The sequence below is a fragment of the Pelobates fuscus genome, chromosome 3, assembly GCF_036172605.1.
Source record: "Pelobates fuscus isolate aPelFus1 chromosome 3, aPelFus1.pri, whole genome shotgun sequence".
Lineage (NCBI taxonomy): Eukaryota > Metazoa > Chordata > Amphibia > Anura > Pelobatidae > Pelobates > Pelobates fuscus.
In genome coordinates, this window is record NC_086319.1 from 240,879,060 (window position 1) to 240,951,148 (window position 72,089).

The following is a 72,089-nucleotide window of genomic DNA, read 5'->3' on the forward strand; positions in this document are numbered from 1 at the left end:
ACACATGTCATTGTGGATGGTCCTGTTCAGATGGAGCAAGCATGCTAGACATGAGAGGTGTGCCATCATAGGTCTATGCAAACTTCATCATTATCACATTAATCATATAAAGGAGCATTCACAGAGATAAGAATGGAAGAGAGAAGAGGTGTTTCTTATGGACTCCATTGCTGCTAATGACAACCAGTGCATGTGATGAATGTAATGATCACTAGATCACTTTACTTGTGCATGGGTGATTGGTGGCTCGTGTTTCTGTCTTGAGGCTTGTGAGATTTAGGTAATTTACTCTTTTGATTACTGTTTGCCTTATCCTGTTACTTTGTATATTTTTGTATTAAAGGGACACTATAGTCACCTGAACAACTTTAGCTTAATGAAGCAGTTTTGGTGTATAGAACATGCCCCTGCAGCCTCACTGCTCAATCCTCTGCCATTTAGGAGTTAAATCCCCTGTCAATTTCTTTCTCCCCCCTAGCTGTCAATTTCTTTCTCCCCCATCAATTTCTCCCCCTCCCCCCGTCAATTTCTCCCCCAGTCAATTTCTTTCTCCCCCCATCAATTTCTTCCCCCTCCCCCCGTCAATTTCTTTCTCCCCCCTCCCCTTCCTCTGTTGTAGCGTGGCCGAGCCCTGTATGGTCCGCGGGTACAGGGAGCTTTTGTTTCCTGTACCCGGCCGGACTTAAAGGAAGTACACTCAGTGTTCACCTTCTAATAATACAAAAGGGGGATTTTCCTTGAGTGATATGGGAGACATGAAAGGCTCATAGTAATAGGGGCGCACCCCAATAACTTCCACCCAGAGGAGGTGGTACCATTCTGTACAGGGGCTAACCCTAGCAGTCATTGCCAATGATGGCAGGTATTGACAATGGGGGCTGATCCCAGTTGTACGCCAGTGCTGTACCAGTCAGCAAGCGGTCTGTAGATGCTTCTCTTACAAAGAATGAGTAATAAGTTACCGTAACAGGGGGATCACATGTATGATTAACTGGGGGCTCACCCTAGGTGGTGTGTCTTGTGCAACAGAAAACACCCACAATGGTAACAGTAAAATTTGGCACAATATGTCTGTATTAAATGGTTTTCATTGGTAAATAGATTGTTAACGTACCATAAAAAAGGGGGATCATATGATATCTGGGGGCTCACCCCAGGTGGTGTGTCTTGTGCAACAAGAGGACATCCACTAATGACAACTATAATGATTGGCACAGTATACATATTGATGTATGGCTGGATAATAAACCTTCAGCAATATATCATAAGAACCTTCACAGTGTATGTATGACAAGCAGCTGATCTAGAAATGGCACAGTATTTGTAGCAGATGGGAGCACCTACAGTAGTACAATAGCTTGATTGTAGCCTCTAGATGGAAGACAGCGGTGAATTCAGGTTAGTATAGGTGCACAGTGTCCAGATTGCATTAATCCCGATCTGAAACAAAAAACAAGATGGCTGCCGTGAACCTTGCGATACTCACGAGATCCAAGTTGTCTCATGCACAACGGTCAGCGAGGTCTGCATCTGCAGTCCCAACAACTATCGTAAGTATAGCACTGGGCACCCACACCACCCAAAGAATTCCCCAATAAGCTCTAAATAGAGACCATAAACTAGCAGAGTAGAGCGAGGGGGTGAGAGGCAGGAAAGCCACCGGCTTAGGTCTGAGGTGGAGGAAAAGCAGAAGGCCACAAAAAACACTGAAAGAAAGTATAAATAAGGTATTGAAAAGTCAGTAGACAGTAGTGGGGGGCTAAATAAGATAAGCATCAAGTAAATGAGAGAACACCGATATGACAAAACGGAATATTAGCAAAACACAGTAAGAAAATTGCAAGGATAAAATGCTCTGACCTGTGCAGCAAGGGCAGCAAAGAAAGAGGAGGAACTTAGGCTAGCAGGGCCTTTTATGGAATGTGCAGCTGTTTTTTGATTGGTTATTCTGTTTGTGATCTGTGCAGCTGGAGTTTTCAGTAAAGAGAGATGCAGGATATGAAGCCTCCTGTCACAAATTATCACTGTTGAGCTCTGTTATACACTCAGACACAGCAACAATATGAAGATTCTAGAAAAGAAGGATATTAGGATAGAAAAGGTGTTCAGTTGGGTTTGGGCCCAAAATAGGGACTGTCCCTCCTAAATATACTTGGAAGTTATGCCTTCCTTTGTATACTATGTTAATAAAACATTCCCTTGCAAGAGTTTAAGTTCCAAAGACGCAAGGTTATGATTAGCATCACTATTCCTGGAAGAGTGAGTGCAGGTCAAAATCATTGTTGACCACATAAAAGAAATTCCACATATTTGTCTTTTTGTGTGACCCAGAAGAATGCTGATGCAAATTTAACATGAGTGTGATTAGACAGGTCAAATAACTTGGTCTTAAGAGTAGTTGTATGTATTATTCATTGCTTCAGTATTGTACATTGTTCCAGATTCACTCAGAGGTCAATTAGGATAAGCAAATCATCAATAATATGCTGATGTCCTAAAGCAGTGTAAGTCACATAGTTTGTACCACATGACAAAGATGATGCCACTCCGCAGCATAGATATATGCCCGTAGTCATCATAAAACAGGATAAATTACACATGCCTATTCATTTCAAACTAAATATGACTCACAAGTGACTTAGCACATTCTCTTGTGAGCGCTTATTGTTAGAGGTGTTATATTTGTGGAAGGTTATCTCCAGAATTCACTGCTACCTGGTCTTTAGTCTACTTGAGCAAAGAGCTGGTGGTGATATGATACAGATTAGGTAAAGTACAGGGCACAAATATATTGTGCAAGCACAACTTGGGTTAATTTAACTTTACATGGAAACATTCTATGGGATGTAGATGCATTCCAAGGTTGCAGCAAACTCCATAATCTAATGCCCAGTCTCATTCTTATTGGAGTATTCACAATTAAAAAAATAAAATAATGTACACTATATGGAGAAATGTTTTGGTACACACCTCTTAATTACTGAATTCAGATGTTTCAATGAGACCCATTGCCACAGGCAGTGGTGGATCCAGGAGGGGGGCAACAGGGCAATTTCCCATTGGGGAACTACCTCGTCAGGGGCCAGTTCGGGTGCTGCAGGGCGTGCCCCTTTAATGTTGCAGAGAGTGCTAGGAGGAAGTGACTGTTACTTCCTCCCAGCATACACACCGCGTGGGCTGAGAGGACACTGATGAAGCAACTGAGAGATTAGGAGGAGACAGGAGAGAGAGCTCTGCTGCTTTTCCTTCACACTCCCATCATCATCAGCCAGCGCCAGGAATTCACCTCCCTGCAAACAAAAGCAGATTAGGTGGGAGCAGAGGATAAACAAATGTAAATTGCAATTTGCGTGTTTGCCCATGTGTATGTTTAGGTATGTGTATATCTGTGTGTCAGTGAGTATCTGTGAGTATGTGTGTGTTTCAGTGTGTGTATATGTGAGTGTCAGTGTATATATCTGAGTGTCTGTGTATCTGTGAGTGTCAGTGTGTATATGTGAGTGTCTGAAACACACAGAAACAGTAAATAATCTTATTGAAAACCTTCCCAAACAAAGCTGTCCTCGCTGCAAAGGAGGGGGCCAACTACATCTTAATGTCTATGTATTGAGAATGCAATGCCATTAAAGTCCCTGTTGGTGTAATCGCCAAGTGTCCCAATATTTTTGTCCATGTAGTGTATTTTATTTACACAAACAATTAAACTAATTTCTAACTACAGTGACTGCAGTTTTAACACACTATCACACTAATTGCATATAATTTTCATGGACAGATGGTTTGAAATCAGAGCAGGGTTAACTGTAAGGTAACTTTAGGCCGCTGCCAGGGCCCAGGAGTTAGAAGTTGGCTCTGCTTGGCCTCATTTGCCATCCCTATGTGAAGAATAAAGGGGGAATAAAACCAGAGCCTAGTTCCCTATGGGATTTTAATCCTTCTCTCTTCAATCCCATTCCGTACAGTCAGAAGACATATGTACTATCAGCTAGCATGTGATCTTACATTGTCCAGAGATGCCTTCATTTCAGTAAAGGTCCTGGACATATATGGCTTTAGCTGAATGACCCTAATGGGAGTTGCACTCCCTGCCACATCTGTAGTTTGCAGTTGCTGTCACTAATTCTTTCCTGCTCATTGTACTAGGCATATCAACAAGGAGAAAGAGAAAGAACTGATGGTGGCAACAAGGCAGGAGTCTGAAAGGGGTCCCAATATGCGACTAACTAATAACAGTGTATGCAACAAATATTTAATTTAAAACCAAGTATTTTATTTACAAAGAGAGACATCACTGTGAGTATTATTGCTCATGTATACACTCACACACCAACATATGGAGCTCCTAGATAGAGGAAAAGGGGGGCAGAGGGATTTTAACCTAAAATAAGTCCTTCCAAAACAGGGGCACTTAGGAGCTAAGCCACCTCCCCATCTTAACCTGGGTTTGTTCTTCATCACCCCATTTATTGTGTGCTTCTATCATTCTTGTCTTCCTTGTTTGTGTCTGTCAATCTGTGCCCAGGGCCGGTGCAAGGATTTTTGCCGCCCTAGGCAAAAGTAAAGTTTGCCCCCCCATATGACATCACAATACCCCATGTTAACTAACGCAAGTGCTGCAGTGCCGCCGTGTTTACATTAAAATACCTGCAGGGACAGGCTATAGACACCAGAACCACTACATTAAGCTGCAGTGGTTCTGGGGACTAAAGTGTCCCTTTAATGTGAGGTAAATTAGAGATTAGTGCCACGAATAATATACTAGATTGCCTACTTACAATCAGATGAGGATGGTGATGGGCTCTAGCTGCAGTCTGGCTCCACTCGTCTGGTGTAGAACAGGCTCTCTGGAGGCTGTTTGTGTTCTGGGAGAACGGAAAGCAGCTCCATTTTTTTAAAGGCCCTTTACACTGCTCATGGTCTGGGCCCCAGGGTCCACCTTCATGTTCCACCAAATAGTTTGTTCACAGGAGTAGGGGATGTCCTGATATGTGTGTAAGGAATGCATTGTGTGAATCTGTGTTTGTATGTGTAAGGGCTGCAATGTGTGTTTCTGTGTATGTACGGGATGCAGTGTTTGCGTCTGTAAGGGGTGCATTGAGTGTGTGTAAGGAATGCATTGTGTGTTTCTGTGTGTGTAAGGGATGCATTGTATGTAAGGGTTGAATTGCTTGTGTGTGTCTGTGTGTGTAATGCATTGTGTTTTTCTGTGTGCAAGGGGTGCATTGTGTGTGTGTGATGGACGTCAATCTCTCCCTCCTCCCTTGTCACTCTCTTCTCCCCCCTCCCTTGTCCCTCTCTTCTCCCCCCTCTTGTCCCTCTCTTCTCCCCCCTCTTGTCCCTCTCTTCTCCCCCCTCCCTTGTCACTCTCTTCTCCCCCCTCCCTTGTCACTCTCTTCTCCCCCCTCCCTTGTCACTCTCTTCTCCCCCCTCCCTTGTCACTCTCTTCTCCCCCCTCCCTTGTCACTCTCTTCTCCCCCCTCCCTTGTCACTCTCATTCCCCCTCCTAACCCCGTCAATTCCACTCCCTGTCAATTACTTCCCCCCCACCTTGTCAATTTATTTCCCCCCCTTTCAATTTATTCCTCCCACCCTCCCTGTCCATTTATCTCCCCCCTCCCTGTCCACTTATTCCCCCCCTGTCCATTTATTCCCCCCTGTCCATTTATTCCCCCCCACCCTGTCCATTTATTCCCCCCCACCCTGTCCATTTATTCCCCCCCACCCTGTCCATTTATTCCCCCCCACCCTGTCCATTTATTCCCCCCCACCCTGTCCATTTATTCCCCCCCTCCCTGTCCATTTATTCCCCCTCCCTGTCCATTTATCCCACCCTGTCCATTTATTCCCCCCTCCCTGTCCATTTATTCCCACCCTGTCCATTTATTCCCCCCCTCCCTGTCCATTTATTCCCCCCTCCCTGTCCATTTATTCTCCCTGTCCATTTATTCTCCCTGTCCATTTATCCCCCCCCCTGTCCATTTATCCCCCTCCCTGTCCATTTATCCCCCTCCCTGTCCATTTATCCCCCCCCTGTCCATTTATCCCCCCCCTGTCCATTTATCCCCCCTGTCCATTTATCCCCCCTGTCCATTTATCCCCCCCTGTCCATTTATCCCCCCCTGTCCATTTATCCCCCCCCGTCCATTTATTCCCCCTCCTCCCTGTCAATTTATTCTCCCTGTCCATTTATTTCCCCCCCTCCCTGTCCATTTATTTCCCCCCCTCCATCTCCATTTATTTCTCCCCCTCCCTCTCCATTTATTTCTCCTCCCCCTCTCTCTCCATTTATTTCTCCTCCCCCTCTCTCTCCATTTATTTCTCATCCCCCCTCTCTCTCCATTTATTTCTCATCCCCCCTCTCTCTCCATTTATTTCTCCTCCCCCCTCCCTCTCCATTTATTTCTCCTCCCCCTCCCTCTCCATTTATTTCTCCTCCCCCTCCCTCTCCATTTATTTCTCCTCCCCCTCTCTCTCCATTTATTTCTCATCCCCCCCTCCCTCTCCATTTATTTCCCCCCCTCCCTCCCTCTCCATTTATTTATCCTGCCCCCCCCTCCCTGTCCATTTATTTCTCCCACCTCCATCTCCATTTATTTCTCCTCCCCCCTCCCTCTCCATTTATTTCCCCCCCCCTCCCTCCCTCTCCATTTATTCCTCCCCCATTTATTTCTCCCCCCCCCTCCCTCCCTATCCATTTTTTTCTCCCCCCCTCCCTATCCATTTATGTCTCCCCCTCCCTCTCCATTTATTTCTCCCCCCCTCTCCATTTATTTCTCCCCCCCTCCCTCCCTCTCCATTTATTTCTCCCCCCCCTCCCTCCCTCTCCATTTATTTCTGTCCCCCCCCCCCCCTTTATTCCTCCCCACCCTCCCCTACCTATGTTGTAGCGTGGCCGAGCTCTGTACTGTCCGCGGGTACAGGGAGCTTTTGTTTCCTGTACCCGGCCGGACTAAAAGGAAGTGAACACTCAGTGTTCACTTCCTGTTAGTCCGTCCGGGTACAGGAGACAGATGCTCCCTGTACCGGCGGATCATACAGGGCTCGGCCACACTACAGTGAGGGAGTGACAGGAGGGAGCGCTGAGCGCTTCCCTCCTGTCAGCTCCTCTCTTCATGCGGCGCCCGGGCGGTGCGCCCTCATGGACGCACCAGCCCGGGCGAAGCTGCAGCCGCCTGAGCCTCTCTACAGAGCGCTCGGGCGGCTGCAGCATTAGGGGGGCCGGCGCTCCTGGCGGCGCCCCTTCCCAAGGGGCGCCCTAGGCGGCTGCCTAGTCCGCCTTAATGGTAGCGCCGGCCCTGTCTGTGCCCCATTATGTGTCTCATTCTGTACTTTCTGCCCTTACTGTGGCTTCTTCACAAACTCCATTAATTTGGTTCCTTCCTTCCACTCCCTTCCCCCCTTGGGACACCTTCCACCCTCTTTTTGTGTCAATTTCTGTCTTCTCTTTGGTGGCACCTATCCCACCTATAGCGTCTTCCATCTGTTTTCACAGAGTATACAGATTGCACACCCCTAATAAAGGAACAAACTGAATTAACAAGGATTGACAATCTACATAGATAAATTAAAAAGACTAAATTAATTTTTTTTAAAGCAATATACATAAATAAATAGCTGAAAAATTAAATATACATAATGATGAAATATGCGTTAGAAAATAATGCCACTTTCAGATTCTAGAGTCATTAATTAATGCTCGGTATTGTGGTTTATTATGTCATCAGGACCTTATTTGTGGTATTATTCACCCATAATACACACTTCTTTACACCTTGTTACAAATTATTATGCAAATTATATTTTTATCGTTTACCTACATAATTGATGTAAATAACAGTCAGCATAATTCTCATGTTATCAACTATTAAGAGTACAATTCAAATTTTATTGAACAAACCTCCTAATGATAACAGTATATTTTTTAAACATAAAAAAACTTACAATGCACTGTTCCAAATTATTACGCACAGTAAGTTTCAAAACACTTTATAGGTTGTAAAGAACTGAAAATTTGTTGTGTTGTCATTTGTTGTGTTTGCAGCATATTTACTGAAATCTAAAGCTATTTCAATCAAACGTATAACAACATTTTAGCTTTTTAAACATTTTAACAGGTCACGTTACATTTTTTTTTTTTTTTTTTTTTGTGCAATAAGGTTTATAAACAGGCCTGCGGTGCCACGACAGCAGGCACAGGCGCAATAATGCAGACATGGTCATGACAATATTCAGTTGCACAGTTGTTTGTAAAAGACAAGATGCATAAGTTTGTTTGTTGCAAATAGATTGTGTACATCAACAGTTGTGAGGGTCACGTTACATTTTAACATAGGACCCCTTATTTGATAGCAGCTTCACAAGTCTTGCATCCATTGAACTTGTGAGTTTTTGGACAGTTTCTGCTTGAATTTATTTGCAAGATGTCAGAATAGCCTCCCAGAGCAGCTGTGTGGGTGTAAACTGCCTCCCACCCTCATAGATCTTTTGCTTGAGGATGCTCCAAAGGTTCTCAATAGGATTGAGGTCAGGGGAGGATGGAGGCCACACCATGACTTTCTATCCTTTTATCCCCATAGCAGCCATTGATACAGAGGAATTCTTTGCAGCATGAGATGGTGCATTGTCATGCATGAAGATGATTTTATTACGGAAAGCATAGTTTTTCCTTTTGTACCAGGGAAGAAAGTGGTCAGTCAGAAACTCCACATACTTTGCAGAGGTCATCTTTACACCTTCGGGGACCCTAAAGGGGCCGACCAGCTCTCATCCCATGATTCCGGCCCAAAACATGACTCCACCACCGCCTTGCTGACGTCGCAGCCTTGTTGGAACAGGGTGGCCCTCCACCAACCATCCACTACTCCATCCATCTGGACTATTCAGGGTTGCACGGCACTCATCAGTAAACAGGACTGTTTGAAAATTAGTCTTCATGTATTTTTCTGCCCAATGCAGCCGTTTCTGCTTGTGAACATTGGTTAGTGGTAGCCGAATAGAAGGTTTATGCACAGTTGCAAGACTCCGGAGGACTCTACGCCTTGATGTCCGTGGGACTCCAGAGGCACCAGCAGCTTTAAATATCTGTTTGCTGCTATGTAATGGTATTTTAGCAGCTGCTCTCTTGATCCGATGCATGGATCTGGCAGAAATCTTCCTCAATGTGCCTTTATCTGCACAAACCCGTCTGTGCTCTGAATCAGCCACAAATCTCTTAATAGTGCGATGATCACGCTTAAGTTTTCATGAAATATCTTATGTTTTCATACCTCATCCAAGGCATTGAACTATTTCACTCTTTTCAGCAGCAGAGAGATCCTTTTTCTTCGCCATATTGCATGAAAATGGTGCTCTGCTTAATAATGTGGAACACCCTCCTTTAGCAGTTTTTCCTTAAATTGGGCTCACCTGGCAATCTAATTATCACAGGTGTCCAAGATTGTTTTTAGTGATCAAAAGGGCCCTGAGACACAATGCCATCCATGAGTTAAACTGAAAAACAAAATATTTAATCTTTGTGACACTTGAATAGAATTTGCATAATAATTTGGAACAGGGTGTATGTATTCTCTGTTTAATGTGGTATTTATTGTTGTGAAGTCCTGTGATATTCTTAGATACACCGCATGTTGTGAGCAGTACGAAATCAGAAAAAAAGGCACAGGGAGTTAGACAGTACAGCTACTACCTACATTAGAGAGATGCATAGGAAGTATCAGATTTTGGCTACCTTCCTTGTCTTGCCTACTCAATGTGCAAGTTTTTATCTGACACTTTATCGCAAGAGGCTTGAATTGTGTCTACTGCATAGCACACATTTATGAATCATAAGCTGAGTACAGTATTTTATAGACTGATGGTCTCCACATTTTTTCTGGCATCCCAGACTGATGGTCTCTACATTTTTTCTGGCATCCCAGCTAATTGTTTTTAATTTTAATAGGTGCATAATGATGTACATACAAATAAGAGAAGAAATGCAGTACCATGATCTGGTAATTTAATCTAAAGCAGTAAAATCAGATGATTACATGCTCTGAAAGTATTATAGAGTCCATTACTATCTGATATATAAAAAACAATTACATACAGCTTAGTGTGCACATGGTATGTAATATCACATACAAACTATATATATATTCTATAATAGATCTCTCATGAAGAGATAATTTATCGTCTGGTCTACATTTACAGTGTCACCGTCTGTAGATCGTCCTATAGAAACCTTCAAATATGTGTACGCACGCACTCTGTGTTTCATTGTACATGTAAGGAGTACACATATTGACAGTTTGTGCGCAGTCTTAAAGATAGTCACTTTCAGTCTCACAGGTAATTAATATGTCAAACTCTGAGCTATTAATCATTCTTCTAAGATTCCCCTCTATAGATCAGTTCAGTCTAGCCTTGGACAGCTTGATTAGTTGCTATGTGGCTGCAAATGCTGCAGAGGGGTAGCTCCTCTTTTACTATGTTATGACTGTACTAACAGAAAAACTACTGGTATTTTATTCTTTAATACCTAAACAAACTACTGCAAAAACATTTATTCAGAATGCAGTAGTGTTCCCTGCTAGGAATCTTGTACCTCTTTAGTCTTTTGTTTACCCAACTCTAATACCTAACCCTATCAGTCGCATCTATGACAGCTATGGAGCTTTATTCCCTCTTGAACAGAACTTACCACATTATTAACATTTTTATTATAGAATTTCATCAAGAATTGTGTCATCCTTCAGCAGTCAGCATATTCATCTGTTAACGCATTATATTTTTCATCAATGATATTATTTACGCATACCCACTACATCTGCAGATGAAAAAAAGCTCTTTGCTTTATTAACTTATATTAAAAGCAAAACAGTTTATCCCTTGGTACCCCATCAATGGAACTCCCCAGTATTCAGCTCTCAACAAACCTCGACCCAATATAATGTTGAAGTCACACCAAAGCAACATCTATTAAAGGAACACTCCATTAAAAAAATATATAGATTCCGTTGCATGCATGTTTTCTTTGAGGGTTAAATGAAATCTTGGCTTGCAATAGTTGCAGATGTTGTATCTGTAGCTATTGCATGCCCTTTCTTTTGAAACTGACAAGTCTATAAATTCTGACGTAGGCCTCAATTACATTACAGCCAATCACGTTTATCAGTGGTTTTTCAATTCCTGATAAGCCATTTAACAGTTTAGATCAATTTACTGTATTTTTCCATGTATAGGCCTATGTTTTTTCTAAATCGTTTTAGTCTAAAATCGGTGGTCGTCTCATACACGAAAAATACGGTAAGTACAGCAGTTAAAGGCATATCCAGAGCTGTAAAATGTCTGTTCACTGAATCCAAGCCTATATTTTAAATGACAAATGTCCACATTTTAACACCATTTAACAGGGGCATAGCAACTATGAAATGGGCCTATCAGATTTAACAGCTAAAATTATTAAAATGCATTTTTTACTACAATCAGAAGCAAATAATTAGAATAAAAACCTATGGGTGTTAATATGACAACCACATTAGTATACCAGAGGTTCAAAAAAATGGGGGCAAGTATACTAAATAGCAAGTAGCCAGGGCAGCTACTAGGCAGCAAGTATTGCTGCCCAGTAGCTATTAACAGTAGGGGGACTTGGCAGAGATCCCCACAAACCTGACCCGTTTGCATCAGATGGGGGCTGTAATATGACCCTATCCACCCACATGCACCCGCACTATGACTGTATTGATATAGTAATATTAATAACCAGGGTAAAGCTAGTGTCCCCCAGCCTCCACCAATGGGTGGCCAGTGGGAACATATTGTACCAGGTTTTAATGAAATAAAATACCACTTTCCACAAGGTGGTAAGAGATACCCAGAGCCCTAGTTTCTCCAAAAATACAGTACCTACTCCCTCATGCCAATAATAGTGAGAAGGGCTCGTTAGACTACTATTAGACATTTTTTTTCTTTCAAACATAATTTTTCAGTTGAAAAAAAGGTCAAAATAAAGACCCACCGCAACTGAAAAAAGGACCAGATCTAAAAAAAAAAGAAAAAAGTACATGCTCGTCTATCGAGGGTTCTGTGCAAAGATCTCCCGTGAATCAGTTCAGAGCCCTGTGCAAGAGACCGGTTCACTCATACAGCTATTCTACATTTGGGGGTACTATTAAACTGATAAAGTCCAGCACCTTCAGCTACTCATTGTGCAAGAAAGCAAAGACGTACAGATCTCCCTGCTCCCAAAAATGTAAATACAAAGGTTAACTCATCTGGAACTGTACCCACCAGATGCAAGAAAAATATGCATAGCTATAAAGTGCCCTAATTCTTTATTTGAGAAATTGTCTATTATTTTCTTTTGTGTGCTTTGTAAAACAGACATATATGACGGTGTTTAGAAGTTTAAACATTTCTGTTTGGAGAAGACTTGTCAAAGGTCGTAAACCTCATAGAGTAAGGTGCACCTGATAATCTAGTGAACTGGGCTCATGGTCAAGCAAATGTACTCATGAAATTCTTTCCTTACTGTGCACCATTAACTGTTCTCTAAGTCATGTCCCTATTCATTTCACTGTGGACTCAACTCAGCAGGGCAGTATTTTCATGGCAGGTGCCTGTAGGCACACAATTCTCACAAGTCACCTCCTGCTCTCCGACCCCAAAATAAGGCGGATAAACAAAGTATAATGAGTATGTTAACTGGACATTACAGTATTCATATTTTAAAATACTAATATATCGGTATACTTGATATATGTATGTATGTGCATATTTCTGCTCTGCTTGTAATGTATTGTGTTTGAATCTGTGAGTACAGTGACTATATGCAGCTGTGTAAATGCATGCAGGGTTAAAATAATGTCAGAAATGTTTATAGTAAAGGGGGTTAAGGTTAGACATGAGAGGTTAAGATTATTAACAGGCTGAGAAAGGTTAAAATTGTAGTATAAAGTCTGTTTAGGAGTATTGAATTCAGGTTTAGAATTGGGTTAAATTTAGTATTCGGGTACATGGGTGTTTAGTTTTGATGAGATAAGTTGAACATAGGACTAAGGTAAAGGGTTATTTTCAGGTTTAGGCTTTGAGTGTTGTTATTTAAAGGGTTATTTGCAAATTACTCACCCTCCTACGTCTTCTGTAGACCATTCAGATAGATATCAGAGCTTCAGGAGTGGTTACATAGTGTGCATCACTAAAAGAATCCCCTGCTCCTCCTGCAAGGCATTTGCTGTGTGAGATGCTGTTATTTGCAGATGGGAAGTGACCCCTTCCACTTCCTGTCCATCCTCACACACAGACACTGGAAGAGCTGGGATAGCATTGAGTATTATACCCTCCTGCAGCTCTGCTATTAAGGCTGACTAGACTAGAGATCACACTAACCAAAGGTCCTAGTACTTATCTCTCCACACCAGCCTATTCAAGCTTAAAAAAGGCACATTATAAGTGCTGAAAAAAACCTCCCCCAGGCGGACAGGCGCATGTCGGCAGGTGCCTTCTCTGACTATTGGGAGAAACGAACCTGACTCAGAAGCTCATATGGGCAGAAAGTGTTAAGTCTTGTGTTTACTATGGAGTTGGTGGAGAGTCACCAATCTCCTGAGCTTATATAATACTATGGAATCACCTCTTTGGGGTCTCTATAGACACACTTGGGCTTTAATACTCCAGTGATCAGACAATGGGATATTATATATGATATTTATTATGAATATCTGACATAAGAATTATCTGACTTTTAAAGAAAAATGACAGAAGCTTTGTTCACATGGCACAACTAAAGTCAATCTAGATTCTAGTTGACAAACTGCCAAGGAGCACAAACGTGTCTGACTTCTGCCCCCAACTCTGTGCTTGTTCTGTTGCTTCCATCATTGACATAGATAAGGAAAGGAATTACTTAAAACAGAACTAGGGTTGAAGATCGACCTCAGTTTTACTACTAAAGGGTCCACCTAATGGACCTTTATCCTGCAAATATAGAACACACAAACATTTTTGTTTCCCCGTATTTATTTACCTCTAGCAGAAGAGTTAAGGTTAGATAGAAAATAGGTTTCAATTGTAAATAAATATAATAAAACTACCATTTTAACAGTAAATAATAAAGTGATAACACAAAATGAAGACCATTTTAAACAATGTATTTGCAATAGTGATTAAACACTTGTTTCTTGGGTAATATAAAAAAAAAATGAGTATGCATGATTGCAAACATAGGTACATATTTTGATGTAATCGTAAGTAAATCCTCCTGAAATCCAATATGGATATCTATTGTTAATAAAGTTCATTGCTTCAGTTTCAGGAATAGCCATTTTTTTTTTTTTTTTTTTTATAAATAACAACCACTGTAGTTCAACAGAATGTAATCTATTTTATTTTTTTTAAAGGAAGAAAAAAATAATATGAAAACAACAAAAGCAATTCTTTACACTAGCAGTAAATAATTTTGTACAACCATTCAGTCTGTATAGTATGATGAAATAAATCTACATCTTTTTATTTTGGTGCTTTTCAATTATACATACAAACAACAATTACAGGAACTTGTTCACAATGCATTTAGGCCTGAAGAATGACTATCTGAGACTCCTTATTGGCAATATCCGTGTGTTAACGCTGATTGCCTGGGTCTGATAGCACTTCCTAAGGAGAGGCCCACAGCCTGAATGTATGAACTGTCTACAACTTTATGCATCAAACAGCTTCCGCAACTTAAGGAAAACAGTGCTGGCAGTTAGTTCACTTACTTAGCCAAAAAGCCTAGCAGTCTACAAGTCTTAGGTTCCCTTGCCACATACTTGATTTCTTCCTGTAGTCCTTCATGCTCTTCAAAAAAAAAAATTGCCAAGGGGGAATAAAAGTCTCCAGATGTTTTATTTTTATATTATAGAACCGTTTTATGCAATGTTCTGTATTTTTTTTTTTGTTTGTTCATTCACAGCACTAATAACCCTTCTGAGTAGGGGAATAAAAGTCTTTAAATGGCTTATTCACAAATGGGATCCAGATCCGGTGGTTGAGAATACATAGATGCCACAGTGAGTTCCTTTAAAAATGGCAAACACAATGCTGTGTAAGCTTTTAAATAACATGTTTCCATTGTTTAAGGGCTCATCAGTATGCAAAAAAAGCAAGCAGAGATGAAGTCCTAGTATAGACGGGTAGAATCTAACCCATGGCAGTGACCATATTGGAATGATGAGGTCCAAATGACAAGCCAGAAGAAGGATGCATTGGTGTTGGTGTGGTCAGCATATGGCTGGAGTGGCTAAAGGGTGAAATGTGACTGAGTGAAGACATGTGCCGGGAGAGAGCAGCAGGACTGAAGGAACTGCTTTTGGGGTAATCATCCAGGCTGTCGTGCATCTTTTTGCTCTTTTTCGACTTGCTAGACATTTTTCGGTTTCTGGTCTGAATTCCTTCCTTCTTCATAGTCAAAGGTCTGTTAATCTAAACAAAAATCAATTATTTGTTTTTGTTTCTCATTCTTTAGTAGCTGTTGTAAAGTACTTGCATGCATGAAACATTTGGCAAAGTTTTTGGCAGCCACATTTTAAGTTAAAGACCTTCAAATCAATAGCAGACCCAAAAAGCCGAGAAGCTAATATTGAGTCTATAAAAAGAAACCACTATAAAGAGTGCAGTTCATTGTTTATCCAAAATCATTCTATTAGCGTTAATAGCTAAAGAATTCCACAATACCACTTGTTGCACACTATAAAGACTCATGCATATTTCTGAACATACTACAAATACTTTTCATAACATGTTAACAAGACAGATATATGTGTGTATGTGAAAGGCCAGATAGATAGAAAAGGACAGATAGATATAGAGACAGACAGATGTGAGTGTGTTTCTGTGCGTGTATATATGTGCATTTGTGTTTACATTAGCTCTGTGTGTGTGTGCATTTGTGTATACATTAGCTGTGTGTGTGTGTGTGTGTGTGTACGCACAGTGGCAGCTAGGAAAGTTCAAAGATGTTAGAGCTCTACAATCTTAACCCAAAATTGGACTATACACCCTGACTTGTTTGCCTCTGCCAACGTAACCTCATGTTCTCAACCCCCAAGCCAGTGGAACATTATGCTATACTCAACACTTTATGAAAAGTCAATATGTGATGTCACAAACCTTGTTAGAGAAGACTGAGCATGAGGGTTCAATAGCTAGAAAATAGACATTTATTTTGAAAATGATTCAAAATCTTGACATGCTTATTTGCTCAACCTATCTGTAGCAACTCCAGCCTGGAATAATAATGGGGTAGGACACTGCTTAATTAATTGAGATGTTTGGAGGTTTTTTTTCTTCCAACTCTTATTGTCATCCATTACCCCAGCAACAGGTTATTTTGTTAATTATATTTCTTGCAACAAAAACTGACCAGGCACTACCTCACCTCCCCCAATGAACCAGCCTCCACTGTGTGTGTTTGTGTATGTATATGAGTGTGTATGTATATGTATATGTTTCTGTGTGTTTATATAAACAATTGCACAAAGCCATTGTAAGTCATTGTAGGTCCTTAAATATAAATCCTGCAAATAGAATGTGTAACATGTAATATGTAACATGTTTGCATATGTTTGTGTGAAATGTACATTACATACATGTATGTGCATACATGTCATACATACATGCACCAATACCCACAAACATATATAAATCAATTTATAGTGTTATTCACACTGATATTGCAGATATTTATTATTATTTAAAAACACATAAATAACCTGGCCTCTGTTTATAGTTCCCTGTGCCAGTAAGGTTCTTATTATTCAGGAACTGTGACTCCTGAACAGCACATGCAGCATTTTACAGTTCAGTGATGTGAACCAGAATTAACACAAAAATCCCACACACTCCTAGGCTGAGTGTGTTTTACCGACAGCTGTCAGTTGCAGCTAGAAGTCAGTTCACTTATGGCCCGTCAACTTGTGCGATCTACTTCCCAAAGCAATGAGCTGATTAAATGAGGCTGGTGCCATGCACACAACAATTAACACATTCTTGTCAAATAGTTTTTCTTTGGGTTTTTCTAATAAGGGACGACCGTAGCTTGTTGAGGTCATCTCATAAAACAGCAGTGAGCCTGTCGAGCAATTGTTCCTGATCCTCACAGAGGGCAGCATGTCACCAAGTCCCCATTATAGAAGTAATTAGTTACGCATGTTGCCAAAGGTGGCCAGTGCAGAACGCAGCCCAGCACCTGCCTTAGAAGAGTTTCTTATAACTCAGCAAGTTTTATGGATCCCTAAATCAGCAAAGAAATGTTCTCTGGGGGTCATTCACTATTAACTCACTAAATCAGTTTTTATGACGTATTTCCAAATTCTAGGCCAACTTTGCTCTTTTTCAAGCAACAGTTCTCTACAGTTTCTGATATACTAAACAAACCCATTAGAATTTAGCAAGGGTCGACAGATAGTTGTAATAAATGCACTAATCAAATCCCTTAGTATATTGAATGGATTTTTTTTAGATATTTATCAATAGAGAACAGAAATCAAGAATATTTTTATAAATGCCACCGTAATTAATATATACTATTACTTGCATGATGTATTTAGATAGACTGACAATATCAAATGATGGATTGGATATCAGATCATAACCAAAATAACAAGCAAGCAAATAGACTGGATTCTCTCGCTCCAAAGACATTAGAGGTTATATACAACACGTGATTCGAGAGCAAAGTACTGAAAAGGGAGTAATTACCATGGCAACTACTGGAGTTTACTTCACAATTACTCCACTTATAGCACTGTCCACCAGTATTTAGACATAACCCCTATTGTTCAAGGATTTCTGATTAGTCTGCAAAACCAGAAAGGTTTATTTTCTTACTGACTTTCTACCAGAGGAAAGGGGAGAACTAGTTAAAAAAAAAGGGGTGGGCTGGCAGGAAAAACAACTGCAGGTAGAACCCGTGTGGATTTGACATTATCCACTAGTTTGCCGTTTAATAGGGTTTACTTACTAAACTCTAAATTGTAGCAAATTGAAACCAGAGTGGCAAAATTTACGCTAAACTTGCTGAACTGGAAATTTTCAAACTCAAATATAACTACAGTGTGTATATTTTAACCTAAATGTTTGCTACAATTCATATTTTAGTGAATAGATAGCAAGGTGTGTTTTTTTTTTTTTTTTGTCTGTTGGTGTTTATTGGTGTATTATTCATTTTTATGTTTTATAACTCTTCAGTAAAGTCTAAAACACATTGTTCTTGATTTCCAGTTACAATAGAATGATACATATCTAGTTTTTGTAATACAGTCGTATGATAAATAATAGAATAAAATAGTGTGATTATGGCCTAGTTAAATATAATAGATTATAAGAAGCTAGTGAAACACCTTCTAGTTGATTCTGCTCAGCTGGCAACCAATTTGTTAATCTTGGAAGCCGACAGACGAATTTCGTAGGTGTCCAAAATGCTGAATTGTATTTGTCAATTCACCACAAGTCACCATTTAGTAGCTATGCACTTTAGGTAAGGCATGTATCATGTTATATAGCAGTACATTTTAAAATACAAATTAAATCGCTTAAGAATAAAATTCTGGTGAATTCAAACTGAATTCAATTTGAATTTAAATTTTAAAGTAAAAATTGCGAGCTAGGCTACTGGGTAAATATTTTGAAAGTGTTCTACAAATATATGCTTTAATGTTTTAAATAATAATATCAAATTTCTGGGTTGATTTTGTATAATGAAAATCCAAAGGTGTGTTTCTACAACCTGAGCGGTTTATTTCCTATTTTGGCATACTCATTTGGCACAATTTTGCTACATATTAAGATATAAAATTACATCATCTGTACAGTCTGTACATAAATGACACCCACATTTTCCACTGTTTGAGAGTGTGGGTTGGACTAATTATCAAGAAAATAAATGACTACTCCTATGACTGTCACATCTAATGATAACAAAACAGTACTTAAATGTCTAGGTTGAAAATGTCATAGGTGAGATCAGTTCACTAGTTTTTAAGGGAAAATATTACATTAAAACTTGATATTTGAGCTAACTTTAATCATTAATATAGCAGTAACAATTTATATAATTTGTTATCTTGCCATTCTGGATTAATATTAACATATATTTTTATAATGAGTGTGAGGAATATTATTTAACCTAAATTTCCATATGTACTGAAATATATTATGTACACAGCTATATTACAAAATACACATGGTGTAAATGAAATGTGTAATAATGAGTATTCAATTTTAAACATTAAAATGAAAGTATAATCCTAAAGAAATTATATTAAAAAGAAATTACATTTTGTTTGGAAAAATATTTTATGTTGTTTTGCCAAGTAAAATAATAAACATAATCTCCTCAAGGTAAGAATTTTTTAGTCTGATTTTTTTTTTTTTTTTTTTTTTACTTCATCATTACAAAAAAAATACTTCAATACTCCATCAAGGAACAGTCTACCTGCAAGAAATATCTTAACCAAAGAAGTAAGAGACATTTATCATTTTCAGATGCAAAATGATTACCTGTTTTACATTACAAAGTCTAGACCGCATATCAAAGGAATATATTTAATTAAATTAAACTAAAGCAAGCATAATCTTGCTGCAGGATCGCCGCCATGTTTCACACCTGACGAGAACACCTTGAAGGTGTGAAAACGTATAAATATTTTTTCCCATCACCGAATCTGAATAAAGAAGACTTTGATTGTGGTTGGGTAAAATTATATTTCTTTTCAAGAAATGCAATCATGTTCAACCGTACTGTTGGTAATGTGAAACCCTATGCATTTTCTATTACTGAACACCAGGAAGTTTCAAAATATGTATTCAAAATCATCTCCTTTTAACTTTCCCAGATCCATGAGCTTTGAGCAAAGAGTTATCAGCAAATGAAGATTGCAGGGAAATATTAATTAGGGTTTAGCAGTACTTGATACACAGTGGGACTAGAGAGGGACACTGAACTTTATAGTAGCTTATGCTTGTACAGTACAATTACATTTACAATCTGTATAGACATCCCACTATTTCTAACAGGCTACGCCATAAATGTTTGGGAGCTTGTACTTTACTTGGGGAGAATATGGGAATTTTAAGAAGTTGAGTGCGAACTTGGGGCAGGACAAACTGGAGAGATAAACTGTAAGAGAGTGAATTGCAGACTTTAGGGGTCCAGGAGAGAATTTTGAATTTGAATTGGCTGTAGGGGGAAAATTGCTATACAGCCAGTGCCACATATTGCTGTTTGAGAGTGCTGGGAAACAGTGACAGCTGATTTTTACAAGGTTTTTATTTATTTTATGTATTTTTTAATAAAATCAACCTATGATGCACATTTTTATATTTCTACTTTGTTAAATGGAGAGTTTTCTTCCCAACTATAAACAAAAAGCCAGCTCTACTCAGAGTCCCACCTTTGGTTTCCTATGGGGGCTTTTTTTTTTTTTTTTTTTAAAGTATGCAACTGCTTAGATAACCTGCAGAAAATGTGTACAGGAAAACCGATAAGCAACAATATTGTATCCTCTTATTGCAGACTGCTAGAATGTTGTCAAAATAGAATCTGTCAGGAATTGATGTAAAAATTTAAATCTCTTAAAAATAAATCTACCTTAGAGATGAGGTGGTGTATATTTAACAAACCATGATAAGGCCTCCTGTCATTCTCTTCCTTACCATAAATGGTCAGAGCGAGGAGATAGGGGAATGATAACATGATGGGGTGTGCTCATTATTGATACCTGCATTAACAGTGTTTACAGTGGAGACAATTGATGCAAGATCAGAATGTTGGGTGGGTGAATAAAATATTTTAAAAAGAGCCTCAGTTACTATGAAGATAAGTCAAGAAAATAAAAAAATTTCTCAGGAATATTTTTCGGATATTTTTTCAAATGAGCAACACCGCAGGAAATGAGAGGAGAAGGACAACAAAAAGAGGAATAATGGTGACTGGCTCACTTGCCTTGTGCAAGGTCTTGCAGCACACAGGCATTTATTTAGGCCCCGGTTACCTGAGTTTATACCAAGAGTAACTGGTTCAGGCACATTGCTCAAGGATACAACAGCAAATGTGTCAGAGGAAATAGAAGAATTCTCAGAACACTGCAATATACTTACATTGTGCAGTTTGTAGTACAGGCCACAGGCGTTACATACTGGGTCCCCATTAGCATTCCTCCTCCACAATGTAGTGGTGGTGGTTTGACAGTTTGCACATGATGTACCTGCCCTCCGAGCTGCAGACTGAAAGAGAATAGAATATTTACTTGTACAGAATAAGCACTCAGAGATAATAAAGGCATTAAATCGAAAGCAAACAGAAAAGTGATAGAGAGGAACTGAATAGATTAATGGTGATTAACAAACACCGGGTTCTGCTTTCCCACATTACATTCAAACTACATGTAATCACAGCTAGGTATGTATGTACAGGGCTTAGGATTTCAAGCCCTATGCTACTAGCCAGGCCTTAAAAGTTACTTGCCATAGCACACTTACTGGGGGTAAAATTCTACTCAACAGGGCTACATTGTCACTCATCTATGACTGCTTTCAGCCCTTCATATATATTTATATGTAGCCCTTTTTGATCCCCTTATATATATATAAACAACTCCCATCATCTCCACCCAGTATCTCACTGGATGCGAAAGGTGTTATAACTAATTCAACTCCAGAACTTGTCAAAATCCAACGGAGGAGAAAAAAGAAGAGTTACCACAGTGGGGATTAAGATAGTACAATTTATTATATTTATATTTCATTATATATAATGTCACATTCAACTAGAAGAAAAGAAAGGATGCAGTCTCCCTAATGGACTGGTAAAAGGTTTGTTTCCTTTCTGTGCCCCAGCTTCAGATTTTAGTCATGCATATCGTGCATCAGAGGTGATGACATAAAGCCTTATGAGTTGTCTGCAGTTCATTTTCTGATTCCTTTCTCTTTATTCTGCAGCCTACTTAATTGCTTAGTATGTGGAAATCGGTGTTGCTCAGGAGTTATCTGAAGAGTTCAGATTTCCTGCAGATTTTTCCTGGGAAGCCAGCTTCTCATACAAGAAGGGAGTAGGGATGGGGGGGGTTTGCTTCCAACAATCGAAGCTCAGAGTATTCCCTCCTCCAGGAGGGATCTTCCTTTAACTAAGCAGGCCGTGTGAAATCGGAATCTCATTTGAAATCTCATTTATTGCAGACTTCTAGAGCCCTTTTGACATGCTGGCTACCCTCTGCAGTATAAGCATTGTACGCTTACTATAAATTATCATGCAGCAATACAATTAAGTAAAGTATGAATGTACACAAAACCTGTAAGATGCATGTACTGCAGAGAAACGGGATATTAAAACATAGTGTTTCTAAAAGGAGAAAGTTGTTGCTAAAGTTACAGCAAAAACAATCAACATTCTAAACCAATGTGTATATGACAGTGTGCCTTACAAAAGGTGTACTAAATCTAAAACTTAAAGCTGCCATATTACAAATATTAAAATACTGACCTCTGATAAAATATATTTAAACAGAAAAAAATTTTAGTCTCTGAAGCATGAACAAATTGTGAAGCTTTATACTAGTTGAACGGTTTCCCAAGTATATTTCGTAGACCATGTTCACAATAATCTACTGTCACTTAAAAGGAAGATAATACATTTCCCAGTATGCACCTGGCCTCTTCCTGCTCTTTTTCTTTCTTTATAGTTTTGCAACATATTTTGTAACAGGTGGCGAAAGCAGGACGTGCTTTAATTGTGTGCACAAAATATTCAAACCATAATGGATTCTACATCTGGTAGGTTGTAATCTATTTTTATTGAGATATATAGTACTAAATTACGTAACTAGAATAAAAAAGCTAAAAACAATGCACTCACATATAGATCATTCTAATCTCTGGCAAGTAATGCTTTGAGATTATTTTTTTCATGAAACACTTCTACTGTAAAGTCAATTGTGAAATTAAATGATCAGAAATCCATTTGTTTACTAATTTGGTCTGGTCCTTTTAAGAATAAGATTGTAAGGGCTTTGATTATTGTAAAAATGTGGTTCACATTAATAATCATGACGGGTAAGAGGGATTATTCAAAGGGCACTCCATGTCCTAGCCCATAATAGTTTATTGTAGTAGGTATGGTGGAAGAAGACTATGGGTGCAGTTCTTCAGTTTTCTTGTGAAGCTAATTTCAAACAGGTAAAAATAAAAAATAAAAACAGAGGATTGAAACACATTCAAAGACCAACCCCTCTAATCAGTATGTAATGTGATGGGAGGCCCACCTTCCTCTTTACGTGTCCAAAATATTTGCAAAGGTACACTGGATTTGTTAGCCCTTTCAGATGCACCAAATTGCCGCAGACTCCCTGTGACACAGCACCCCTCAACTCTGGTGTGAAGAAGATTCCTCTCCTGCAACTGTCATCAAAACAAAACACTAAGCCCTCAGTGAATACTATCCTAACAACCTACTTTTCTACCCTACCTTTTGTGTCACATTACCCCACTCCCTCAAGCATGTAAGCTCATTGAGCAGGGCCCTCAACCCCTCTGTTCCTTTGTGTCCAACTTGTCTGGTTACAAATATGTGTCTGTTAGTCCACCCATTGTACAGCACTGCGGAATTTGTTGGCGCTTTATAAATAATAATAATAATAATTAATAATGATTCTTTACAGCCATATCTTGCAAACCCACCCAAATGATCTAGTTGCATAATTAGGAAGGCTAAGTGTATGCTTATGACATCCCCAGCTGAGAAGGCAAGTTTTTAAACTCTAGGGAAAACCTGTTATTAATCAAACCTCCTGAAAGTGGTTTGACAAAAAAAAAGAGGGACTGCACGCATAGGCTCTCTGAAGCATAATGATTACAATAAGCTGGAGTGGTTATGGTGCTTGGAATATCCCTTTAATACTGGTGTAATATAGGGAGTTGATATAACCTCATGGAGCTAGTTGTACTTCTCTCACTATCTACTAAAGGAGTTGTGTAGCACATGAACTTGATGAACCTGTCTTACTATTCATCAGTATGTATATAGCACCACACATGTGATCTGTGATCCTGCGATCGATAAACCAAGCAAATGTGAAAAGATTAATCATATGGGACCCAGAGTGTCTGTTCTTCCTTACTTGAGAACACTTCTTCTGGTCACTATAACAAGTCTTTTGGTGGTGCTGCCAATTTCCTGCTGAAAGCTTCCCTTCCTGAGCTGGGGAAATTAGAGAAAGAAGAGAGTTGGTTTTTGTATAATGGAATTTGACTTACCAGTCGTCTTTTGGGTTTAATGAGAGGTCGATTCTGGCCGTTCATTTTGTGATAGAGTCCACATGCATTACACAGATAATGTCCGGTGCCATCTCTCCGCCACAGGGGTGTTGAGGTTGCCCCACAGTTTACACACTCCCTGCCTTCTGAAAACAAGATTACACATGGTTGATTTAAGGAGAAAACTAGTCTATTATCTATTTAGGAGTCTATAAGCTTATATTAACCAAATAAAGAAAATGATTCCATAGATTAAGGGTGGCCAACCTTTTAGCGATCCAGTTATTTATGAACTACAATTCTCTGAATCTCAGCCAGACAGAGGGGGTTATTTATTAAAGTGTGAATTCAAAGTGAATTTCACATTTAAGGTCAAAATAGCCGAATTGGAAAAATTCTCTAAGCCAGCTATGCTCTCAGTTCAGCTATACTGGCCTTAAATGTGAAATTCATTTTGAATACCCTTCGCACTCTAACTTTAGTAAACACACCATACAGTTTTAGGATGATAACGGAACCACATTAAATGGAAAGTACTCAAAATGTTCACAATACGTTATATTTTCAAAGATGGTCATCAATCAGCTTTTTAATAAAAAGGTTTAATAACAGTAAATGAGAACTTGGAACTATATTTCGGGGGGGAGGGAGGGGGGATTTCCCTCGTGGTTATATTAAGTAATAATAATTTATTGGAAATAATAAAACATGTAGCCCCCTCTGTAATGAGCATAACCCAATTCAGCTTTTATAACCATTGTCAGATCTCCTGAGAAAACATATAACTCTAAAACCATATCTTCCGATTTCAAGACGATGACTTGACCAATGATTCCAAATTTATATATTTTGACCAATTATTTCGAATTCACATCTACTGAAGATTTAATAAGCAAATGCTTAGTTGTGATTTATATTTTCCTGCAGTTGAGAGGAAAATATTTATTAACAGGCGCAATTTAGAAGTCTCACAAATCATAAAAGAAATACTTTTATAATTGAAAGAACCATCTAGACCTTTTCTTTCCTAATTATAACATAATACCATGTTATGGGCTGAATTTGTCACGCAGACTTTATAAATAGATGTGTCTGCAGCCACCATACCAGTTCTGCGATGTACAGTAACGTGCAGAACTCTACCAGCAGATTGCTGCCTGAACTTACCCAAGATTGTTTATCTGTATACCTGCTATCTGCTTATGTGGGACATTTTGTTTTACATACCTAAATTCCTTGCGTTCTAAGATCTGTGATTCAGCCACATTATACATTGCAGGCAGTTTTTTTGTGTAGTTGATTTAGGCTAATATTTGATTGTAATTTCACTTTGCCAAGAGATATATTGCTAGTGGCATAACGTATAAATTCTCTTTGCATTTTTACTTGATTTGCACAGGACATAGTTCTAAAGCTACATTTATAAAGCTACATTTATAACATAAGTCCAGTGATGCAGGTGACAAAAAAATGGTAAGTATGGTAGCATCATGTCATAATAATGTCCATTGCTATGACATTCTTGGATAATGACAAATGCTAAATATTCCCTTTCTTGTAAAATAATTTTATAGTATAATGCTTACTGTCTTTTTTAAATGACTACCCATATTTAAAAGACATGTTCTATGGACGTGCTCAGTTTTTCAAGTCTGAAGCACTTGATACACTAATAAAATTATATTAGAAGATACTGCAATACAGTACTAAATTATTTTGTATCTATCTATATATATACAGGCAGGTTAATGCTCTTATAACTATTTAATGTAATTAAAGTAGCGCACAGTTTAATGAGTTTGTCGCGCGATATCTGAAGCATGGTAGATAGTTTAAACTGCATATTAATGCATTTAAAAAATTTTGCCAAAAATATTCATTTCAAATTGTATTAAGTAATCAGAAACTATAAGTATCGTTTTTTTTCAATATAAACATATTCTGTTCAATATTTGAATAATTTATCTTTATTATTAAAAACTATCATCGCCACTGTCCTATCCCGACAAGAAATGCTCAGATTACTGAATATAAAGTTTTAGGATATGAAAATATGTGTTTCTTAATAAACATTTGAAGGTGCTGAATGTGTACTGATCTCTTCATAAAACAAATAGTTCCAAATGATTCTCTATACTCATTACTAGGAATATAACAATATAATATATTAATTACATAGGAGTGGATAGTAGTTTTGTTTATATTATATCAAAATTATGCAAATAAATATGCTTGATGACTGTCATTTTAAGATATTATTCAAACACAGAAGTACAATTATATAAATTATAGACAACTTAATGTAGGACACCTATACGAGGACATGTGTTCTGTATAACATAGGTTTCTCCTCAAACCCATTATCGCCTTAATACTGGGTTTAAAGCTACGACTACTTTATTAATATTTGAGATGCAGTAAAAAAATAAACAAAAGAAACAATTTAAAATAATATGTCTATTTGTTTTCCAGACATCTGAAGAGAGATTCCAGATGTCAAAGAAAACATATTTACTTGGTACTAATATTTTCAATCCATTATTAAAATGAAATGTCTCTTGACTAGAGTATAAATTGTCCATCTTAATACTTAACCCTTTTAGTGCAGTGGAGTGAGCAACAAATCACAAAACTCTGCTCCCCAGTTCTGGCACTTAAGCAACATACTGCAAACTTGTGCATTTACACTCTACAACTTGGCTCGTATAGGCTACTGACATATTGTTTGAAGCTGCGACTCATGGCACCATTTTGTGAAACAACAATGGAATGTTTTAAAATTTTTACAATCCCTATTGTTTATGTACTGGCAAATATGCTTCACAGAGCAGTACTTTAAAGAGTTGGACATTAAACCAAAAATGTGTTATAGATGTATAAATTTAGAGGACATTTTAAAACATTAAATAAAGTTTTCTTATTTTGAATGTTTGCATAGATTGAAGATGATGTTTATTGACAAATGAAACATCAAAGAACTTTGCTTTCTAATACATTACAACTGATTCCACAGACACTAATAAAGTTACCTTTAGATCGCCTTTTTTGTTTTTATTGCATGCACATCCTTTCTGTGGGGTAATGATGTATCTTTTTCTATATATTTCTGGAGTTAATTTTAGATGGGTAAATCCATTCCCCCTCACTAAAGCGAGATTATATTTTATGCTGTTATTTCAGAAGTGAAAGCTTATTAATGCTGACTACTCTTTCCTGTGGTAAATAAACTGCACGATTTGCATATTAAAACAGGAAAAGCTTTCACATCTTGTGTGCTTCACTCAGTAATAACAATAATTCCAAAACAAAAAGGACTGATCACTAAAATATAGATGTGTCATAAATTAACTGACACTGCATATTATCTGCAGCAATTAGCTAAAGTCACTATAAATTAAATGGGTTCATTAAAGATATTAACCATACAACATCTGAATTTTATTTTTCCTTTCTGCAGCTTGTAAATAATAAATTTAAAAATATATATATTTTTGACTTTACAACAATAATATTTTTGGGTTTGTTTGACATTTTCGGGGCTTTTAAAGCCTTTTAGCTCAGAGGTCTTTAAACATTGTCAAGATTACAGATAACCTTTATCCTAATATACAAAGAATAATGATTAGGAAAACCTCCAGTCCTACTTTTTTTTTTTTTTTTTTTTAAATAACATGAAATGCCAGGCAGCAGTTCTTGAAATAACTGATATTTCCTCTTACACAATGTAATTGTGCTGCTTAGTAGAGAGGTTGAAAAATATTTATATGTTCTAAGGGCCAGAAAGAAGTTAAACCGACAGACAGTATAAAATACACAAAAAAGATAGGAGCCAGCAATAATATTTTAGGAGCCATGGCTCCTTGGCTCTTGTGAATGACTTTCCTAATGCATACTGGGCTCCTTGTATTTATCCCCATTAATGATAACATTGCAGATAAAATATGTGTCCAATGTATGTTTGGCTTGGTTTGACCCTTACATTGCAAAGTTTGGTGCATAAACATATCACGCTGGTCAGATATGATATTTAGATTATCATAATACTGAGAAAGATATTTTATGTTTTATATGTATATTGTGTGAAATTATTTAGTTTTGCACATTTACAGCTATATATTTATACGGTAATTTACCCATATGCAAGTCAACCCTTCTTAAGCTTGCTGCTTGTCGCCTTACACGTGAAGAGTTAATGACGAATTCCCCTTTTTTCCAGTTACGACTTTGCAGTTACACCTTGAGAACTAATGCTATAGAGGATATACAAGTAATTCCAGTAATCGCGTGATTCGCTGTGATATTAAATTAGCAATTATTTTCACATCAAATGAATATCCATTTTTGTTTTGGTTTAAGTTAGCGATAAACTGATCATTCTGTAATAATTGTTGTACACGCTGTCCAGTTTTAGGGAATAAGCTGGCATTGTATAAATCACTTTCTCTAAACATAGTGTCAGTTTGTTTCTGTCTGTCAAACTAAGTATTGTTATTATATGAATCTAGCAGTGCTCAAAGTGTTGGCACTATATTTGCTTCAACATGGGCCTAAAGCCCTAAACATGGGCTTATTATTACACCAACTTCACTATTTACTAAAAAGGGTCAGTTGTGTTGTTACCAACGGCCTAGCAAAATTGATAGCAAAATAATAGGTGTACAAATAAATCACCATCCTGGCTACGATTCAGATTTATATTCAGTTTGGCTATCTAGCTTGGATTTTGAAAGCCAAGAGGCAAGTCATAGTGCCGCAAACAGACATCATATACGGTAGATTGATTTTTTTTAAAAGCCTTTAAAGATTTAATGTTTTAAATTGCTGTTTGTTTCTAATCACTGTTTTCTGTTCCATTGCAAAATATATCTAGTTTATTTCAGTGACTGTTAATTTATAAAATGGCTTTGAAGAGGTTCCTTTGAAAGGCTTAGCTGATCAACAGTGGACTATTTAAACGTCCCTGTTTACTTTAAAGGTAACATTACCTTGTCTTTTGTTTGCCATTGAAACACAGGCATTCCAACTTAGTTATGTGTGACAAAATAATGATTTCTATCACCATACCTATTGCACTTTTTTCTTTGTAAAGAAATCCTCCTGAAAGCACTATTGTATGTGGGGAATTAAACCAAATATTTTAAATCGTGGCACAAAATCTTTGCAAGAGGCTGGAAGGCGCCTAGCTTAATGCAACTTACTGTGCGGTATAGTGGCCATGAAAATAAAACAATGTTTGTTTTGTTTTTCTTTTCAAGTCCATAAACATACATTTAAATATATAGAGCTGGCTAAGCATTATGGGATTTGTAGTCCAATGATAGCTGAATTGACACTCTTACCCACTCTCTCTATGATATTATTTCACTAACTTTATTATAATGTGTCTCTTGGTCACATGGAAGTGCAAAGAAATGTGTTTTGCTCATTGGGGTAGCTGCCAATTAGGACAATTTAATCTGTTACAGTCAACTGACACTTCCATGTGTCCCTGTCCTTTGGTGACATAGTACATGACTTGGTATGGTTCTTCTTTTGAATTGCCATAAAGAATGTAGTTTGGGGGAGGTGAATATTTAAACATCCCCAGGTAATGTGTCAATCATACTTAATAACAACTAGCAAGGTATGTCTTTTTGACATCTGCACAGTTCCTGGCCCTGTGATTGCTAGTACTGTGCTTGTGGTTAGGTAGGGTGCACACACAGAGACACACAGAGTGCAGGCCTCATCCTGCAGTTAAACAGCTGACAGTTTGCTTGGTGTTGTTGTGATGTAGTAAGCCGTTTAAAAATTCGAGCTGGTATATTTTGCAGTACACATACACAATGAAAGAGTCATGATCACCACAACCACAAAGCCTGAACAGTTGCTCAAATAGTACTTGCTATATAGGACCCACCACTACTACACACCACTGACCATACAATAGGGGTTAATTATAAAATTCTGTTCTGGGACAACGTTCTAAACGGTGGTGCAGTCACCATGGAAACCAATGGAACGTTCCTGCTGATGGTATCACTTTAAGAACGTTACCCTTGCATTTCTGTTTTGAGAAAAAGCCCTGATCTTTTTTTTCCAAAGTATATTTAAAGTTTATTTATCCCTTAATGCAAAATATAACCAATCTAGATATATAGATATTAATGTACCAATTTGTATTCAGACTGCGTGCTACAGGATTTCATACAAAGAAACACCATAACAGCATTAGCTATATCCAAGTAGTTTCTGGTAAGAAAAGAGAATATTGCTGAGCCTTCTGATCGCTCTGTAATTACTCAAATGTTTACCGGAGCTTGGTTTCAAAACCACAGTTAATGTGAGTGCGGAAAAACAACTGCTTTCTGACACTGACCTATTTTACTCAGGTATCTGCCTCCCATCCTCAGTATTCTGGCTTCCCACTGACACTGTTTATAGCTATATTGATGGCACTCAATAGGGCAGACTATGGCTAACTCCATGCACAGCACTCAGCTCTTCATTTACAATTTACTAAGAGCCTCTACTCTCATCAGCATTATGTAACCAATGTGTAGCAGAAAAAAAGGCACATATCTGAAATTTGAGGAGTTAACACCTTCCTGAACCCAGCTGTCTGAGATCTATTTGTTTTTAAAATCTTTGTTGCGAAGATCAATTTTTATTTTATTTTTAATTTGTCTTCATAACATAAAATTGAACAAACCTCTATATCATTAAACTGTCTGTGCAATGCTTTTAACTTTTTTTTTAATATATAATAACTATAATATTTGAAAACAGCAGTGGAGGGAATTAGAATAATTGTGGATTATTATAAATGTACTGCACAACGCCACCATATGCAGTAGCGCAGAAAAAATATGTATGCAGTAATTGATGCATGGGATTTGTCATTGTAGTCTTTTACACAAATATAAACATCCGTGCAACAGGACATCAGTACAACAGGACAACAGGACATCAGTTAAAAAAAAATCCATCAGTGTTTTCTATTAGGTCATTTTAACTTTCTCTTTGATCAATTAATTATTTGAAGGGCTTTACATATTTATAGCGTGTTTCCTAAATAATACTAAAAGATAAGCATATATGTATGTGTGATGGCTTTGCAGATCCCATGCCCTCCTTGTCCCCTGCCCTGTGCCTATTGCATGCATGCTCTCTTTATTCTGGTTAGGCTGACCACATCCGGACCCTGTTAAACTCCTTGGCGCTCGGTAAACAATGAAACTGTCGCGTGCAGCAGTCTGAATATAATTGGATTAACTAAAATATATCAACCAAATAGAGACAGTCCCAGCTCAGACAGGCAAAGTAAATGTTACCCTGGAAAACCCCTTGAAAACACAGATCGTCCCAGGGCTGGCTCTGCCTTTTCAACTTTCACACTGACCAGGAGAATTCTATCAGACCATTCCCACTAAATATATGGACATTCTGTGACAATCATGAACTCTTTATTAATAGTTCTATTAATATTATTATTTATGATAATCAATGGCTGACATAGCTATCTGTTATATGTTTATATTCCTTTTGGCCAACATGTTTTTTTTTTTTATATATATATATATTTTTTATTTTATTTTTTTATAATTGTATAATAATTTTAGACGTTGGGTTGTAAGATGTTTTCTATAAAATGTATTTCCTGATTTAATATGTGATGTTTGGTGACATCATCATATCCCTCCCCCCTTCTTGATTTGAGTGCAGTGAATTTGCTGCTCAGTGAATCCAATGTCACAGTAAGCATTGTAACAGCCATTGAAGGATTGTGCTCGCATTAGATGGCTGTGCTTGTTTGCTTAAATGCTGATTTCATGGCCTGTTGGCTTACACTGAACCCATATCCAAGCAGGGCTGTGGGAGCCCCTGTAGGCCATTATGCACTTTAATGGGTTAAGAGAAGAGGTCACACTGGTTCCTCTTAATTTGTGCAGGTTGTCATCTTGTACTGTGATTGATTAAAGAGGTGCATTAATCCCCAATTAAATTAAATGTTCCCCATGTGGAGAATGTTGCCAGGTCGCTTTATAAATGATTTAATGGCTAGATGTTATTTACTTTGGTCTTTGACATTATCTACTTTGTGTTTTTTTTCCCCTAAATCTCTATGTACCAACAATGTGATATCCCCTGTATATGGTGAGTGATGAAAGTTATCATTGAGATCCATCATTAGACAATGGATTGGTCGCTTTGGTGGATCTCTAAAGGTTCCAAGTTCTCAGATGCTGAAGAAACAAATATATCAATAGAAATGACTACCAAGTATAAAAAGTTGTGACAGAATCCTACCTGTGCTAGAACGTGTTTTGGGCCTTGACTTGCAGGCAAAACTGGTTGGAGAACCCCCCAATAGGCTGCCGGGTGGGAAGAGGCCGGGGCTGTAGTCTTGGACATAGGATGGGTAACTGCTGGAGATAGGGTGATGGCCAGAAGAAGATGGGCCAAGTGGACCCATGTTACTCCTGACATGAGAGGATTCCAGTTTCATGGACTCGGCCAGGGACACCTGGTACTTGACGCATTCCTTCTCCTCCAGGCGGCTGGACACACTGGATCCAGAGGTGGGTATAGAGGGATCCGGGGAGACATCTTTGGGTGGAGTGGGGGGGAAGGTAATTAAAGGGGTGCTAGTATGTCCTGGGGCCAAGGATGATGAGGAAGCCGGGGGGTAGACAGGTATGGGTCCGGGGGAGCCGTGATGGATGGGACCCTTAGAGAAGGGGGTCAGGTTCCATGGGGAGCCATGGTGTGATCCTCCCAGTGCTTTACTGCCATCCAACCATCCATGCAGAAGAGGGGGGCGGCAAACCTGACTCCCTAAATAAATACACAGGGCAAAAACAAGACATGATGAGATAGGTAGGCAGATTAGATATAGATAAATAGACAGACAGACAGATAACAGATTAATATGGTGTTTTGCAAAACTGATCTATAGTTTAATTCATTTTAAGTTTGAAATGAGAAAGGGAGAGAGAGAGAGATTATGTTTAGTGACATTTTATTATAGATAATTTAATTAATTTACAATTTTTAATTATAAAATAAAACATACTATATATTTAGTCTATAAAATACAGTTAAATCATTGTGCCTTAAATCCTGGTAGCCTTTATTGAAAGTTATAAATGCGTGACATTTCCCTTCAGATTGCGCTTTCGATTGCGCTAAATTATTAAGTACGAAGATGTAATTAAACTGAGCTGCTATTTAACCTGCGATCAGGAATTAGATAGCTAACGATTGCTTCTCTCGGATATTGTAAGTGAACTGTTAAAGCGCAGGCCGGATATATTTATCCAGCAATATTTATTACTAGATTTTTAATTGAATACAATGTCCAAGTCGATTACATATCTTCCGAGCCATGTTCTGGGCATTTTTATTTTGTATTTATGTATTGCTACATTGTAGAATAACATCTCCTGCGAGGAATACGTTTGATAAACAATGTTGCAATGTAATATTTGTATTATTATATGGGTAGAATATAAAGCATTATTGAAATGACAACGTATGTGATATCCCATTACTTTGAAATTATTATTTTCTCTTTATTACATGTCAATGTAAAATCGACAAATAAAATATCTTATCCCAAAATAAGTGAACAAACATTTTTTTTTTTTTTTAAACAGATTATTCAGGTAAACAGAGTGCCAATTCGCAGTAGTATTTGAGTGTGTGCTGGTTTAGTAATATTGATTTAGATAACGCACAGATTGCTATTCTGTCGTGGTTTTCAGAATTAGTGCTGTGGTCCGGGTGCTTGCAACAGGTAAGTACTGCACCCGAGCAAAGGAAGAGGAGGGGTGGATTTAGACAAGCAATCGAGTGCAGGAAGCTGGGCACAAGAAGTGTGAAAATACTAGATCACAGAAATTCTTTTTCCTACAACCCTGTTCAGCAGGTTCACAAACTGGATTCATATAGCTGCATTCACAAGAAAGCAACAAGTCATTCCAATAATTCAAAATGAAACTAATCTTGGCAGCACCGTCACACTGAAATGGGTATTACAGTATTTTTAATGTATTTAGTTTGGGTTAAAAAAATAAAAATAACGAATAGATATTTTATAATCAATATGTTTATAAATAATTGAACGTTTTTAGAAGAGAAAGATAGACAGACAGACATAGATAGATAGATAGATAGATAGATAGATAGATAGATAGATAGATAGATAGATAGATAGATAGAAAGATAAATAGATTTTTTCAAACCTGTTTCATGACAGTATACCAGTATATACATACATTTGTGTGCAAAAAAAGTGCCGGGCAAGCGATTTCCCTGTTTTTTTGTTTTTTTTTAATAATAAACTCTATTAAATATTAATAACAATTGATTTGAACCCTTTCTGAATCCTAGGCTTCTTTCAATAACACTAGAAATGTGATAACAAATGGCAGTACATAAATCGAATTAATGAGAGTTAAAAGCCTGGGTATGTGCAAGTGAGAGCCTGCAGGTTGGTGCCCTAGCTGTCAGCCTGATGTGGCCCGGTGCTGGGAGGGTACTTACCGTGGTGTGTTGTTGGGTACCTCTGCGCTACTCTGACAGAGTTTCCATAGTAGGTAGGTACGTGGTTGACCTGGCTGTCGATGTTGAAGAGCACATCCACCTCCTCGGGCAGAGAGTACTGAGAAGGGTCCATGTAGCTGTGCCCCAGGTGATGGGAGTCTGGGTGCTGTCCATTTAATACGGCCGGATGGTGATGGTGGCTGACCCACCGGGGCTGGTCTGCAGACACCTCCATGTGCACCAAACCTGGATAACTCTTTCACTGAGACTTTTTAGTGTGCACCAAACACACACTATGAAAAATAATCGGAAGTCCAACGGTTTAAAAACAAAAGCGACAAAAACACATGTATCCACTGTACTCAGAGCACCTACAAGGAAAAAAAAGAAGAACTCTTAGGATGCACCCTGGACACACTAGATCAGCACATTAAAGCCAGTCCTTTAAAATTGCATGAGTTTCTTTTAATGCCAGCACAAGGTTAGGATCTGCAGCAGAGATATGAGTGAAAAGTAAGAAATCTCAATGTCCAAAAGTTGTCCCCAGTGATGTGCAGGATGGTGGCACCTTGGTGAGCAGGAGGACCTCCTGGAGTGGCCAAGGCTCATGCTCAGAGCAAAACTCAGCACACACCAACACACACTACAAAGCTGGAGGGAAGGAGCTATGTGATCCAAGAAAAAAGACGTTGGAACTGGTTGATCGAATCTTGTGTTTTCTCTCTATGTTTTTTTTTTTTTTTTTGGTATTTTTTTTTTTTTTTTTACAGTGAAGGCATTCTTTAGGAAAGTAGCAGGATGGCGCCAGGCGGCTCAATGCTTGCAGACAGCTGTGGCGAGACACAACTTAAGGAGGTTCCACTGTCATCAGGACTGAGAGGGGAGGGACTGTCACAGAGGAGGGCAGGGAATAGGACACCCTGACTGAGCCCCTCCCCTACTCAGGGTCTCCCCCCGCCCCCCATGGAAACCAGACCTGCACCTCAAAGAATAGCCCTTTATCAGCACACATACAATTCCTCAAATTGTTACAACTCCCTTTATTGTACTCCATGGCATCATTAGATCTATGTACATGCGTAATATACATGACAAACTGAAACTAAACGAGAAATCCCTGGATATGTACTCTATATTATTCACTATTTGTGCAAATCCAGCTCACACCAAACACACACACACACACACACACATGGATTTCTCTGACATGTCTCTGTTACTTTATATTATTTCACTTTATAATATAGTTCTATTAATCGTTTAGGAATTAATAGAGAAATATAATCACTGAAAATCATTGGGTTTCTTCATGTGCACAATCGGTTGTTTTGCCAATTCTTCTATAGTTTTACGTTTTGAGAAATAAACTCAGTGGTAAAAAAAAAAAAAAAATCCTCTAACATTTTGCAGCGATAACTAATATTTAAGTCCAGTAGATAATATGGAGAGATCGTAGAATGTGGACTTCATTCTTTAAATCGGTGATGTGGAATATTATTCACTAGACACAGGTAGATGTGGTGCGCTGACACCTGATTTTTTTTCTGAATCTCAGATTTTTTTTGGCCCCAAGTCCAATTTTTTTTTTTTGCCTAACTTTATCCAAGTCAATTTTGAACTTGCCGTTTATTGAATAAACCCTAGGATTTAATCAATGATTCCCTTGGAGTGCATCATTATTTACGTTTACATGTGTAGCAAACTGATGATCTGCTTCGATAAATTGCTCAGTCCGGTTCGAACACATTTTCTGAAGAAACCTGACACTTTTCCTTCACTTAGTATATTTCTCATTTACTGTTACAGAGTGCTATATCTGGATGGTGTGTGTTACTTTGCAAATAACCTGTGTCGCCTGTTGCCTGTAATGAGGGATTCGTAAGAATAAGATGAATTGCGAAATAAACCGGTTCTGGTTAATAGTACTAGGAAGAGGGGTGAAGGGCTGAGCGCTGATTGGCGGTCAGTGCAGAGCTGAGCCCTCCTGTAGTTCGGTGCATTGAGTTACTGCACCCCCTAGTGGCGGACTGCTAACGCACAGATTAAACTGTGTAGCCAAGTCTGGTATGGGCTCTAATATCACAGCAGCTAGCCAGCTACAATCAAGGGGCAAATATAGAGAAGTCTTACTTTGCACTCTAGTTAAGACATGATGTACTGTTACTATGTGTACAATATCAGCACTCTGATGGGACATTCCGATCTCTGTTCAGTTTTATAACCCTTTCCTCTCCTATCCCTATAATCTGCTCTCTGTTCAACATTCTATGTAGCACTGCAACCTGCTCTCTAATAATCAACCTCAGTCTCAGCAGTCTAACATTCGAAAAACAGTTTTCTGCATGTTTCTCTCGTTAATGCACTCACTCACAGCTTTGCTTATTGAGTCCACCACTCTATGTCCTTCCCGTGTCTCTAACTCTGCATTCCATTTCTCAATTTGAGTTTCCCCAATCTGATCTCTCTTAATCTCCCCGATCTGTACTCTCTATATTAACTCATTTTCTCAGTCATTTTTTGTTCTGCAGAAAAGTATGAATTCTCATTATATAGATTTCCTCCCACAAGTTCCTTCCTAATAACACTGGAAATAATAGATCACTAACAATATAGAATAGAAGACAAAATCGATCAGATAAGCAGCTTTTATGTCGCTTTCGTGTTGTTTACACCGATTTATGAATGATAGTTCTTGTATAAATAAGAAACTCATTTCCTTCATAGATCACTTTTTTTTTCTAGATGCCCCAAACGTTAAATTGTCCAAATCATTTATATATTTATTGTCTAAGTCATATCTTACATGTCATGCACAGTAGGAGCTGTAATTGTGGTTTGCAAAAAAAATAAATACATTTTTTATTTTTTTATTAAATTTTTTATAAATGGCATTTTATAGCTAGGGTATTTCAAAGGAAACGATTTTAAAAATGAATTCAGAATCTCCTCCCTGACCATAAGGATGAGCGAGTGGAAGGAAACAAATGGACAGGTAAGAGACATTTTCACAGTTACCTTAAATCTTGGATATTAGATAAATGGAACGTAGCTCTGTGCTTATCTACCTGTAAGCTTCATTTTTGTGTACACACTGCAACACAATGGCTAACAAACACAAGAAGAAGGCTGGGATTAGCTGCAGCTCACATTAAAGCAAACACTGGGAGAGAAAAAAAAAACTACACCCAAAGGAGCGATGCAATACTGCAGATTTATCTCAATCTATCCTAAATGGGAGACACAGAACACATGGCAGACATATCTATGGACACATATCAAATGCAAAAGAGATCGGATCTAATTGTTAATGTACATGTAATAAAATTAATTTATCTACACTGTCCAGATAGATAGGTAATTATAAAATAACATTTTAAAATGACAAAATTATTAAATAAAATGAATACATTTAATAACCTAATATAATATTACTAAGTATAATATTCAGATTTAATATACACACGTTATGCATTATTCATTTGCACACATATATATGTTATTTTTTTATTTATTTTTATATATATATATATATATGTATATATATATATATACACATTATTTTTTTTTAAGTTTTCTAATATGGTGTGTAACTAGACAGTGTTGGTAAAGGTCAATGTGTCCAGTTTGCAGTGTCCATCCCCAGCCTGTCCCCCGCACTCCTAGATTGACAGTATGTAATTGGGAGATATTGGGAGATGGGAGGTTGCTCTTTTGATGCTATGCATTGCCTACACTGGCCAGTCTGACCGACGCCAGGAACCGTGACGTCACCGCCCCAGCAGAGAGCCAGGAAATGAAGGCAAGCATTGCACAAGCCCTGGCCGGGAGAGGAGCTCTCACCCGGGAGAAGAGCACTAACCCGGGGCATCTGCTCCAAGCCGAGCACCAGGGAGGGAGGGATCCCACACAGTGATCCAAGGATTCCCATAGTATATTGTAGTGGAGGTACCCAGCACAGTGAGCTCCTCTACTCACTCACCCTCAGGTGGGGTTTGGATGGAAAGAGCTGTCTTGTCCATTGTGACACATTGTGACACTTTGGGCTGATCTGCTATAGTGCGGCTACTAATTGACCTACTGTGACTTTGTGACTCACTAACACACAGATCGCTTTTTTTTTTTTTTTTTTTTTTTTTTTTTAAAGCCCAAACCATTGAACATGTCAATCTTCAGCCAGCCCCAGGCAGTCCCTTGATTGTTTAGGTAAGACATGCAGATAACAACACTATGACAAATATTTATCCTTACAGTTGGGAGGATGTTAACAGGGCTAAAATGGGTTATTGTGTTTATTTAATCCTATTATTTGTATACATCTTTTTATATCATTTTCTACAGTGCTAATCACGCAATTATAAATTCCGTTTGGATTAGCATTAAAGGGCAAAAATCGCATTAAATAATTTATACAATATTATGAAGTATTTCTTTATTTTTATTTTTCCCTTTTTTTAATTTCAATTGAAAAACAGAAACAAAATATACGCACACACACAAACACACACACACACACATTTATACATAGACATATTGTCGTGCAAGCAACAAGGTAACATATGGGAATTAAGGGCGCTGTGCTAGGAGAGTCTATAAGAAGGGGCAATATGTCCACAGGTGATTTAGAGATGGAATCTGATGAGCCCCTGTGGGTAATGTCACCACTAAACCCACTCCACCCGCTCCTAATTGACAGGGCTAATAGACGCCTTTGTTTGTACAATTAGCAAAAACAATAGTTGAGAAAAGAAAGCGTTCTATGTGTGTTTGAAGTTGAAGGAGTTGGAGCTGGGATCCCACTGATTGTGTGTGTTTTCAAGCTGAGAGCCATATAAAATAATATAGAGGCTGCATGGCCTAGGGATAAAATGCCAAGACATCCAGATAGACAGACAGACAAGGGGGTGAACATGCCACACAGATCATTCTGATATCCCACCCAGGCAGCCTGCAGCTCTGGGAGGGGAGAGTGAACGTTTCACCTAGACCTGGTCAATTTAAATCACAAGTTATTCTGTCCCAGACTCTATTCCTGTGCTTCTAGCGCAGAGACTGCCAAACATGGGCACCCTAACTCCCAACAGGCTTAGCCAGCCAAAACATGGCTACATTTTACTGTAAAAAAATGTAACAAAATCTGGTAGATGTATATAGGATATATTTATGGATTATTTAATTTCTAGGGGTTAGTTCGCTTAATAGCAATTTACTGTGATCTGATACTAAAGCCAAGTTAGTGAGTTGGAAAACCAACTGCACTAAATAAAATAAGAAAACACAGTGTAGGCTTACTTCATTTAAATGAGGCATCCGGTTTTTGTATAGGAGCGCTCTAAAAATTCCGATCTATAACTATAGAATATTCACAAGAACAGAAACGTTCCAAACTCATCAAAGAATGTTCTGCATAAAGATCAGCTCGGGGGCAAAGTTCAGAAACATTCCACTGGTTTCCATGGAGATTGCACTACATTAATAAGTTGCTCCAAAGTTATACTTTTTACTCCCATCTTTTTTTTTTTTTTTTTTCAAAAGATAGATATATTGGGAGAAAGATTAAATATCGGAAGACTTGTTAAGAGATTGTGCATAAAGAGATTTGTTTGGTTCCAATTACTAAAAGTGGAGCTAAACAGCAGAATGTTCCTGTTCATTGCCTCAATTTTGAACCATATCCCAGAATTGCCCGATGGTATTCATAACCCCCTGCATGTGTGTTCTGTGTGTACTACATTTACACACTATTACCGTAATGTTTCTTGATGTACAGTGTGTAAGTGTGTGTGTGTGTGTGTGTGTCTGTCTGTCTGCCTGTGTCTGTGTGTTCTGTGTGTTCTGTATTACATTTACACACTATTACACTAATGTTTCTTGATGTGCAATGTGTGTGTGTGTGTTTCTGTGTGTTTGTGTGTTCTGTGTTCTGTGTTTACTACATTTACACACTATTACACAAATGTGTCTTTATGTACAGTGTGTGTGTGTGTGTGTGTTCTGTGTGTATTACATTTACACACTATTACACTGTTTCTTGGCGTACACAACTACACTCATGTTTCTTGATGTAGTGTGTGTGTGTGTGTGTGTGTGTGTGTGTCAGAGCCAGGGGAATAAGAGGGGAAATGAGACTGTGGGTCTGACTGAGGAGGCATCAATCAGATACGCCTGATGCCATTATTATTCACTTCTCTCCAGCAATGAAGGGGTTGCCTGCTCAGGAAATTAAAATGACATCACTCTTACGCCATGTGTATTTAAGAACCGAATCCCGATTCCCAGTGATAGTTTCCAAGCCCACATAAGCCGGACACGATACGCCAGTAATGAAGTGCAGTAGTTGGATTATAAGAGAGTTACATTGCAAGGGTCAGGGCCATTCAGCAACAGGAAATCAACAGAAATGTTAATGGAAAACAATGGAGCCCAACAGATCTTGAGTGAATTGTTTTAGTTGAGTTCTCTTTTGATGTGAGTGATCTCCTAACCAGAGGTTTCTCCTACACCTGGTCCGAATTTCTACGTGTCCCCTTGTTGGGGGCTGTAGGAGAAGCCCCCATGAATAGCACCGAGTTAAAGCGATCGTGGCAGGATTAGGTTACGTTTGCTTGGGGTTTGATTTAACAGGGTCCTATAGTAGTACAGGTAAAGCTGTATAAACAGCCCAGGGCTGAGTATTGGAGGGTTATACAGAGGACAAGGCCCAGGGCAGAGCTCACAATACTTTCCTGTGTAAAACAACTTCTGTTCAGCCTACATGGGAAAATAGTGGATAATTGTGTATGTAGAGAGCAGCTCAGAGTGGGGTGCACAGCTCCCCCACTTAACCCTTTGGGAGGCAGATACGCTGAGCAATGCTTTGCAATCAGTTACACAGAATGCTGCTATTACTGGGTAGGATAATGCTCAGAGCAAAGCATGCTGGCAGCCATGTACAGCAGGGACATTTCGCTTGCATCGAATTTATGTTAAATAATTTGCATGGGTGAACCGGGCTTGTAATATTTTATAAGGGGAAGACAGAGCACTCATGCAAAACGTGGCAAGGAATAAGAATGGGTTTTTCTTTCCTCTTTATTTTCTTTTCTTTCCCATCCTATAGGGCAATAACCATGGCAACTAATGTAATGTCACTACTAATATTTACCCCACTTATAGCACTTTGTCTTACAACTACCCTGTATCAATACACCCATAGAATCCCATCTATCAAGGCAATACATGGAGCAATGGGATGAGTGTTGGATCTACAGATAGATCCATTTATTTAATCCGTTTAAGGACAAGTCCTGATATAAAGGGAAATAACAGATCCTTGGTCCTTAAGGGGTTAAATGGCAATTGCTCCAAATCTATCTGTTTCCCACTGCTGATGCCCAGATGCTGATGTGTGATAATCAAACTGGGTAATAAGTTATATCATTGCATAATGTCATTATTATTTTACTGTGGTTGCTGTTTTTAGCTGCGATCACAATTATCGCTGTATTTATTACTCTTACAGGTTGCAGTCCTGTGCGATCCATTATTCTTGTTCAGTTTAGCAGGTTATTTATCACTCGGATGGAAAATGGATTATAGGTATTTTGTCTGCCTCTAGCTCAGACTAAATGTGTTTTAGTTAAATGTCTCCAGAGGCCATTGAGAACAGTTCAACTGACACATTTCTCCACTTCAATGTAAACATTTAACATCCAAAACCCTTAACTATCGCATGCCTCTATCTAGAGCCGGACAGAGGGAGAGCATTACGCTCTGCACTAGGCTTGTGTCAGCCTCTGCACTGCGTGCTCTGCACTAAGCTCTGCTAAATGCACTAGATTCTACAACAGCCTCTGTACTAAGCTGTGCAAAATGCTCTGCACTGAACTCTGCAACGGGCTCTGCAAAATGCTCTGCTAAATGTTCTGCATTAGGCTGCAGGTGACAGCATGGGGGTATCTGGATCACAGACCAATTTGGGGGGGGGGGGGTCATCTCTCTAATCGTTTTCCCAGCTGAAAAATAGCAATGGATTGCTCGTATTGTGATTGACAGTCACTCAGCCAGTGTGAGTCATTTCAGTTCCTGAGCTCTGTTTATGCTGGAAAAATACCCAGAAATACACTGTTAACGGTTTAATTGCCAGTGAGGTATTAACGTGGATTGACGATATTTAAATTGCCTAAAAGAAAAATAGGAATCGAATTAATGGGACTGGCTTACGAGAGAGGCATGTCTACAAGAAATAATGGCCTTTGTGTATTTGGTTAACTGAGTTTGGTTTTGGGAACAGAAAAAAAATCACCCCCCCTCCCTTTGTATTCTCCCAGCCGTCTGTCAGAAATCCTGCTAGTTTTATATTTCTATAATCTGCTGTGACGGATCATAGATACCCAATCCTGTCCATCTCTCTGCACTGAGCACACTAATATACAAACCGTACACAACATCAGTGTACATTATGGACATCCATACACATATACTCATTAGCACCTATATGTCTACATATAGAAATATATTCATTATAATTAGTTAAAACAATGTTAAACAAAAATCTGCTCACCAGAATTACCACCGAATTATAATTATATATTAATATATGCGTACTTTGGCTGCACATATATATATATATATAGTATTATACATTTATACCTTATTGGAACTAGTAGTACCATATTTACGTTTGCGTATGTATGTATATAAAGTATATATAGATATATAACTAAATTGCACATATCTGTACATCTATCAACGTACAGCGCATTTACACACATTTTATATTTTGTGTAGTCGTTTATACTTTATATGAACCAAGGTACATCTGTAAATCTATATACACATATCTGTACATCTATAAGGTCACATCTATATGTACACGTGTAAATCTGAATGGACATTTATCTGGACACATCTGAGCTTCTCTGTGTCCCAAGTTTACGCTGTGGTAATAGTATAGTATATATGTGTGTGTCTATATAGATATACAATTATTATTATTATTATTATTATTATTAATATTATTATCACTAACTAGCAGTGTTCTATACAAAGAACTTTCCTTGCCCAATCGATGCCATGCCATGCGTGCACCTTGCTTGTGGTACTCAGCCATAGCACTGTTTCTCATAATGATTAAGGTTATCTTTCTAAGAATCTCCCTGTCATTGGGAACTGATGCTTCACAGATTAAACCAGAAAGATAATAAAATCTATTCCAGCGAAGGGAGCCGGCAGACAGCATGCAAAGTGCAGCCAGAACCACGCACTGACTGCATTTCAAGAGATGTGGTTTACACCACAGAGATCCCTTGTCGCGATATGTCACGGGAAAGGATGGAAAATAATTCAAAATATACATTAATAAAAACAACACGAAAATTACAGCAAAGCAGATTTTTTGTATGAGTGGCACTTTTGTTTTTAGCATTAAACGGAATAACATGGCATGGTCAGCATATTTTATCTGTATATCATGACAAGTGGCATAATAAGCTATAATACACCGGAAGGTGCTTATTGTTCTTATGTGAATTTTCACGTGAATTTTAAATTATTTTCTTATGTATAGCATCGAGTGGCATGTAAAATATCGATAGATAGATAGAAAGATAGATAGATAGATAGATAGATAGATAGATAGATAGATAGATTATTGTAATAAACAAAAATATTGCTTATTTTATTTTTATTCGTAACATCACACTAATACTACATTCTTCAATATAACGAAATCCAATTATTCGAATATTGCTATTATATTATTTGGCTGCATTTTGGACAAAAAAAAACCAACAACCCACAAACGCCATTGCTAGAAATGTTACATTTCTCAAGTTTATTTGAAAGAAAATGCATGCATTACTATTTTACGATATTCAATCTATGTATCTAATTAAGTACAATAAAGTTCATATCTATGTATATATATCACTATATATCCCTGCACTGTTACATGTTCTTTGTTAGGTATTTGTCTAGAGACCTCTTTCTAATTTTATATTAAATGTATCTTAGCATAAATTACTCATGCATATTAAACAATACAAAAAAATAATTAAATAAAATAGTCTAGGAAAATAAAAGATTGCCCCACGCCTCTCTAGTTATTTATATCGTAAAAAAAGGAGCACTTTAAGCATGTATGTATGATTGATATAAAAATAAGACCCATTTTCAGCCTGTAAAGGTGTGCATTTTTTAGTTCAGTATTATAATTTGTATCTATGCTATGGGGAAGACTTCTAACAGCCTGGCACTACATTACATAATGAAGTGGCAATTGACTAAACTAACAGTGAGGATATAATTCAGGTTGAGAGCACACAGCATCTCATTCATAGAGCTGGACATAGCCCAGATCACCCTCCCTTGCTCTCCCCAAATCTAATATTCTGCTTCCTCGCTTCATCCATTTTAAAGGATACCATTATAATTGTGCAGAGCATTTTCCATTTTCCCACTTAACAGCTCTACATCAGAGCAAATTGAATCCAAACACCATGCATAGACCGATCCTGGCGATTTGGTTTTGTCTAAAGGGACTTGTGATGTTTGCATTTTTTTAACACGACATGCAATGCCCCTAAGCCAGTGAAATTATAATATTAAAGACCTGACCCACCCAACAGAAGTTTTTCCACTGTAATGTACAATGCAAACCTCTATACAATATTATTCGATGAGCTTGGTATTTATAATATGACTATATAGAACCCCCTAATATACTGTGTTATTATTAATATTATTATTCATAATATTCTGTGAGTTATGTGGTCTCACTATACAGTGTCAATATTATTCTACTGGCTCTGTGAGCTCACTATAGGTGGACAGGACACCTGGAGATGTCACAGTTAAATGGTAATTATATGTTTTATATCCAGATTGAACCCTGGGTGAGAGATGAACCCTCCCTCTTGTCCTCTTTCTGGAGCTGTAGAAATCAGAGCTCATTGCTAAGCCATTGCCAGGTCAATGCCAAAAAAAAGGCACACACACACACAAAAAAACTTTAAAATGACTAAACTGACTTGAGAACAATAAGAGTGCAGTTTTGGGTTACGCTAGACACATGCTATCCCTTTAAGGCATAGATCCCATTCTAATTCTCTCCACGTGGAAGGGAAGGCTGCAGAAAACACACAGTAAGAGGCTGAATGCTATACTCACTGACCTGCACAGGCTTTGGCAGCTGCTTGGTGGGTTTGTTTGGTTTGGGGTTTTTTTCAGTTCCTTCTCTGATCTCTGGAAGATCTGAGGCAGAAATGACAGACAGATTGGTTATGGCATTTAAAGCTAGCATGAGGAATACAATTCTGGGGAATCTACCTCCTCCTAGCTAGCCGGAGATCTGACCCTCTGTTGGAGGACAGGAGCTCATTTCTCCCCGCTTGGAGGGGCAATGCTGTCTCTCATGCAGAATCTGTCAAATTACACTCTGTATAAAGCCCCGATGGGGGCACTTAAAATACTGCTAGATGTAAGTGAATGGAGGTGGATGGAGATTCATTTCTAGAGAAATGACCGAAGATTAACACTTACACGTATATTTAGGGGATATTTACCCGCATTAAATTATTTTTTTATGCATTACACAAAATAAGGCTATATTGGAAATATAGCCTTATCTATTGAAATTATAAAAGATTGAAATGATAAAGTCGCCTATCTTAAATAAAGTATCAGGGTTTAGTTAAAATAAAACTAAATTCAAATAAATTAATTTTTTTTTTTTTAAATATATATATTGTTAAATGGTAATTATATGTTTTATATATAGATACACACACACACACACACGTATACAAACATTTTAATACAGACCATTCTTCGGGTATTCTAAAGGAATTATGAATGTATCAGAAATGAAACCATTATGTTATCGCTGGTTGAATGTTGCTATGGTATCGAGCATTTTAGAAATGTCCGACCGAGACGAAATGTGGGCCCATTCTTCACCCCACTCATGTCACTTTCTTATTTGGCAAAAGCATTCCTTTGTGTCCCCCAAAGCATATCTATACATAAAACATGCATCTAGGCGTATCGAAATTATTTGCAAACATTCATGAAAAAAAAATCTAAATAATGTTATATATATATATAATGTCCACATAACATAATATCATAGCGTATTTAATATGACAGACAGACAGACAGACAGACAGACAGACAGACAGATAGATAGATAGATATTTTGGGAATACAGGCAGGTGCTAGCTGGTTAATATGGGGTTAATACGGTGTATACGATTGGTACACACGGTGTTAGTGAGAGCCTGGGTGCTATAGAAGGACATTGTTACAGTATCAGCACAGAGCACAATGCAGTACCTGGAGGTTCTGATGCAGGTTGTCCCGGTCCAGTCTATACAGCATATGGACTCCGAGAAGCAGAACTTGCAGTGAGCTGTGCCAGCAGCCAGGACCGGTGATTTATTGCCCTGGAGCAGGGCTTCTCAAGTTCAAGCCCAAAGGATAGCAGAGGTTATGAGCTAGTTAGAGCCTCCATTTAACTGCTAGTCTGCTCCCTCCAACAAACATAACAACACCCCCACCTTGAGGAGACACTAACAATTCTCACAAATGGAAAGACACGCTGTGCTCTCTGTCTGTATCACAGGCTGGGGATCATCATGCAAATGGCCACAAACTAATCCACATCCTGGCGTGGGCTCCATTACATTTATTGGGGTTTACACTGTGTGGGTTGTTAGCCCAACCCATAGACATGACTTGCTCAGGCACAAGGACACATGTTCCTCTGGCTCAGCTAGCTGACAGGTGTCCAAAGGTATCAGAAGAATTGGACACATTTCAGAACAAGAATACCGAGAGACTCTGAGGAGTGGACACCAATTAGTACACAGTGTAACTAGCATTCTACTCCTGTATCATATCAATTCAGACACTAAATAACTTAATATTTAACCGCAGATCGGATTGGTGCAATAGACAGCACACAGTTATTTAACGTTATTAAAAATAATTGTGGTCAAGATTAACTAATATAGAGCAATATAGAATTATGTCAAATTGACTAAGATCAATTCTATTTACATATCACAATATTGTTACATAGTCATAACAATAGACGTCAAAATATGCATTCTAAAGTTAATAATAACAAACACATTATATTGTTATTATTATTTCCATTTGCCCTCAGTGGGATGTCTAGTCATTGAGACTGTTACCTGCCCATTATGCACTTTTGTACCAGTTAGGGTCATGGACTTGCCCTGATCCTTTCTAGGTCCCCAGCATTAGAGAGCTATACAGGAAGATGAGCGAGATGCCATGGCTTACGATGTTTAATAAATCAGTGTAATTGATCAGCACAGAGCACGTTAATCGCCTGCTTTCTGCTGACGTTGGGGGCAGAGCTCTCACTTTCTAATGTGTCTCTTTGTGAAGTGCAATGTAATCTGATCACACCAATTCTATCTTTAGAAAACAAATTCAATTAGGGTAATAAATTAAAGATATTAATTAGGCTGCAAAGAAGTCTTTAAAAAAGCCCAGACACATAGCACTTTTTCGATGCCAAGATAGTAAAGGCGTTGAAATTTAAACCCTGGCTAAATTACTCTAAACAATATTTAGGTACGGGCAATGCCAGGGAGAGCAGCAGGCACTTCAGATGGGTCAGCTGCCAGTCTGTGGATTGGAGGCCAATGGAAGCCATTCTGAAGGGATTATTGTGATTATTTAAAGATACCCAGGGTGAATTCTCCTTGAAAGAAACAATGGCACACACGTGATGCCCACACTTATTGCATGCTAATCAGTGGGATACCCTAAGAGGCTGGCACAGTTATTGTGCCACTCACTCAGACCTCACTGATCAGAATGGGCATTTTATCTGTTAACGTGCCTGTGTAATACAGCAGAAATGGGGCTGCCTGTCTAACTCGGCAATCTACTATGATTCAGACACACAACCGGTTTCTCGAGAATTTAAACCGCTTCTGAAAAGTTTGAACCGCTTTCAGAATGTTCAGAACTAAAAAAAAATAAAAAATAAAAAAATATATATACTATTTCTCCTTCTATCTATTACAAACTGAATAAAAAATATCTAAAATGTGCATATTTATAAATGTGTGTACACACACACACACACATATATATACATACAAACACACATTTTCATTTTATGTAATTCCATTTGTTCTAGATGTTATATATATACAAACACACACACACATGCATGCACTCATTTTAGTGTATTATAGTGTGCACATTGTTTTTTGTTTTTTTCCTGCTAGTGATCAATGGAATCGAAATCCATGTGTACACAGTGTAGTGAATCTATATTACATACACTACCGAATCACCCTTAGAAAGCTGTTATATCTGCAAAGGCGGGGACTGTATGTAAACAGGCAGACGGAGCCAATCTTACTATACAGATAGTATGAACGCAGCCCCTGCACCTTAAACAGGGATCAGCAGGGTCCCACACACACCGAGCCATGACATTTCGTTATGTCCTGTGCTGAGCCCCAATTTAAATCAGCTCTAAATACCAGGATACAATCTACTATATGATTATTCTCATTTTGTTTGTTGGATGAAACTACTACGAATAAAAACCTGATTCTTTAAAAAATATATATATATATTTTCTTATTGTGTTGTTTTTTTTTCTTAATTTATTATCCACTGCTTATATTATAATTTCTAAAGAACATTTTCATGTTGCAATGTGTTCTTTACGTATTTGTGAATCTCATTAATTGTTTCCTTCTTTATAATCTATAGAACATTGGAGGAATCTATATTGCTTTTTCACAATAAGCAGTTTTACAATATACATGTCAATGTTAAAACATGAATGGAAAATGTCAGAGTTTGTTTAAAATCTGTGGGGAATTTTAACATTTATCAAGCTAAATCTAAATATATTGCACATATTAATGTGTTAGTGTATATATATCCATATGTGTGTGTGTGTCTGTGTGTAAATATGTGTGTGTGTGTCTGTGTGTAAATGTGTGTGTGTGTGTCTGTGTGTAAATATGTGTCTGTGTGTGTGTGTGTCTGTGTGTAAATATGTGTGTGTGTCTGTGTGTGCTCATTATGCCATTGAGTTTTAATCGCATTTAGGCTAACTGGTTGGAAGACTCCCAGCACCCACAGCCAGCGCTCAGCTCCCGGTGACATTGAAGTGTCATACATTAAGCTGGCAGTTCTAGCATTAAATAACATGTCTGCTCCTGCTCCCTCGTTTCACATTTATATCAATTATGCATAATGCAAAGTGTATGAAAAATAATAAAAACACGTGGGCTTGATTTTTTTTATTTTTTTTTAATTAAATCTTCCAGTGGATATAATAACGTGGAAGTGATTTTTCATTCGGTGCCTTTCTGCTTGCTGGTGTTTTATGGCATTTTTCCTTGCCTCTGACTTTATTTTAAAATATTAGGCGAGGTTGAGAATTATAAATGACTGTGTCCTTATCTGCGCTGCTCACATAACCAGGATCAGAGGAGCTGATTAAGGAAGGAGTCACAGGCAACTGTGGATTCATAATGATTTGGAATAATGAATTCTTATCTGCGCTTTGCAGATTATCAGCCTTTCAGCTCCCAATGTTTTTGTTACATGGGATAATTTATTGCATCTAATACATCACAATGAATCTGATGGGAGAGAAGTGATGGCCAATGTGGGGGGGACTAGGGACCAGGGGGAAAGGTGGTGATGTGGCTTTGGTTAGGGGGGTCTGTTTTTTTTTTAAATATATTTTATTCTTATCTGGGTCAGTGAGGGTGCTTTTACAGTTTTAATTGGGAAATATAAAAAAGATCTGATAAGGGACAATATATATATAAATATATATATATACATATATATATATATATATATATATATATATATATATATATATATATATATATATATATATACATATATATATATATATATATTTATTATTATAATTATTATTTATTTATTTTTAATATATTCTTATATTGTTATGTGTTTATTCATTTATTTGCAGATGTACCCTAAGGCTCTGTAATTATTGTGTCGGTTTCAAAAGGAAGTTAACGAAGATCGTTCTGCAGCACAAGATCTGAAATGGTCCTGGCTGGGTTTGCAATGAGCGGTATATCCTGTATCATGCGTGGGGGAAATGGACAGAATCATATGGGAATCAGCAATTTCTGTCTCTCTGCTTGCAAAATCAAACACGCTGGTTATTTATTGGCTCATAATATAATAATATAGGGAATTATACACTTTTATTGATTGTACATTTTATTCATTGATTTATTCATTCATCCATATTCAGTTTATTGAGTTTTTAAAAAAACGAATTTTCTATTTAACATTAAAATCATATCTTTAATTTTACATATACATATACTATCTATCTATCTATCTATCTATCTATCTATCTATCTATCTATCTATCTATCTATCTATCTATCTATCTATCTATCTATCTATCATCAATCTATCTATCTATCATAGTTTAAACAAACTATTGTATACCAGCACTAATTTCCAATATATTTATAACAGTGCAAGTACTACTAAAAAAACTATTAAAATTGAGCTGCTAAAACACCAAGTGTAGTCTCTCCAAATACACACAATCAATATACAATAGCCAGTATGGTGTAGCACTGTATAAAAACAACAATAAAGGCAAATACCTTAAAAACAATGGTTGATAGGTGTTATGGTATAACCAACAAAGTGCCTATAAAAGATATGAGCATCTAATAGTTTAAAATCTTAAAACCAAGGTGGCCTAAACGGACCTATCTGCTCATCCAACCTGATCTAGGTTTATAGCTCAAGAAAATGTGAGTGGTTCCTTATCCATTCTGCACTTTACACTTGATTTTAAGATTTTAAACTATTAGATGCTCATATCTTTTATAGGCACTTTGTCGGTTATACCATAACACCTATCAACCATTGTTTTTACGGTATTTGCCTTTATTGTTGTTTTTATATAGCGCTACACCATACTAACTATAATAGTTTATCTATCTACCTATAACTATCTAGCTAACTATAATCATTTAAGATAGATTGAGAGAGTGAGTGAGATAGTGAGTGAGATAGTGAGATAGATAGATAGAGAGAGAGAGAGAGTGAGAGAGAGAGAGAGAGAGCTATTTAGTTAGATAATGGAGATATAGAGAGATAGACATAAATATGTATATCATTGCCTACAAACAAACACATATACATGCGCTCATGAGAAAACTACAGAAAGTGGTTTATTCACCAAAAATAAATGTATATACATTATCGAATGAGTAGTGATGACATAGTGAATGAGTCAAAAGTTAGACAGATATGAAGGATAGCTTGTACTTTGTCAGAGATTTGGAAAGAGAGAGATGCATCACAGAATTAATACATTGGCTCCAGTACTATATTACAGAGCTCCAGTACCAGAACACTTTGGGGGTACCCTGTACTGACTAAACAATGAGTCCTGCTGGATTGCCCACCGATTTTCACAAATGTAATCAAAATAACTAGAAATTTTGGGAAACTGATGAAAAACTGATGAGTTAGATCTGTCAATTCTGTTATTTTGACCCAAATATGACCTTTAAATTTGACCTTTAAATTTGACATTTTAATTTAGTTATCAGCTTTTTATTTGGCAAATATACACCACTCATTAAAAAAACAAACAAAAAAAAAAAACAATCAGTAATCTTGTGGTTTGCTAGTTCATTTCAATCTATGTGGGATATCAGACACTTTGGTTTAAAGGGACACTATAGTCACCTGAACAACTTTAGCTTAATGGAGCAGTTTTGGTGTATAGAACATGCTCCTGCAGTCTCACTGCTCAATCCTCTGCCATTTAGGAGTTAAGTCCCTTTGTTTATGAACCCTAGTCACACCTCCCTGCATGTGACTTGCACAGCCTTCCATAAACACTTCCTGTAAAGAGAGCCCTATTTAGGCTTTCTTTATTGCAAGTTCTGTTTAATTAAGATTTTCTTATCCCCTGCTATGTTAATAGCTTGCTAGACCCTGCAAGAGCCTCCTGTATGTGATTAAAGTTCAATTTAGAGATTGAGATACAATTATTTAAGGTAAATTACATCTGTTCGAAAGTGAAACCAGTTTTTTTTTCATGCAGGCTCTGTCAATCATAGCCAGGGGAGGTGTGGCTAGGGCTGCATAAACAGAAACAAAGTGATTTAACTCCTAAATGACAGTGATTTGAGCAGTGAAATTGCAGGGGAATGATCTATACACTAAATCTGCTTTATTTAGCTAAAGTAATTTAGGTGACTATAGTGTTCCTTTAAGTCAGAGTATTACATTGACCCACCAGGTTTGGTTATCTGAAAGATAAAAAAAAAGTTGAACTCATCTACCAGGATTCAAACGAGTGACCTTCATATGATTAACAGATCTTTACAATAAATATATTAAACCATTAACTATCTGATGACCCACTTTAAAAAATAATCATCATACATCAAAAATATAAAAAGGCCATTGAATTATTGCATTTAGCGGATCCAGCCACACCAACTGATGATGGGCATATGAAATCAAACACTAGAAGCATGTATTATCTGAATAAAATATTTGATTCTTAAAGTGATATTATTGTGCAGCAGAAACAAAGGCCAAGCACTACAAAATAAGTATATACACTCAAGTACATGCCACTATTTCCCAACCACTAAATAGCTCACTTTGTCCTTTTCTTAAATAATAAATAAATAATGTCATAAAAAGTTGTGCAAAAGGCGTGTGTATCCTAACATGTGTATCCTAGCATGTTCTACCAACATTCAATACTGTCTGGACAATGGGCCTAAAACTCTCCACACTACTGTGAGGAGAATTGTTATTTTGGGAACTAGGCAAATTCTAAGTTATCACTCTCTTTCTTTGCATATCGACCTTCTCTATATTTTGTAACCTTTTTGCAACATACTCGTTTTCCTGGCTCTATAGGGCCCTTGGGTCCCCCTCACCCTCTGGGTCCCCCTCCTGCCGGGCTCCAGTGCCTGGCTCCCTCGGCGCTGGGGAATCTCCTCCTTCTTCTGCCGTCATTGGCTGAATGCGCATGCTATGTTTACAGCAGGCAGGGTTAATCCTAGATGGATGCCTATAGCGGCCCTTTAAGCAAACAATAGAAGATATCAATGTAACATATAGAAATATGTAGCCAATGTAATATATATGCCAAAAACATATACAAACATATTTTGTTTGTAGGAGTATTTGCGCAAAACTGCACATATAGCAATAATGTGGAAATAGTAAACAGTTTACTGATACATATATTATCAATAAGTAACATATACAAAATATACAGCACTATACACACTCAACACACATCGATTGATGACATTTTAAGGGGAAGTGTCACTCTCACTTCCCAGGATTTTTAGTAATCTGATTACACATTCCTATGTTTTTGACAAATATGTATTTGTGAAGTATGAAAAATAAAATTAAATGTAGAAATCCACACCTCTTCATCTTGCAACTGGGTGCCTCCGTCTTAGCTCCCTGTTGGCCATTGTTTGCATCTGGCTGTCAGCATGGAGAAAGTGTAAGAGAAGAGGAGAAATATTACAATGGTGCAATTTATCCTCTTCAATGGCAAAGTTTACCCCTGCTTTGCCTTGTCTGTACTGGATTATGATGATATTTGCGAATCTTTACAATAACATTAAAAGAAAACTGAAAAATTCATGAATAAAAGGTAAATACAGTTATAGGTGATTTTTATTGCTGTATTCCATAGTGTAAATTCCAGAGAAGTGACTGCTCCGGTTTAACTGCTCCTAATTTATTTATTTATAAAATATTTTAACACACACACACACACACACACACACGTAACACATAACAGGTGATAAATATAACACACACACACACACGTGTAACACATAACAGGTGATAAATATATTCAGCCATGACAGGTACATTCTGTGCTGAGGTATATTGCCATAGATCTCTTAAAATATTTATTTATCTTATTGGAGGCTGGTGTTACCTGTTAATATGCCAGTTCACCCATGGTAGCAGGTCAGCTTTTCAGGTGTTTGGCCACAGAAGCTCACATAGCAACTGAGGCCTGTTGCACAGCAGTACGACACACAAATTCATAGGACAGCTATGTGCCTTAATATGTAACACACAAAGATATCTCCTCACGTGCAGCATTCATGGAGTTCCAAACTGCTTATAACAGCAACATCAGCAAAAGAACACTTAAACATCCTCCCCTGAGCAGCATGCTGCTGTAATCATCACTGCCCTTACTTCTTCATCACCAGGCAGCTTCACACATGCGGTGGGAGCGCTCAGCATTTGCGTGAGAGAGAGGAGGGGATGTGATGTCACTCCCTATCCCCTCCTCTTACCCAACATAATGCTCCAGCTAGGGAGACCAGACAAACAGAGCTTCTAGCAAGTCTCACACTTGCAAACTTTGCTGGACTCATTGGCGTACCTACCCCTATGACCGTGGGCCGTCAGCATACCTTTTGGGCTGGTGTACAGCTACACCAGCCCGCATGGATGAACTGGGGGGAGAAAGGTATAGGAAGGGAATGAGACACATGGAGGGGATTTTGGAGAGAGGAAATGAGACACATGGGGGACTGGGGGGCAGGAATGTGACACATGGAGGGGCTGGGGGGAGGGAATGAGACATCTGAGGGGGGGGGGATAAGACACAGATAGGGATGGAGGGAGGCTATGAGACACATAGGGGGGGGCTAGGGGTGAGGGGATGAGGCACATGGGGGTGGGAATGAGACACATGGAGGGGCTGGTGGGAGGGAATGAGGCACATGGGGGGTTGGGGGTGGAATGAAACACATGGAGGGGCTGGAGGGAAAGGAATAAGACACCAGAGGGATCTGGGGGGAATGAGACACAGATAGGGGTGGAGGGAGGCTATGAGACACATGGGGGGCCTAGGGGTGGGGGAATGATACACATGTAGGGGCTGTGGGGGGTTGAGACACATGGGGGGCTTTTGGAGGGAGGAAATGAAACACTTGGGGGGCTGTGGGTGGGAATGAGACACATGGAGGGGCTGGTGGGAGGGAATGAGACACCTGAGGGATCTGGTGGCTGGGATAAGACACATATAGGAATTGAGGGAGGCTATGAGACACATCCCCCCATGTGTCTCATAGCCTAGGGGTGGGAGAATGATACACATGTAGGGGCTGGGTGTGGGTGGGAGGGAATGAGACATATGGTGGTTTGGGGGCAGAATGAAACGCATAAAGGGTCTGGGGGAAATAAATGAGTCACCTTAGGGATCTGGGGGGGTGGGGGTGAGACACAGATAGAGGTGGAGGGAGGATATGAGACACATAGGGGGCCTAGGGGTGGGGGAATGATACACATGGAGGGGGAATAAGACACAGATAGGGGTGGAGGGAGGATATGAGACACATAGGGGGCCTAGGGGGTGGGGGAATGATACACATGTAGGGGCTGGGGGGAGAGAATGAGACACATAGAGGGACTGGGGGGAGGGAATGAGACACATAACGAGCCTGAGGGGTGGGAGGGATGAGACACATGGAGTTGTTGGGGGCAAGAGAATGAAACACATGGGGGTGGACAGGGCAATATTTGCACTGGGGCGTGATGATTTCTAGTTATGCCTCTGGCTGGGGCGGCTGAGGAGATCCACCATGATGTTTTGGAACATGATTGGCTTATAGATATAGTCTTAACCTTAATCTCATGTGACAGTTTTGGTAGGTACTTGAAATTAAACTGCAACTAATGCAAAATTGTTCCTCATCTATCTTCTTGAAGTTAAACAGAAACAAATTAGAAGGATGTTTGCGACTGGCCAAAACTTGACAGAAATATTGTATATGTTCATTAGTAGTTTATGGTATTGTGTATGATACATATGAATGTGGGCTGTGTATGGGGGCACCTTGTGGAATTGTGTGTGTGGGTGGATATGTCACATTATGTGTTTGGTAGTGTGTGGGGGCTGTTTGGGGTATTGCATGTGAGAGGCTGCATGTGGGATTGTGTACATGTATGTGGATTGTTAGTGGTGTTGCGTTTGTGGGGATTGTGTGTTGTGTGTGTGTGTGTGTGTGTGGGCTGTTCATTTTATTTGTATGAGGGGAGGGTTATTCTGCATTTCTGTGTATATCTAGCAGTGTGGGTGGGTTCCCTGGGTTCCAGTGGGGACCAGGCTGGCCAGGTACAAGTCAAGGACAGGAGCTGCGATAGCTGTCGAGGGCTGCTCTACTACAGTGTGGATTCCCATTCACAAGTGCTAGGAGGAAGTGATCTGAGATCACTTCCTCTATGTGCTGCAATGCATAAATTGAGGATTGTCTTTCACCACCTTTTCGTATTAGCAGATATCTGAAGTTTTACTGGGACTCCTGATAGGCCAGAGTGCGTTTGGCTCTAGCAGCCTTGAGTGCCGTGCAAAGACACCTCGAGTGCCGTGAATGGCACTAGTGCCATAGGTTGCCTACCCCTGACCTATGCATACGTTATGTATATTGAGATGTTCTGTAATAATACTGTTTTAAAATTAAAATATTATGGCTAGTTCAATTAAATATAATTTAAATGTTAACTTGTACCTTTATTTAAAGTGTGTACATACCCTTTTTTCATAATATCTATTATTTGTCAAGAGAACTATCAAAGAGAAACTCTTACCAAGTGTGCTGACTTTAAATTTCTTAGCATCTAGATATCGTTAAATGGGATAAAGTATCTTTTTATTTTTGGAGTACAGATAGGGGTGTTGTCCAGCCGTAACTGAATATCTTGATGGTTGCAAGGTCTAGTTTTGGAGAGAGTGAAATCTTTATGCTGGTGCCTGAATACTGTATCATTATGTGAAACACAGCTTTCTTTTCTTTCAATAAACTTGAGATTCATCACTTTTTACCACTTGCCAAATAATCTTGATCTAGTTCCATTTACATTCAGTCTTGTCTTTCTAGTGGCTAATGCCGAACTGTGGATGTGGCTGCCTGGTCCCCGCTTATCTTACAAAAGCTTGTGTTTTTCCAAAGAATGAGTGGCATCATTAGCCTGGCTCTTTTAAATGGACTTGGTAAACAAGACGCAGAATTTAGACAAGGGGAAAACATTTCAACTTGCAGAGAAAAAAAAATCTTTAGCGATAAAAACCTTTTTTTGTAAGATATTATGACATCATCTAGCTCTTCTATGTATATGCACGTATGTGTTCCCATAATATCATTGATGAGTTCTGACAATATCATTAAGAGACCAAATGTTGAGTGTTTCAGAATTGTCTCCAAAACATTGAGATGTATTTTTTCACATTAACATGTTCCGTTATGTTTCTTATACTACACAATATTTCTAGACTGGAGTTAGTGTATTGGGGTTGAAGTTTGAGTTAGGGCTAAGGTTAATGTTCGTACTTGATGTATGGTTATTGGTTCAGGTAGTGTAAATTGTAAGATTAAGGGTGAGTGTAAGTTGTTACATCTACACAATTACGTTTTGGTCATATTATTCAGTATTACACTATATATGATTGTTGTTTCTTTTCTCTTTTATGGTTTATAATGTCATATTGATTGAATAAATTACAAAAATACCTGGCAAAGATTTATTAGAACCTGTAAGTGTTTTTTTTCCATGGGCTCTTAAAAATATTGCACAATGCACGTTTGTATTTTATTACAAACAAATTTGCAGTCAGAGGTTTTTATATACTTTATGAATGTTTAAGATTGATGCACTTTATAATTTTAGCTGCAGTTTATCATTTTTGTTGCACTTTACTGAGAATGTTGTCTCCTTACCTTCTTACTAGGAGTCAGAAGCTCCTGGTATATAGTCTGGGACAGAGAAAAGCTGTATGAAGTGAGTGTAGAAGAAAGGGAACATACCACAGTGTTAGAGAGACCAAAGTCAGCATTACCTTAACACATTTCATTGTCAGCCAGCCCACACAAGTTTTGTTCCCATACATCCCTCCAGGGCCGGACTGGGGATACAAAGCAGCCCTGGAAAAAAAATCTATGCCAGCTCCATAAGTCACTGCGCCATGTATTGTCAAATGTAATACGTACGGTATGTGTTGCCACCCTAGATGATTGAGTATATATATATATATATATATATATATATATGTAGTTTATTATGTGTTTATATATTACTCAATCATCAGATCAGGGGTTCCAAATTAATTTTTCCCATGGAACACTGACAGTGGATCAACATCTTCTGTGCTGCTGGCTGAGGTTGGTGTGCTGCTCAGTCCTCGCTGCTCCCTCTCCCCCTCCAGGCGGCGCGCTCTGTCTGGGAGGAAGTGCTGTCCCTTCCTCCCAGCATCCAATACTACAGGGGTCCGGTCGTGGTTTTAGATGACCGCGGCGACTGACCGGACCCCTAGCGATACCCATAAGATGGCCCTAAATGCTTGGGGCACCAGACGTGCAAATCGCTGTGGAAGCCCAATTTTGTTCTCGCGGAACCCTAGGGTAATTGAGAAACGCTGCATTAGATGATTGAGTAATATATTTATATAAACACATAATACATAAACACATAATATATATAATGTGTTTATAGATTAATCAATCATCTGGGGTGGCAAGACATGCATACATATACACATATTGATATATATTTCTTTTTCTGATATGGTGGGTAGGGGTTCTGTATGGTGGATAGGGGGACTGTGAGTAGTTAGCGGTTCTGTAAGGTTGGTACGGGACTGTGAGTGGGTAGGGAGCTGTGACTAGGTAGGGGTTCTTTAAGGTGGGTAGGGGGACTGTGAGGTGGGTAGGGGTTATGTATGGTGGGTAGAGGGGCTGTGAATGGGTAGTCAGTGGGTAGGGGGGCTGTGAGGTGGGTAGGGGGGCTGTAAGGTGGGTAGGTGTTATGTGAGGTGGGTAGAGGTTATGTATGGTGGGTAGGGGTTATGTATGGTGGGTAGGGGTTATGTATGGTGGGTACAGGGGCTGTGAGGTTGGTACAGGGCCTGTGTATGGTGGGTAGGGGCTGTGAGGTGGGTAGAGGTGCTGTGAGGTAGGCTGTCAGTGGGTAGGTGGGCTGTGAGGTGGGTAGGGGGGCTTTGAGGTGGGCTGTCAGTGGGTAGGGGGCTGTGAGGTGGGTACGGGGGCTGTGAGGTCACCCCCATCCCTTAATAAACTGCTGATCCCCCTCCCCCTAATACACTGCTGATCCCCCTCCCCCTATCTAATACACTTCTGACCCCCCTCCCCCTATTTAATACACTTCTGACCCCACTCCCCCTAATACACTTCTGACCCCCCTCCCCCTATCCACTTCTCACCCCCTCCCCACTATCCAATACACAACTGACGCCACCCCACCCCACACCCTCATATACTGCTGATCCCTCCCCTCCCCTAATATACTGCTGACCCCTCCCCTAATATTATGCTGACCCCTCCCCTAATATTATGCTGACCCCCCTCCCCTCCACTAATATACTGCTGATCCCTCCCCTCCCCTAATACACAGTTGTCCCCCCTCCTCTCCCTTAATACACAGTTGTCCCATCTCCCCTCCCCTAATACAGTTGTCCCCCCTCCCCTCCCCTCCCCTAATACATAGTTGTCCCTGCCTCCCCTCGTCCTAATACATAATTGTTCCCCCCTCGTCTAATACACAATTGTTCCCCCAATACACAATTGTTCCCCCAATACACAATTGTTCCCCCCTCCCCTAATACACAATTGTTCCCCCCTCCCCAATATACAATTGTTCCCCCAATACACAATTGTTCCCCCCTCCCCAATATACAATTGTTCCCCCAATACACAATTGTTCCCCCCTCCCCTAATACACAATTGTTCCCCCCAATACACAATTGTCCCCCCTCCCCTAATACACAATTGTTCCCCAATACACAATTGTTCCCCCAATACACAATTGTTCCCCCCTCCCCAATATACAATTGTTCCCCCTCCCCTAATACACAATTGTTCCCCCCTCCCCTAATACACAATTGTTCCCCCCTCCCCTAATACACAATTGTTCCCCCAATACAAAATTGTTCCCTCCTCCCCTAATACACAATTGTTCCCCCAATACACAATTGTTCCCCCCAATACACAATTGTTCCCCCCAATACACAGTTGTCCCCCCTCCCCTAATGCAATACACAATAGGTCCCCCAAGCCCCTTTATTCTTACCTGATCTAGAAGATGTACCTCAATGGTGCAGGAGGGAAGTGATACCGCAGTCAGTGCAGAGCCGCCGCCGCGCAGCCGCCGGATGTGACGTCATATGCCGCTCACATCCGGCGGCTGACAGGAAATGTGTCCGTTCTGCTCCAGCCTCCTCTGACCGCAAACAGCCGAAGCAGTGGCTGGCACGAGCGGCTGCGGCTGCCGCCGCATTAACTAACAGGAAAAAAATATTTTCCTGTCTTGTGGCTGAGTGCAGCCACATCTCAAGGCGGCCCCCGGACCGGCGGCCTACCGGGAAATTTCCCGGTATCCCGGTAGGCCAGTCCGGCCCTGCATCCCTCTTAAGTTTCCATACTTAAGCAAGAGTATGTGAAAAGTAGTTAGTGTTGCCACCTTTCTTGGAAAAACATACCGGCCTTACTAATTTGCATAATTAATTATGTATGGGTGACATCACATGATGTAAATCACAAGGGGTGACATAAGAGAAAATGCTGTAAAATCACCAAAAAACTACTTGTTTGATACTGTTGTATAGTCTCCCACTGTCCCAGTGTCTCCCAGTGCCCCCATGTCTCCCAGTGTCCCCATGTCTTGATTACCCCAGGTCTCAGTGTCCCTATGTATTAGTGTCACAGTGACCCTAGTCTCCCAGTGTCCCCTATTCTCCCAGTGTCACTATGTATCACAGTGTCCCTATGTATCACAGTGTCTCAATGCCCCTTGTCTCCCTGTGTCCCCCAGTATTCTCATGTGTCTATTTCCCCATGTCTCCCAGGGTCCGCTATGTCACAAGGAACATGGGGAGACCTGGTAACACTGAGACATCAGGGACACTGGGAGACTAGGGGACACTGGCTGGGACACATGGGGACACTTGAAGACATGGGGACAGAGACACCAGGGACACAAGCTGGGAGACATGGGGACATTGAGACATTTGGGGAACTGGGAGACATGGGGACACAGACACTGGGAGACTAGGGAACACTGGGAGACATGGGGACACTGAGACACCAGGGACATTGGTTGGGAGACATAGGGACACTGGGAGACATGGGGACACTGTGTCCCCAAGTGTCTTTTATAATGTCTCCCAATGTCCCTTAGTGTTTCTGTGTCCCCATGTCTCCTTTAAGCCTTTCCCCCCCCCATCCCTCACTTGCATGAGCTGTAGGCTGTCTCTGCAGGGTGGGTGTTGCTGTCTAAACTCTCGGTAGCTGCTCCCCTGTGGATCAGGGAGTAGAGATAGGCAGGGAGGAATATGCTGGAACTTCCTATCCCTGCCTCTCTCCACATACAGCGACCCCTACTCTCCAGTGCTGGTATTGCATTGTAATCTCTGTTTAAACTGAGAAAAATACCATCATTTGTATTGCCAGTACGACTGCAATATTGGCACCGGCAAGGGCCGCCTCAAATACTGGCTGTGCCAATAAAATAAAAGCCAGGTGGAAACCCTAAGAGTAGTGTGTTAAAAAATAATAATAATAATATATATTTTTATTTTTTTTATTTTTTTTAAATCAATGGGCCTATTCCATGGGCCTGAGCCTGGAGCTGCAGCTCCATCAGCCCCTATGTTAATCCGGCCATGGTACCTGGCATCTAGAATCAGTCTTCTGGAATCAGTCAGTGCACTATAAGGACAGCACTACTTGTACCCAAATACCAAATTTAAATCGGCTCTATCCTTAAACACAGTCATCCTAAACACCCTACATACCCAGATATTCAGTTTAGCTTGTCAAACCCAATAATTTAGAAGCTGAAATAGTGTGGCACTCTTGGAAAAATGGTATAGGAACCAATGCACCTCCCAGTACTCCGTAGTAAGGTCCGCAACCTCTCAATAGGTAGAATATTAAGCAACATACATGGGTTCAACAGGTAGGATGCAGTGTTCATTTTGTTGACTAACAGTTTTAGTCAAATGTTATGAGATAAATTAGGAACTGCACTCAATCCCATTACTCTGAACCAGGGTGCAGCCAAACTAGGAACCAGCACCAGGTCCCAAGTACAATATGCAGGAGATTGCTGCTACCTGTCATGTGATTCTAATTAATTTACCTTCTTGAACACCGAAGTGCCTAAACTTTCCTCTGTCTCCTGCATATTAGTCTAATTTTAGTCGACTAAAATATTTGAAATTTAGTCGACTAAAACTAGACTAAAACAATTCAGATGACTAAAATACGACTCAAACTAAAATGGCATTTTAGTCAAAAGACTAAGACTAAAACTAAATTGAAATTTGCAGCCAAAATTAACACTGGTAGGATGCAAAGTGCAATTTCTTTAGCCAGTGAAAACAACAAAATACAGCATTTTGGCCCAATGATACATGATTAAGGACATTTGGCTGACATTTTTAATTTTTTTGTGCTCACTGCCTAAATAAATTGCATTTAGCATCCTGCCTGTTGGATTTTGCTTTATATTAAAGCCAATAATTTTAAACACCCCTAATACCACAACTATAACCTATCTCAAGCTTTTAATCCTCTTAACACTAAATACACTATGTTATCTAACTATGATGAAAACCCCTTTTAAACTTAAACCTCCCCCTATACCCTAAGAACTTACAATATTATCCTAACCCTCTGCGCATTTACATCACAGCTACATACACTCACTATACTCAAATTCGCACACAATATATTACAAACAGAAATGTGCACAAACATGCATACATATTCAAATATATATGTTTATGAATGTAATTTCTAGTTATAATATATTCATGAGCGGGAGGTGCTTTAGAATTCTGTGCCTACAGGCACCTGACAAAAATAAAGTAAATCCAATCCTGCTCACAGTTGTTAATGATTTACAACCCCCAGAATTCTTTGACAACAAACAATGGCCAGAGAATTTACATATACAAAATGTATGTATGTGTCTGTCAGAGTATGTGTATGTACCTATCACTGTGTCTGTCTGGCACTGGGTGCATTCTGCGTGAGCTTACGTCTTGCAGTATGTATTTGGCAATGTATTTTTTGAGTGTTTGTGTATGTATGTCTAGCAATGTATGTGTGTAACTGACAATATATATCTGTGTGGGTTTCTATGTCTGGAGGGCCCCAGAAAGCTTTCAGATGGTATTGTGACTAGATAGCCATTGTTCTTTATTTGAACTACAGAACTCTTGCTCATTTTATCTCACTTAATGTGGCATCCTTAAGTAGTATAAATTTATCTACCAGTCGTAGGTCATGAAATCTCTATTTATTCTATTTTCTATTCATAAAAACTATTCATAATTTGCCAACAGAAGATCTAAGAATAGAGCCTTCACTTTGAATTATAGACAGAGGTGATGGGATATATGCAGGATATTATGGGAGTTATAAAATGCATGTTTGATATCATGGCAGACTCAATGAAGAGACAATTTAAAGTGAATTCTTAGAGTGTTTCCAGTTCGGCTTTTTTGAAATTAACTTCACTTCTTGGGCAGTAATGGAAAAATATGTCTTACTTCTCATGTTGAATACAATACTGGTCATATGATGTGAACTCTGCAAGGCGGCACTCAGGACACATACACTTTAGAGATGCAATGTGTAGATCAGGTCACTGAGGTCAAAGCAGAAACCATTGCTTTGCCCATAATTCCCTGCTTATACGATAAACACAGCAGTGCTCTAGAAAGCTAAATGGGTATGATTAGCTGAGTCACTTCCTGTTTTCTTAAATGCTTGCTGCCGAAGCTGCAAAGGCCGAAGCTTTACAGCCATTGCAGTAATATTTATAACAATATATTTCCAAAGAATTCTTATAATTCGTTAAAATATGAGTCTGCTCCAGCCTGGCATGTCCTTCCAAGTGAACTTGACTGAACCCAGCAATTAGATTCAGCAGCCGCCTTAGCTGGCTGGATTAAGTTGATTCAACCCTTAATGTAAATTACAGACATAAAATAGAGAAAAAATATAAATTGTACAGTGAAAATTCAAATAGCTTTTCTCTTTGCCAGACACTACTGAAATACAACAGGTATAATTGTACAGTAGGTATGAAGGTTTAAAAACAGAAAAGGTACTGCAGCTGCAGTATATAAACATATAATGGCATGTTGTCATATGGTAACATATGTATATATATATAGATATATATATGTAGCATATCTCTGTGACTTTAGATAGAAATATATCATTCTGTTGGGTATATGCAAATACAAAATAAATTAGTGTATGTGGCCTGGAACATTTAATATAAAAGATAAATGATGCCCTTATCTAAAATCCAGACATGTCAATGTAGATTAAAATCTGCAAATGATATAAGAAAAAAAAATATTCTTGTTTAAAATTATACACACGCAAGAGACATATTGGCCCATTTCCCATTCTTAGATGAACATTCAGTTTTGCTGAATTATCTCCACACTTAAACTTGCTTTATGCTTTTTTGTGCCAAGATAAATTTGCATAATATTTGCAGCTGTAATTAGCAGATGTTCATCTCCCAGTTCCCCTTTGTTTTCCATCCATTTGGTGTGCCATTAATGTGACTCTTGATCTATAACGTGACATACTCCTTTTATAGCTTATCTCTGGTCATCTGTGGATAGCTGGAGACCCATTCATGTCTCATTACTTACAAAGTGTGATTTCTGTCTGTTTCAAAAGAGACTGATAAAAGAACGCAAAGTATACATATATCAAAACTCACAATGCATGTTTATATATAGTGAGAAGTCACCACAAACGTGCACATAGCAATTTGTTTGTGTAATTATTTATGCGGAGGTGTGTGAATTAAGTTCACATTTGTGCTCTGGGTTGTCAGTGTTTGTGTGTATCTGTCTGTTGAGTGTTTAGGTTTATTGTGCGGTATGTCTTGGCATGGATGAATGTAGCAGTGTATTTGCATGGTTGGTGTGTTTGCTTGTGCGTCTTCATGTGAGTGCATGTGTGTATCAATGCATGGGGGATTTTTTTTAAAAACATTTTTGGAGCACTAGCTCATATGAATTAAATTTAAAATTGGAGCATGTCATTGTATGTATGTGTGTTTGTGTGAGTGCAGATTCCTCACCACTCCTTGCCTATCCTAAAGTCAATAAAACATTGACTTCCACTGAACCAATTAATAGTAATGAGGAAAGTCAGATATAAGTTAACATTGGATGTGTGAACAAGAGACACATGCCAAAGATGACTCATTCATTATACATTATAGATAATGATCTAGAATAATATATGCAAAAACAATTAATAAAAAAATTAAAATGTAAATAAATAAAATAGACCCGCATGTGAAGTTTTTTTTTTTTTTGTAAATCTGATTTTATTGAGGTAGGTTCAAGAGAAAAAGGAGACACAGAAAATGAGGCTCGCAGGCCTCCATGTAAAACATTGTGGTAAATTATAACATATATTATCCATCAGTCTATAAAATCCGACATATTGTTGCGATATGTAGCATGTGCAACTTTAAGGTAATGCGTAATGAGAAAGGTATAAGACATGCCGCATGTGAAGTTCATGAATTTGTTTTGCAGTTACAATTAGCTCTACATAAACTAGGAAGTGACATAACCGATCTCATCACTGCTTTAACCTGGTCGCGTTATCAGGGCCATTGCTAGATTCTAGAACCCCTTGGACTTGAGTCCATGGAAAACTAAATGATCCTTAGGTGGGGGTATGCCATGACATTCCCTTCCTTTTTATGACAACCTCTCTTCCCATGCATTTTGCGTCACTGTTGCTCTCCAGGATGTCAATGAAAGCAAAACAGGAAACAAGCACAAGCTGCACAGCCAGGTATTCAATGGGATCACCACGCTAACTATATAATTGAGAAATATGCTCCAAAAATCTGTTCCCCAACATCTCCCGCCAATAGTCACCTGGGGGGCGCCGCCCATTCCGACTAAGTACCCTGGGGCATGCTACTGATCGTTCTTTGTATAAAAGGTGTTTGCTTTGGGAAGTGCCTGCCTGATGTAACATTAACCCCTTAAGGACATAAAAGGGAATCATGACGGAATATTTCCTTCATGTGTCCTGAAGGGGTTAAAAATAAAAATAATAGGATCTGTCCTCTCCGCCAACTGTAAGATCTGGGGCTAAAGAGTCCCACATCCTTCAACCTCCAAATCCCCCATGTAGCCCAACAATGACTTTGACAACATCTATAAGAGAGTGTTTAAGATATGCATTCATGTGCCAAAATTATGTAAATAAGATTGTTGTCATTGCTGCATCAGTGGATAGACATTCTCTGTGTAGCTATGTTTATATAATATAAAAGCATTTAGAAAGGCAATATGGGGGAAATATGGCAACATATGAGGCCATGCGTGGTTAACAATTTGCAATATATGTTAGACAATATAGCAACATATTCTAACTAGATATGGTGAAGGTTGTAATATGGGGGTGATGGATAACTGCTTTGGGTAAATTACATCATATGTGAATAGAATGATAACACTAGCAATAAATTTTTATAACTAGAATGTGTCTGACATCCCAAATCAATTTTATTTTTAAGCCAATTTTGCAGCAACCCATAACAATTAAATAAACTGATTTCCTATAATCCAACAGTGCTAAATAGTGATAGCCCACTATAGAAAATACCAGGAAATTAATTTATAGCAGCCGAATTTGAGATACTCTTTCCTGGAGAATATTCTTTTTATATACAGGGCAATACTACTGGGGCAAAGTTCAAAAAGTGGAGCCGTCACCATGGAAACCAACAGTTTAAGAACGTTGCCCGGGAACTTCCATATCTGGTATTATACACATAGACTGGGAAACAATATCAGCTCAGTATTTAAGATTTATGTAACAAAGAGCACAAGGTTAGTTATAGTAGATGTGTAGATTCAGTCGTGCTGGGTATCATTATTTATATACCTATTATGCACTATTAGAATGTATTTGGGATTGTACAAAAATATTTAATAAAATAGATAAAAATAGATTTTAAGAATCACATTAGAGCCAGGTGCATACAAGATCATGGGTGCATAATACATTTGGATACACATGTATGCATTAAACACAAATGTAGGTTTTCAATGATACATTGCTCCTGCTTTTAGTGTAACTGAACTTCAATGAGTCTTACACAACGAACTGGATCTGCAGAATGTGCCCCACAGACAGGTAAGCAAATCATTCAATTCTCCTCTTTAATTTGGGGTATCTTTACTTGGTGGGGCATTAGCCTCTCTAATGAATGGCTGTTAAAAAGAAATCAGAGAAGTTGAAAAAGTAACAGAAGAAAGGCTTGAATTTATTGCAATCTCTGGAACAAATAGCTAACATTTAACGTTTACACCCGGCTGGAGACTTGCTGGCGCTCCAGAGACTCCTGAGCTGAGCTAAAATATCCAGAAAGCCTTTGGAGGGAGCAAGTCTCCAGCTATCAAGTTCTCCTGATCCCCTCCTTTCATAAGGCTTTAGTTTCAGATAGAACTTGTCCTGTGTCTGCTCTACTGCTGTGAACTTCTAAATGAGTGTCAAAGAGGCAAATATCAAATAGCACAGGGGTCAAGGCAATTTGGTTAACTATTCTGTGTGCCTATGAGGTAGACCTTGAGAGGGGATGTAGAATGCTGAAGGGTTGGTTGTGTATAAATATGTATATATATATATATAATGTAATTTAAAGTTAGTGTTGAACAAGCTGATGGGGCATGGTGGTCATACTCCAATATCAGATGGACACAAATGAAGAATATGATGGCGATTCTTGGTGACCTAATGGTGATAACACACACTGGATAATTTTGGCTCTCAGATCAGGCAGTTCTGTAAGTAAACCATAGAAACCTAGAAACAGCAGCTGAAATGGTTAATATGTGCACTCCAATTAATGTCATATATTGAGAGAAAGAGAGAGAGAGAGAGAGAGAGAGAGAGAGAGAGAGAGAGAGAGAGAGAGAGAGAGAGAGAGAGAGAGAGAGAGAGAGAGAGAGAGAGAGAGAGAGAGAGAGAGAGAGAGAGCGCGAGAGAGAGCATCTGTATGTAGAGACTGGGGGAGAAGTATTGTCATATCGGTCGGGGCTGCCATATAATAAGGAATAATATAAGGAAAATGAAAAACTGTATTTACTAATGGAATAATATGTGTAGATCGCTTTGCTTTCTCACCTTGGCCACATCCGGGACTTATAAATTAAGTCTCATCTAGTGAGGGATATGAGTTTATTATACAATTTAAAAAGGCGTGTTAATTAATTAGGGTGAAAATACATGTACATATATAAACGAGCACGACTGATGTGTGTGTGGTGTGTAATAAGACATATTAAAATTGCAGTGTTTGTAAGATATGTATGTTGAATTGTGATCACATAATAATACATGTGTGTCTGCATTACACGCACTGCCTCGATATAAATGAAAATAATTTGTGCTATGAGCTGATTTTGATAAAAGTGAGAGTGTGGAAGGGAGGGGGGCTACATTAAAAACCTCCTAATTTGATCACTTTCCAGCAACATACTAAATAAACAGGGGAGAAATTCAACCTGAAGAAGTGTAATTTGTGGGCTGCTTTTGATTGACATGCTGTCCCTGGGATCATGTTTTAATCCCTTCTTCACTCAAGCCTTTTCATAACTCATTTCTCTCTGCTAGATGGGACTCTGATGGTTGCCATGGTGATGGTGATAGCGCTAAGCCATTTCGCTCTCTGCAAGGAAACCATTATTCTGCATGCACAGACCATTTCCAAGAAAGGTCGAGACAAAGTCATTGACAAACAGCACGCCTTTCACTAACTTTCCCTTCTCCTCCACCAAACTAGGCCCCACTGCAGCCTCATTGGTCTCATTACCAGGTGTCAGGAGTCAGACCCCCTAGTCAGGGTGGCCACAAGGAGCCAGGGGGAAAACGAGCTACTTGGGAGTGGATTTGCTCATCAAGGGCTTCTTAATATGTCTTTTGTGTTTTTCTGAAGGAGACAAATTGTTGAGTGGATCTTACACAGCAGGCTGCCATTACAATGCTGGATTTATAGTGAGTTGAAGCAGGGATTCTCCAATTTACATGTTATTCACACTTACCTGGACTCATTTCTTTTATTTACTCATCATTTGGATTGCTCAGATATGCTTCTGATATTTCACCATAATCTCACAAATAAATAAGCACATTATAACACACTTATCTGATACATAATAGTTAAAGGGACAATCCACATATTTAATCTATTTCAAAACAAAAACTACACTTTAAACATTATACATGCATGCTTTAAGCTATGAGTATAGAGAGACATTTTGCAGAGCATTTTAGGTGTCATAGAGCCAACACTGGAACTAGCTGTGACTAATAGAATCAGGTCTGAAAAATATCTCAGAGATGTTAAACACAGATGAAAAGAACACAAGAATGTATATAAACTTTAATTAATTAACAGAATGTGTATTTTATAAGCTTATATTTTATTGTATACACTGGAATAAAATAATTGAAAAGGACTGCCTTTGAAATTTAAGGCCACTTGTCAGCTATGACAGAGCACACAGTTAAGCAGACATAGCATCGCATTCCTGGGAGTCTCTCTGTCGATTGATCTGTATCTGGTTATAAATACTGACCCACAGGCTTCCCGTGGGCACCACATGCCATTACATTGGGTAAATTAACCAGGATGTAATCTGGTAATATGGCAAGATAGGGAGAAGTACAGTAGCTTCAAAGCTGCATGTCCCAGCAAGTTCAGCCAGAAGCTACACATGCCCCTAAGAAGGCTCAGCAGTCTCCAGTTGGATAGCTATAAAGTAGTAGAGAACCTTTTCTTTTTTCTTAAAAGGGAAATTATCAGATTATCCAATTAATGTTAATTAAATGTGACAAGGCAAAAAATAAATTACTTTGACTCTTGACCCTGGGATGAGGCTGATAAACTTTAGACCAATATGTATTTCTTTTGATCAAAGACCTGGTCACTTGCTGGAAAAAAAAAGGTTTTGTTGGTAGGGGTAAGATTTAAGGGTTATTGCAGGCATTACCTTAAATAGCATGCTAGAGACAATTAAATAATGCTATACTTATGGGTTATATGCAAAGCTATAGGTATAATATTATAACTATATATATATATATATATATATATATATATATATATATATATACCTCTATTATTATACATATTTACACACACACACACACATATATTTACACACACACACACACATATTATATATATATATATATATATATATATATATATATATATATATATATAATATTATACCTACAGTTTTGTATAAAATAAGTAAATACCTTTAAATATATATATATATATATATATATATATATATATATATATATATATATATATATATATATATATATATGAAAAAACTGATTAAATATAAAATGATTCCATGAATAAAATAGAGCGTTGCTGACGCATTTTGTACCAGTTGCCTTACGTGATCCAATTATTATTTAGGCATTTAATCTCAGAATATATATAAAAAAGGTAGAAACCTGGGTCATTTTAGATAGCTTTTTAAGGCTAATTTCTCCAGCATCCCCTTTCCTACTTTATCTGAAAGGAAAAAATAATAAAATAAAGAACAACTTGGAAATGCATTAGGCTTAGTGCCAGCTTATCTATTCCTAACCCACAAGGAGAGCTGTGTATTTTGGGGCATAGTTCTAGAAGTGACTTCCGCTCCTTTAGAACGTTGCCCCACAATTGCTTATTTTGCAAAAGGGAGGAGCTAGTTGGAATAAAATAATTGTAATATACAACGAGTCTATACACATGAAGTGAAGAAATTATTTATTTTCAGCTAATGTTAATTATAACTATATTTTAATAGTATGATTTAATGCTAATTATGAAGTTATTCAACAGCACATCTGCCTATATTGCAACATCTATTTAGACATTCAGGAAAGACTAAATTCAGAACTTTGTCATTCAACTAAAATTTTTATTTTTAAATACATCCACTTTTTATCTTGACCTTCAGATTGCCTTTATATATATGGAACAACATAATTTCTAGGTTTTAGTATTTTTCCTGCAGGTATTAATTATTTTTGTAAATACACTTATTATGTATGCTCTTCTAGCCTTGCACATTCGTGTTACATGCTCTAAAATTCCCAGATCAATAGGCAGACGACCAGGTGTTCTGA

The 72,089-nt window shown here is 38.5% G+C and overlaps 1 protein-coding gene across 4 annotated transcripts; it reads right to left on the minus strand.

Annotated features, from left to right (window-relative positions):
* Positions 1–14,465: 14,465 nt before the first annotated feature.
* Positions 14,466–47,361, minus strand: GATA3 (GATA binding protein 3). 4 transcript variants are annotated; one of them, XM_063448267.1, is made up of 6 exons: positions 47,107–47,361; positions 34,798–35,168; positions 32,560–33,087; positions 24,271–24,416; positions 21,121–21,246; positions 14,466–15,444 (listed from the first exon to the last, which is right to left on the minus strand). In XM_063448267.1, the coding sequence occupies exons 2-6, from the start codon at positions 35,030–35,032 to the stop codon at positions 15,163–15,165; spliced, it is 1,317 nt and encodes a 438-aa protein (XP_063304337.1). In that variant the 5' UTR covers positions 35,033–35,168; positions 47,107–47,361; the 3' UTR covers positions 14,466–15,162. The 4 variants fall into 4 exon arrangements, with proteins under 4 accessions (XP_063304337.1, XP_063304339.1, XP_063304338.1 ...); XM_063448269.1 differs by lacking the exons at positions 24,271–24,416; positions 47,107–47,361 and adding an exon at positions 24,135–24,214 and having other exon boundaries at positions 34,798–35,654; XM_063448268.1 differs by lacking the exon at positions 47,107–47,361 and having other exon boundaries at positions 24,271–24,413; positions 34,798–35,652.
* Positions 47,362–72,089: the final 24,728 nt, after the last annotated feature.

Excerpts from the sequence above, each read along its gene's own strand:
- GATA3 (XM_063448267.1), bottom strand. The coding sequence starts at position 35,032 with ATGGAGGTGTCTGCAGACCAGCCCCGGTGGGTCAGCCACCATCACCAT. Across the intron at positions 33,088-34,797 it reads GTACCCAACAACACACCACG|GGAGTCAGGTTTGCCGCCCC; the intron begins GTAAGTACCCTC and ends GTATTTATTTAG. Across the intron at positions 24,417-32,559 it reads CAAAACACGTTCTAGCACAG|AAGGCAGGGAGTGTGTAAAC; the intron begins GTAGGATTCTGT and ends TCTTGTTTTCAG.